Source organism: Homo sapiens, chromosome 1 (genome assembly GCF_000001405.40).
Source record: "Homo sapiens chromosome 1, GRCh38.p14 Primary Assembly".
NCBI classification, from domain to species: domain Eukaryota; kingdom Metazoa; phylum Chordata; class Mammalia; order Primates; family Hominidae; genus Homo; species Homo sapiens.
In genome coordinates, this window is record NC_000001.11 from 78,612,982 (window position 1) to 78,685,070 (window position 72,089).

Below are 72,089 nucleotides of genomic sequence, written 5' to 3' on the forward strand. Positions count from 1 at the left end.
CCGGTCATCAGAGAAATGCAAATCAAAACCACAGTGAGATACCATCTTACGCCAGTTAGAATGGCGGTCATTAAAAAGTCAGGAAACAACAGATGTTAGAGAGGATTTGGAGAAATAGGAACACCTTTACACTGTTGGTGGGAGTGTAAATTAGTTCAACCATTGTGAAAGACAGTGTGGTGATTCCTCAAGGATATAGAACTAGAAACACCATTTGACCCAGTGATCCCAGTACTGGATATACACCCAAAGGATTATAAATCATGCTACTATAAAGACACATGCACACGTATGTTTATTGTGGCACTATTCACAATAGCAAAGACACTTGGAACCAACCCAAATGTCCATCAATGATAGACTGGATTAAGAAAATATGGCACATATACACCATGGAATACTATGCAGCTATAAAAAAGAATGAGTTCATGTCCTTTGCAGGGACATGGATGAAGCTGGAAACCATCATTCTAAGCAAACTATCACAAGGACATAAAACCAAACATCACATGTTCTCACTCATAGGTGGGAGTTGAACAATAAGAACACATGGACACAGAGCGGGGACTATCACACAGCGGGGCCTGTCGGTGGGTAGGGGGCTGGGGGAGGGATAGCATTAGGATATATACCTAATGTAAATGACGAGTTGATGGGTGCAGCAAATCAACATGGCACATGTATACCTATGTAATCTGCACGTTGTGCACATGTACCCTAGAATTTAAAGTATAATAAAAAAAGAAAAAAATTATTAAAATATAACACATATACAGAAAGCAATACAAATCATAAACTTACAGCTCCATGAATTATCACAAATTGAAACACCACTGTAATCAGCACACAGGTAAAGAATAAGAATATTATTAGCGTTCAGGATGTTCACCTTGTTTCCATTTCTAGTCACTACCCCTGCAAAAATAGTCGCTATTCTAATTTTTAACACCATAAGTAGGTTTTGACTATGCTTGAACTTTGATAAATGGGGTCATATGGTGCGTATTTTTTCTCATCTGGTTTCTTTCACTTAACATTATGTTTGTGGGATTCATCTGTACAGATTGTGTGTATATATGGTTCATTTATTCTCACTGCTCTACAGTATTCCAGTTGTGAATACACGATAATATATTTATTTGTTCCATTGTGCATTTGAATAATTTTCACTATAAAATAAGGCTGCTATGAACACTTTTGTACATGTCCTGTGACAAATTTGCATATGATTATGCATAAATGGGAGTAGAATTACTGGAGCATGAGGTACACAGATGTGCAGCTTTTGTTAATATTGCTTTCCAGTTTGTAAAGTAATTGTACCAACTTGTATTTCTACAGCCAGAATTTCCGCTGTGCCACATTCTAGTTAAAACTTGGTTGACCTTTCTGATTTTAGTCAATATTGCAGGTGAGTAGTGGTATCTCGTTGTAGTTTTCATTGTCCTTTTCTTGATTACTGATGAAGTTGAATACTTTTATATATGTATATTGACTATTTCTGAAGTACCTAATTTTTCTATTGTTTGTCTATGTTGATTTGCAGTTGTCCTTTAAGTAGTCTGAAGTTCTCTGTTGAATATAGGAATGGGAAATATCTTCTTTAACTTTGCAGGATTTTATTTTAAGTTGTGTGTCTTTGATAAGAAGTTCTTAATTTTCAAATTTTAATTTTATTATTTTAAGGGGTTAGCACCTTTTTGCCTTTAAGAATGCTCTGTCTACGCCAAAGCCTGGAAATGTTCTAAAACTTTTAATTCTAAAAGTATGATTGTTTTACCTTTCACATACAAGTTTGCAATCCATTTGGAATTTATTTTTAAGTATGGTATGAGGTATGGGTCAAAATTAATTTGTCTTCTGTGCCTATCAACTGACCTAGAACCATTTATTGAGTGGTTTCTCCATTTTCTCCATTGTATTCCCATGTCTTGTTTGTCATTAATCAGGTGATAGTCTATGTGTGAGTCTGTCTCTGGGCTCTATTCTGTTCAATTGGTCAATTTGTCTCTCTTTGCGTTAATAACATAGCATCTAATTGTCTTAATCTCTCCTGGCTGCTATGACAGAATATGATAAACTAGGTAGCTTTTAAACAAAACAAACTTATTTCTCACAATTCTGCAGGCTGAGAAGTCCAAGTTCAAGGAGCCAATAGGTTCAATGTCTGATGAGGGCTGCTTTTTGGTTTATAGATAGTAATGTATTGCTGTGTCCTCACACAGAGTAAGAGGAAGGCAGCTCTCTGAGGCCTCTTCTATAAAAGCACTAAGTTCATTTATAAAAGCCTGCCCCCGTGACCAAATTACCACCTAGAGGGCCCACATCCTTAAACCATCACATTGGTGATTAGGTTGTAACATATGAATTTAGGGCAGTGTTGGTATATAGAAATGCAACTGATTTTTGTGCATTAAATTTATTTCCCGAGACTTTACTGAATCCATTTATCAGGTCTAGGAGTCTTTTGGAGGAATTTTTAGGGCTTTCTAGGTATAAGATCATGTTGTCAGCAAACAGAGATAATTTGACTCCCTCTTTTCCAATTTGGATGCCTTTTATTTCTTTCTCCTGCCTGATTGCTCTGGCTAGGTCTTCCAGTACTATGTTAATAGGAGTGGTGAGATTAGGCATCCTTGACTTGTTCCAGTTCTTAGGGGGAACGCTTCCAACCTTTGTCCATTCAGTATGGTGTTGACTGTGGGTTTGTCAGAGATGGCTCCGGTATGTCCCTTTGAGGTCTAGTTTGTTGAGGGTTTTTAAAAAAAATCATAATGAGATGTTGTATTTTATCAAGTGCTTTTTCTGTGTCCACACAAAAAATTGCCTAGGAATACATTTAACTGAGGAAGTGAAAGATCTCTACAATAGGAATTATGACACACTGAGGAAAGAAATTGTAGATGACACAAACAAATGGAAAAACATCTAATACTCATGAATAGGAAAAATAAATATCATTAAAATGACCATACTTCCCAAATCAGTTTACAGATTCAATTACTGTAGTCATTTTTCACAGAATTAGAAAAAACAATTCTAAAATTCATATGGAACCAAAAATGAACCCAAAAGTCAAAACAGTCTGAGCAAAAACGGACAAAGCCAGAGGCATTACATTACCTGACTTTATACTATGTGGCTGTAGTAACCAAAACAGCATGGTACTGGTACAAAAATAGATACATAGTTCAATGGGACAGAATAGAGAACTCAGAAATAAAGCCCCATACCTACAACAAACTGATATTTTACAAAACTGACAAAAATAAACAATGAGGAAGGGATACGCTATTCAGTAAATGGTACTGGGAAAACTGACTTGCCATGCAGAAGAATGAAACTGGACCCCATATATCACCATATACAAAAATTAACTAAAGGTGGATGAAAACATTAAGTGTAAAGCCTGAGAGTATAAAAATCATAGAAGAAAACGTAGGAAAAAATTCTTCTGGACATTGGCCTAATCAAATAATTTATGACTAAGACCTAAAAAGCAAATGCAACAAAAACAAAAATAGAGAAATGGGACTCAATTAAACTAAAGAGCTTTTGCACAGAAAAAGAAGCAACAGAGTTAACAGACAACCTACGAAATGAGAGAAAATATTTGCAAACTATGCATCTGACAAAGAACTAATGTCCAGAATCTATAAGGAATACAAACAAATCAACAGAAAAATAACCCCTTTAAAAAGTGGGCAAAGGACATGAACAGACATTACTCAAAAGAAGACAGAAAAGAGGCCAACAAACATATGAAAAATGTTCAACATCACTAATTGTCAGGGAAATGCAAATTAAAACCACAGTGAGATATCATCTCACACCAGACAGAATGGCTATTACTAAAAAGTAAAGAAATAACAGATGTTGGTGAGGATGTGCAGAAAAGAGAATGCCATACACTTCTGGTGGGAATGTAAATTAGTACAAGTCCTATGGAAAACAGTATGGAGATTTCTCAAAGAACTAAAAATAGAACTACTCTTTGACCCAGCAATCCCACTATTGGTATCTACTTAAGGGAAAGGAAATCACTTTACCAAAAAGACACCTACACTTTTATGTTTATCGCAGCATCATTTACAATCTCAAAGTCGTGGAATCAATCTAAGTGTTCATCAGTAGTTGACTGGATAAAGGAAATGTGGCACATATTTCATACGATGGAATACTATGCATAAATTCATGTTCTTTGCAGCAACATGGGTGGAGCTGGAGGCCGTTTTTCTACGTGAAATAACTCGGAATCAAAAAATCAAATATCAGATGTTCTCACTTACAGTGGGAGCTAAACAATGGGTACACATGGATATAAATATGGAAATAGTAGATGTTGAGGACTCCAAAAGAGAGGTGGAAGAGGGCAAAGCCTTGAAAAACTATCTATTGGATACTATGTTCGCTATTTGAGTAATGCTTTCACTAGAAGCCCAAACTTCAGCGTTACATAATATACCTATGCAACAAACCTGCACCAGTAACCCTGAATCTAATGTTTAAAAAAATGAATTTAGAGGGGCGATGCAAGCATCCAGACTATTGCACATGTTTATGAAGGTTTTATAATATTACGTCTTCTAGTTTCATTTTCTTTTGCTCCAGTTATCAATTTATTCCCTCAGCTCCAAACTCATGCATTGCCCAGTCTCTGAAAATGGAAACAGTCCCTTTAAATGTTTTTCCTTTGTCAGCCGGCATAAACTTAACTTTTGTCAGTAGAGGGCGCTGAAGAGACATTGCAAGAGAAAGTTTTGCTCTCTGGTTCTGCAGATTTTGAAGCACGTGTTACTTCCCAGGGCCAGCTTCTGCAGCAGGCACAGCTATTCCAGTGCCAAGCTCCTGCAGTGAGTCCATGGTGGCCAGCAGAGCCTAGCAGCTTTCAGCTTTCCTCAGTATGCCCCTAAGGTGGTTTTGTAGCAATGTGACTCGGGTGAGACATTTCCCTCCCACCAGCTTTCCCCAGTAGCATAGAGTGTGAATTTCCAGCAGTTGTTACCAGTGCAGCGCCATAAGCACTTTTCTGGCATTTCGCGAGCCACAGTCACATCCATGGTCTGGCTATCAGCCTGCCAGGACCTCTTCATTGTCTAATATTTAAAATAATTCACTAGCAAAGTCATGGGGGTTGGGGATTTTCGTTGTAAGAAAGTTGTCCTTTAATTTTTTTTGCAATAATTTCACACTTACAGAAAAGTTGAAATATAGTACAGAAAGTTTTCATATACCCTTGATTCAACTTTCCTTAAAATTAACATTTCTCATAACCAGAGTAAAATTATCAACACCAAGAAATTAACATTGGTATAATATTATTAACTAAATCACAGATCTCATTCAAATTTCATTAGTTTTTCTATTAGTGTCCTTTGTCTGTCCCAAGATCCATTTAAGATCTCACAATGTATTTAGTTGTTTCTTTAGTCTCCTCCAGTCTGTGACAGTTCCTTAGTCTTTCCTTGTCTTTCAGGATCTTGACACTTGAAGAATTCTGGGAAGTTATTTTATAATATGTCCTTCAGTTTGAGTCTGTCTGATGTTTTCTCATGATTAGATGAAAGTTATGCAAAAATACCACACAAGCGATGCACTCTTCTCTGTGAATGATAACTGGGGTACCTGGCATCAATATGCCCATCCTGGCAATGTTAACTTTGATCGTTTATTTGAGGTGGTATCTGTAGGATTTATCTACTTTAAAGTTACTGTTTTTTTCTTTTGAAATTAATAAATATACCAGGGGAGAGTCTTTGAGGCTATATAAATATTCTATTTCTCTCCAAATTTATACTCATTAATTTTAGCATACATTGCTGGATGATGCCTATAAACATTTATTACTATAGAGTTTACCTAATACTGATTTTCTACTTCACTAATTTTTCCTACATTTATTAATTGGAATTTAGAATTGTGAATTCTCACTCATTTATTTACTTACTCAGTTATTTATTTATATCAGTATAGATATTTACTTTATTCTATGGTGATAATCCAATACTCTTATTGTTTTTTTCTCTCAAATTGTTCGGCTTTTGGTCATTTCTCTGCCTTCTGATACGCCCCATTTGTTTTTGAGCATCTTCTTACTTTCTGGCATGAGAAGATATTCTACGTTCATTTTGTAGTTTTGTGATCCCAGACCTGTAGTCAAACATTTCTCCAAGTAGCCTTGTTTCCTTTTATTGGAGACTGATATGACACGATAGCTGGCTAACACCTTGAGTGACAGACCCTGAGCAGAGAATCCAGCTGAGTCATGCTAATCTCCTAATCCATGGAAACTGTGCAATAATATATTTGAATTGTTTTAAAGCCTGTGGATAGTGATAACTTGTTACAAAGTAAGATAAAACTGATACACCCTTTTTTTCTAAGACATTCAATTTTGATATGCCATTCCTCTGCTTTTAGAGCCTTAATAACTTCTCATTGTCTTAATGATAAAATCCAACTTAATTAAAAACTTGCAAGGCCCTCTTGCACCCTCGTCACCTCCCTAGCCCCACCGCTTATGAATCCAATGCTGTCACTCCATTCCAGACAGACCGAAATACTTGGATGGCCCTGATGACACCGTGTTCTCCTGACTTCCTTGCTTTCATTTCATGTCTCAGTTTAAACTTTGATTTGCTAGCAAGCCTTTTACAAGTGCCCCAAGACTGGATGAGGCTACTGTTCTCCTGGCTTTCAGAGAATCTTGTTTAGTCCTTAGCCCAGTAATTCAGTTGTCTGTGTCTGACTGTCTTCTTGAGTATACAGCACTCTCTTTGAGGGCATTTTTTTCATTTTAATTTTTATGTTTTAAATCTTACCCACCGTTATCCTTCCCCAGGGTCTATGCCAGTGTGGACTGAGTGAAGGAGTAAATGAGCAAATGAACAGTGTAATGCCTTATGAATTCAGCAAAAGCCGAATCATCATCTGTTTGTTCCAGTGCAGACAGGCTTGGCTTTGAACAGCATCCAGCTCCACGATTCTATCAGCTAAATTTTTTTTTTGTACTTTAAGAAATAGGGATAGTCATAGTGTTTACTGTACGCAGTTGTTCTGAGGAGAAATTAGGAAAAGGTATGCAGTTACACAATGCCACGTACAACTCTAAATTCCAATTAATAAATGTAGGACAAACGAGGGAAGTAGAAAAATGCACAAGAAATGTTAACTATTAGCTTTACTGCAGTTTCTTCTTGGTAGTTATCATTTCATGCCTGCCTACATACATACAAGGGGACCAGTGATAGTTTTTATGTGCTCAGCAAGATTTTTTTTTTCTTTCTTTCTCTTCCTAGTGAGGAAAAAGAAAGTTAGTGGCAGTTGGCATGCTGCCAGCTGAGTTTTTTTGCTGCTTTGAGTTTCAGGTTTCTTTCTTTCTCTTCCTAGTGAGGAAAAAGAAAGTTAGTGGCAGTTGGCATGCTGCCAGCTGAGTTTTTTTGCTGCTTTGAGTCTCAGTTTTCTTTCTTTCCTAGAGTCTCTGAAGCCACAGATCTCTTAAGAACTTTCTGTCTCCAAACCGTGGCTGCTCGATAAATCAGACAGAACAGTTAATCCTCAATTTAAGCCTGATCTAACCCCTAGAAACAGGTAAGCGACTTTTTAATTGAAACATAGTATTTGTACGTATTTATGGGGTTATGTGTGATATTTTGATACAAGCATACAATGTAATGACCAAATCAGGATCATTGGGAAATCCATCACCTCAACCATTTATCATTTCTTTGTATTTGGAACATTCCAAATTTTCTCTTCTAGCTATTTCAAAATAGACAATAAATTATTGTTAACTATAGTTAAACTGTTGTGCTATGAACACAAGAACTTATTCCTTCTATGTAGCTGTATTTTTGTAACCATTAACCAACCTCTTTTCATCATCTCCTTCCTCTGACTTTCCCAACCTCTGGTAACCACCATGCTACTCTCTGCCTCCATGAAATCAACTTTTATTTTAAGCTTCCACGTGTGAGTGAGAACATCACAGGTAAGTGACTTCTTGCCATCCAATTTTGCTAGCTGTGTGTGAAGAAAAAAGCTTGCTTTCTTTTTTTCTAAAAAGGAGTTTCAGAGTGGAATTGCTGCTAATACTTTGCTCTTTCATTTGTCTTTTATTTTAATGAAAATTTCACACACAGATAACTAGAGAGTATAAATGAACCATACTGTAATCTGATATAGTTTTATCCAATTTTAAAAATGATTTGCTTTTTAAATTAGAATAGTTTTCTTTTACTTAAATACAAAAGCATTACAAATAAAGTTGAAGAAATCTATGACTCTCTACTATATATTGTTTTCTTATGAGATGGAGTCTCACTCTATTGCCCAGGCTGGAGAGCAGTGTCTCGATGTCGGCTCACTGCAACCTCAGCCTCCTGGGTTCAAGGGATTCTTGTGCCTCAGCCTCCCAAGTACCTGGGATTACAGGCGTGCACCAGCATGCCTGGCTAATTTTTGTATTTTTAGTAGAGACGAGGTTTCACCATGTTGGCCAGGCTGGTCTTGAACTCCTGACCGCAAGTGATCTGCCAGCCTCAGCCTCCCAAAGTGCTGGGATTACAGGTGTGAGCCACCACACCTAGCCTCTCCTATATTCTTTACCTTTCTTTTTATTTCCAGAAGGCAACATTATCTAGACTTTGGTATAAATTATTGTCATAATTGTTTTTATGGTTTTCTGTATGTGTGTATATATTTATCTAAATATGATCTCTAGTATAATTTGTTAAAATTACTTCTGTTTTTATATACCAGCAAAAATGGTTTTACACAATAACTTAAAAAATTAATATACTTATATTAATTTTATTTTTATTGATACATAATACATTACATATTTATGGGGTACAGGTGATATTTGGTGATGCACTTAGAATGTGTAATGATCAAGTCAGGGTATTTGTGGTTTCCATCGCTTTGAGTATTTATTATTTCCATGTGCTGGGAACAACCCAAGTCTTCTAGCTACTTTGAAATAGACAATACATTGCTTTTGGCCATAGTCACTCTACTTTGTTGTTGACTAATAGAACTTCTACCTTCTATTTAACTGTATATTTGTACTCATTAACCTACATCTCTTCATCTCTCCCTCCTAGACACCCACCCACCCTTCCTAGCCTCCAGTATTTATCATTATACTATCCACATTTATAAGATCAACATTTTTAGCTGATCTAAAATGATGAGTGAGAACGTGTGATATTTCCTGTGCCTAGGTTATTTCACTTAATATTCTCCAGTTCCGTCCATGTTGCTGCAAATGACATGATTTTACTGTTTTTATAGCTAAATAGTATTCCATTGTGTAATATACCACATTTTCTTTATCCATCCACTTATGGACAGTTAGGTTGATTCCATATCTTTTCTATTGTTAATAGAAATTCACAATAGAAAGGTTGCTGTGATAAACCTGAGAGACACCAGAAGGAATTTTAACATATTGACCATACTAAACAATATTTAACATATTGATTGTATTCAGCTATCTTTTACAATGTGGTGTACAGACTCTAAAATAGCTCCTAATTGTCCCTGTCCTATTTTTTTTTTAATACTCATGTCCGTGTATAATCCCCCCTTGTCTGTGGATGGAAACTGTGACTTAACGGTAACAAATAGAATTTGGCAAATGTGATATGTTAAGATTATAATGTCTGCTATGCTAGGAGATTCTCTCCCTTGCTGGTTTCAATGAAGTAAGTGGTCATGTTGGGGAGGCCCATTTGGCAAAGAACTAAGGGTGACTTCAGGCCAATGACTAACTGAGAACTGAGGATAACCTCTGATCATTAGCTAGCAAGAAATGGAGTTCTCATATCTACAACCATAAGGAACTGAATTCTGCTAACAACCATAGGAGCTTGGAAGCATGTCCTTCTCCCGTTAAACATTCAGAAGAGTCTGCAGCTGTGGCTCGCACTTTGATAACTGCCTCATGAAAAATTCTGAAGCAGAGAACCAAACTGGATTTCTGACCCAGAGAAACTGTGAGACTATAAATGTGTGTTGTTTTAAGTCTCTAAACGTATGAGAAATTGCTATGCAGCAATAGATAAATAGCACACTAAATTAGTTAATACTATTACTTTATCGGTAGATGCTTTAAGGTTTTCCACATATAAGATAATATCATCTGTGAGCAGAGATGATTATACTTCCTTTATAATTCAGGTACCTTTTCCTTTTTCACTTTCTTTTTTATTTTGGCCTACTTGTTCTGGCTAGGACATTCAGTATTATGTTGAATAGAAGTGGTAAAAGTGGATAATCTTGTCTTGTACTTTATCTTAGAGGAAAAGCTGTCAGTTTTTCACTGCTGAATATGATGTTAACTATGAACTTTTTATACATGTATTTACTATGTTGAGGTAATTTCCTTCTACTCCTGGTTTAAGTGTTTTTTGTTTTTTTTTTTTTTTTTTTTTTTTTTTTTTAAATCATGGAAGGACTTGGGTTTTATCAAATGTCTTTTCTGTATCTATTGAGATGACCAATTTGTATTAGTCAGCGTTCTTCAGAGAAACTGAACCAACATAAAAAAAATAAAATTAAAAAAAAACTAAGGAAATTTGTTATGGGAGGTGGCTCATGTGGTGTTGGAGGGCGAGAAGTCTCACTATCTGCCACCTGCCAGATGTAAAGCCAGGAAAGCTGGTGGTGTAATTCAGTCTGAATCCAAATGCCTGAGAACTGGTGGAGCCAGTGGTGGAACTCCCAGTCTGAAATCAAAGTCCTGGGAACTGTGGGAACTGAGAGAGCTGGAGGTGTAAGTCCCAGAATCCGAATGTTTGAGAACCAGGAGCTCAGATATCTGAGAGCAGAAGAAGATGGATACTCCAGCTCAAGAATAGAGAATTTGCTCTTCCTCTGCCTTTTTGCTCTATTTGGGCCCTCAATGGATTGGATGATGTCAGCTCATGTTGGATCTTTTTTATGCAGTTTACTAATTCAAATGCTAATCTAAAATGTGTTTGTATATTCATTTGCCTCAACATTTCTTTTCTTTTCTTTTTTTCCTTTCTTTTCTTTTTTTGAGATGGAGTGTCTCTCTGTCACCCAGGCTGGAGTGCAGTGGTGCAATCTCTGCCTCCCAGGTTCAAGCGATTCTCCTACTTCAGCCTTCTGAGTAGCTGGGACTACAGGTGCACACCACCACACCCAATTTTTGTATTTTTGTATTTTTGTTAGAGACGGGGCTTTTCCGTATTGGCCAGGCTGGTCTCAGACTCATGACCTCAAGTGTTCCGCCGAACTCGGCCTCCCAAAGTACTGGGTTTACAGGTGTGAGTCACCACGCCTGGCCTCAAGATATTTTTAAAATTCCCTTTTGATTTCATTTTGATCCACTGCTTATTCCAGAGGGTGTAGTTTAATTCTCACATCCTTGTTAATTTTCTAGATTTTCTGATATTGATTTCTAGTTTCATTACATGGTTATGAGGAAAGACTTGATATGGTTTCAATCTTCTTAGATTTGTTAAGACTTGTTTTTTGACCTAACATGTAATCTATCCTGGAGAACGCTCCTATAATACACTTGAGAAGAATGTGTATTTTGTTGTTGCTGGGTGGAATGCCCTGTATATGCCTATTAGGTCCATTGGGACTATAGTGTTCAAGTTTTCTGTTTTCCTATTGATCTTCTGTTTGGATATTTTATAATGGATAAAGTATTGAAAGTGGGCTATCAAAATCTCCTTCTCTTATTGTGTTGCTGTTTCTCCCTTCAATTCTTTCAGTGTTTGCTTCATTTATTTAGGTGCTCTGATGTTGGATGAACATATATTTATAACGGTTATATTTTTCTGGAGAATTGACCCTTTTCTTATTATATGATGTCCTTCATAGCCTGTTATGACAGGTTTTGATTTAATGTCTATTTTGTGTGGGATAAGGACACACACCCCTTGCGGGTTATCTTGCGGTTCTTGCAGTTACCATTTGCAAAGGTACCCTTATTATCACTTGATTTTCATCCTATGTGTGTTCTTAAGTCTAAGTGAGTTCTTGGGGACAGCATGCTGTTGTATTTTGTCATGACATGCTTTGACTCAGTATTATCCTTCTTTCTTTCCTTCCTTTTTTTTTTTTGGTTTGCTAATATTTTGCTGAGGATCATTCCATCTATATTTATAAAAGAGATTGGCCTGTAATTTTTCTTGCTTATAACGCCATTAACAGGTTTTGGTATCTAAGTTATTCTCTGGAAGAACATGTGTAAGATTGTGTATTATTTATTCTTCAAAATTTGGTAGAATTCAGCAGCTAGACTCTGATCCTTGAGTTTTCTTGGGGAAGTCTTAAATTAATTATGAATTTAGTTTTTAAAAATAGCTATGAGATAGTCAAATTTTGTATTTACTTTTATGTCAGCTTTGGTAAGTTGTATTTTTCTAGAAATTTGTCCACTTATTCTCAAATTTAATTTTACAAAGTTGTTTATCTTCAGACCATTTTATCGTTTATCATTTATTGCATCTGGACTGATGTTTTCTCTTACGTTTTTGATTTTAGGACATTCTTTCCCTTTTTTCCCTTTATCAGTGTCAGCAGTGTTTTACAAATTTTGTTAATCCTTTTGAAAACTGGGTTTTGGTTTTGTTAATCTTCTCTATTGTATACTTGATTTGTCCATTAATATTTCTGTCCATTATTTCTTGCTTTTATTTTTATTGTTGATTTCTTTCTACTTACTTTGAGTTTAATTGGTATTTTTTCTGACTTTTTGAAGTGAAAGTCTATATAATTAATTTTCAGCCTTTCTCCATTTCTAATACATATGTTTAAACTTATATGATTTTTGTAACATTTTATCTTCATTGTATAAGTTTTAACAAGTATCTTTTGTCATTTAATTAAATTTCATTATGATTTCTTATGTGAATAATGGATTATTTCAAATTATATTTTTTATTTTCCAATGTATGAGGGGATCTACTAGTTATCTTCTTGTTAAAAAAATTCTGGCATATACTGTCTGTTCAATATTATAGTACTTTGAAAATTTTTGAGACTTGCTTGCTTTTTAAGGTTTGTAGAATATCTCTTCTATATTCTTTTTCTTTTATTCTTGTTTTCTGGTTCATATATCTTAACTAATTTTACTGTATCCTTTAATCCCTTTTGCCCTTTTCTCTTTTTATTCTTTTTTTGTCTCAATACTTCAGTTGGTAAATTTTCTTCTAATTCTTTATGCCTACCTTGCAGTTAAATGTATTCATTTAATTATTAATTTCAGATATATATTTTTACATAGCAAATCTCTTTTTGACTTCTTATTGTATTCATTTTACTGTAAATCATTCAATCTTACCTTTTAGCTGTTTGAACATATTAAACATAGTAATTTAAAAATCTCTATGGGTAACTCCAGTATAAGTATGTGTTTGTTTCTAGTGTGTGCTTTTTCCTCTTGGTTTTCTATCATGTTGTTTCATTTACCTCCAAACATGAATGTGTTTATGATGAATGAGAGTCACTGAATATTTAAAAAATCATAGAGATATTTTGAAGCTGGAAGAATGTTCTTTTCATCCAGACAAGATTTATTTTGTTTCTGCTATGCAGCTATGGACACTAGCAATTCTCATTTACCTTAATTCAATCAAGGACTGAGAATACTGAAGTATGAAATTAACTCTGTCTGCTTCCAGTTCATACTTCTTCCCTGTACCTCTTTTCTTAAATTTTTTTTAAAATTTTATTTCAACAGCATTTGGAGTATAAGTGGTTTTTTTTTACGTGGATGAATTATATAGTGGTGAATTCTGAGATTTTAGTGCATCCATCACTCAAGTAGTGTACATTGTATCTAATATGTAGTTTTTTTTAATCCCTAGCTCCTCTTCCATCCTCTCCTTTCTGAGTCTCTAAAGTCCATCATATCAGTCTGTATGCCTTTGTGTACTCATAGCTTAGCTCCCACTTATAAGTGAGAGCATATGGTTTTTGGTTTTCTCTGTAGCTCTTTAGAATCCCAAACTGTAGCCTAAGGGAAAGGTTTCCAAGGTGCTCTCCTTATTGCACTCCAAAGTATGATTTTTATCTCCCTAACTCTATGAATCTAGCAAACACTTTGCTTAACTTTTCAGCATCTCAAGTGCCTTTTCTGAATTTGACAGATACACGTCAGAAATGTGCTCCCAAATGCCTAGCTTATCTCTCTTTATTAACTTCTCCAAATCTTTGCCAATAGCTATATGTCTTAACTGCCTTGTTTGCTCTTTAGAGCTTTGTAACACATGCATTTTTATAGTTTATTCTGCTTTTCAAGTTTTTTTCATTGAAATAATTCTTGTAATGACCAATAGTCTAGTATGCTGCTGTAAGACTTCTATAGCTGTTAACTCCTTTCATATTTCAATTTCTTTATGTGCTGTTTTTTGCAAGAATTCCTAGGCTCCATTTTCTAATTCATACGTTGGCAAATGATGAATGTGATATGACAATGATGACCTCTGTTCCAGCCATATACTTTTTTAAAGAAAATTTTATTGGAACACAGTCATGCTCTCTTGTTTACATATTATCTATGACTTCTTTTGTATTACAGTGGCAAAGTTGAGTAATTGTGGAAGAGACCATATGGCCTACAAAGGCTAAAATATTTACTATCTTGTTCATTAAGAAAAAATTTGCTGACTCTTATTGAGATTTATTTTTCCTTTATTCAACTTTCTGAAGTTTGTCAATTGATTTAAAAATTTTAATGACTTTTCCTTTCTAAATTATATATTTTTATATCTAACATTATTGTGCCATTTCTATATTTTTGCTATATTTTTTGCCTTAACCAAACAATGTGTTTTAATTGAGTCAGTGAATAAAGAACTCACTGAAAGTAGAAGTGGAAACCTAAGCTATAAGCTACTATATTATATAAGCTTCTCAACCTATAATTGTTTTTCCATTAGATATAGAACAATGGAAGTGACAACAAGATTGACATGGAATGATGAAAATCATCTGCGCAAGCTGCTTGGAAATGTTTCTTTGAGTCTTCTCTATAAGTCTAGTGTTCATGGAGGTAGCATTGAAGATATGGTTGAAAGATGCAGCCGTCAGGGATGTACTATAACAATGGCTTACATTGATTACAATATGATTGTAGCCTTTATGCTTGGAAATTATATTAATTTACATGAAAGTTCTACAGAGCCAAATGATTCCCTATGGTTTTCACTTCAAAAGAAAAATGACACCACTGAAATAGAAACTTTACTCTTAAATACAGCACCAAAAATTATTGATGAGCAACTGGTGTGTCGTTTATCGAAAACGGATATTTTCATTATATGTCGAGATAATAAAATTTATCTAGATAAAATGATAACAAGAAACTTGAAACTAAGGTTTTATGGCCACCGTCAGTATTTGGAATGTGAAGTTTTTCGAGTTGAAGGTTTGTAAAATTAGATAATCCTACATCTCACATTATGATTCTAATCCTTGTGTTCGGTAGGTAATAATTGATCTACAAGAGCAAGGAAAGTGAAAGGAACAGTTAGATTCATGCCATACTCTTTGATAAATTCTGAAATGAAACGTGGGGAACATAAGGATTATGAGGTTTTTATCCAGAACGTATAGGCTGCTTTGAGCAAAGCAAGTTGAGAAATATATGTGCAGAGATAGAGATGACAAAGGAGATGGGGATGTGGAGAGAGAGAGATCTTATCATCAGAGCTGCTCTGTTTTGACATATGACCCAAAGATCAGACCCTTATATGACCCTTAGAACTTCTAGGTGTAATTATGTGAGAGCTTCCAGAGCAAGTTAATGTGCAGAGAGGATAATTTTTCCTCCTCTTCCTCTCATGTTGCCAACTCTGACTCCTAACTGAGCAGCTCAGCCCTGGGTTATGCAAGAAAACTCCATGTCTTATTTCAAAAGTAGACTTGGCCACATTTAACCAAACAAGTTTTAAAAATGTATTATGCTATGTTTATTTCCTATAGGAATTAAGGATAACCTAGACGACATAAAGAGGATAATTAAAGCCAGAGAGTAAGTTGGATTCTTGGGCTATCTATTAATCATTTTATTTAGACCAATTGTATAAAGAATGCTGACAAATATGTGGTAAAGATAAAAATCATGCCACTGGAATGATTAAAAAAGAGTTATAATGTTATTGACATAAAATAACAAAAGCACTACTAACTATGAAACTTTAAATATCCACCTGATGACATTGACCAATTTGACTTCATTTCCACTTTAGACCAAAATTTTCCAGGTAGGGTCTGGATAACCATTTTAGGTAATTTCTCTGAATCCTTTCCTTGAGAAACAGCTTTTGAGAATCCTCAGTAAATGTCAAAAACAAACTTTCTTTTTAAATTTATAGATAGCTACATTGCATATATTTTATTTTGATTTCTCCTTAATGTACTTTTAGTGAAAATAATAATTTATGTTCAATGTCACTGATATTTCTTATTACATTCATGTGATCTAAGACTAATAGTTGAAAAATGGTTTGGTTGCAGGTTAATATTTAACTTTAGTCAGATATAAAATAATGCATTTTCTTTAAGCACAAAATGTATAACTTTAGATATTTCAAATCATATTATAGAAGATCTCATTATCAAAATAATAATTAAGTATTGAAAAAATACCCTTCTCAGGGAAGAGAAAGAAGCTCTAGGTGACTTGAGATGTTCTTTATGGTATTCTTTATTGGCTGTTCTGATGCTGTATTTAACCACTATATTTTAACAGGCACAGAAATAGGCTTCTAGCAGACATCAGAGACTATAGGCCCTATGCAGACTTGGTTTCAGAAATTCGTATTCTTTTGGTGGGTCCAGTTGGGTCTGGAAAGTCCAGTTTTTTCAATTCAGTCAAGTCTATTTTTCATGGCCATGTGACTGGCCAAGCCGTAGTGGGGTCTGATATCACCAGCATAACCGAGCGGGTAAGTTATTTCCCTGAGGATTTTATTTTATAGATTACAATTATTATATTGCTTATGTCTTTGCCTTTTTCTCTTAGGGCAATCCTAATATACAATTAAATGCTAAATCAAATGGAAAATAGGAGTAAAATTTTGATCAGAACCACCTCCATTGTGCTATATTATACAGAGAAGCTTTCAAATTTTATGGATGGAAGAAGCAGTTATATAAAGAATACTTTTTAGTATTTGTATAAAAAACAACAAAAAATTAAAAACCCTATGAAAATCTTTGACCATTATATATGATGTTCATTTTACTCATGTACTACATGATTTTACCTGGTTTAAAATGTTTTTCTTTTTTTGTAATAAAATAATGAGAATTATGTAAGGTAATTTTTTTTAATTACGAGACCATTCTCTAAGACATGGTCATGAAAAGCAAAATAGCAATTCACTTTGGTGGGTCAACTTTGAAGGAGAACTTGAAGTGTAAATCTTACAAAAACTATCTTATTTACAAAAAGATATACATAAGGAAATAAATAGTAATATAGATTTCTTAATTGTTGCTCTAAAGAACTACAAATTATGATGCAGCACTTGTCTAGAAAATTCTTTCTTGTTTATGCTTTTCAATGTTATCATGCACATGCAATCAAACAAAAAATAATAAAGGGAAAGAATAGAAAATTTTAGAATCAGGCTTTTTTAATGATTACCACAAATTAATATTGTCACTTGTTAGGGAATATGCTGTGTATTATCAATGCAAAATTTAGCATAAGACAGCATAATAAGACAGTAATGGTTCATTTTAGCTTTTGTGTCACATTCAATAACTGGAAGAATTTTCTAGGACTTTCAAGAATCACATCTTATTTGTTGATGTTGGCCAGATACTGTGCTCTTGAGTGGCTTTATTTTAATATATTAGTGTAGTCTCAGAAGCCGTGGCAAGGTACGGCAGCACAAATTAAATTAATTAGGCATTGATTGAAATGTTTCTGTTTGCTAAATATTTATTCAGACATAGAGACCTAAATACAAATAATGCTTGGTCCCATTACCCAGATATCTCAGAGACCAATGCAGATAATAAATCTGTATCATTCATTGTGATATATGCTATAATAGAGATACTACTCAGGACAAAATTTCTCTTTCTTCCTTTTAAGTTTTAAATTCCAAAGGTCTTATTTTAAGAGAAGATGTAGATACTGAACTCCAATGAAATGCAAATGTTATTTAAATTGAAGAAATATAGGGCAGACTTTTATGAGGGAAATTGAATATTTTATTGCTTAAAAGACTCTTTCCTTTGAATAATTGAAGTTGTAAAGAAAGCAAATTAATGGGTAAGGAAACTAGGAAGATGCATATTGGTGTTCCTGAAATTTTACAATGTACTTTAACTCTAGTGCTTAGTATAATTTCTTTCATGTTGAGGCACTGGTAAGTCCTATTCTCCTAGATAAAAATCTTCAGTGGGATTACGCCTCTGCGTTTCATGGCCCAATGAGAGCTTTTGATTTTATTACAGATTACAATAAGTCATAGACTGTTCTCTCCCTTCTGGTTTGAGTGATACTACACCCTTGCCAGCACCACAGATGGAAAAATTGTAATTAAAGTGTCTCTGAGAAATCCTTTTCTTTGCAATCTTCCCAAATCGTCCATATTTTTTTGTGTATGTTGAATGTATATCTGACCATCAAATAAAATACTTTCAGAATTGTTCTAGAAAATATCCTTGCAATAAGATTGAATGTGTTTATCTAGGAAAGAAAGTTCTGTTGTGCTTCTCAAAGTGAAATTTGTGGACCCCTTGGGTTCCCGGAGACATTTTAAGGGTATCTCTGTGTTCAAAACTATTTTTAGAATTATTCTAAGTTTTTTTTGTCTTTTCTAGTGTATTGACACTTGAATTAATTACACAACATAGTTTTACCTGTTGGCACATTAGTATGAATCAAACGGTGGCACCAAACACTACTAGTAGTCACTGTATTTCTCCCAATTACTGCACTTACAGGAAAAAAAATGCCAGTTTTACTCCTTGATGAATAGTAACAGTTATTGGTTTTATTTAAACTCCACTTTGGAATACACATCATTTTGATATTCAGTGTGATAAAATGGGAAGTGCTCATAAAGTACTTCTAATGCATATTGAAAATTGGCAGTTGTCTTTAGAAAAAGCACTGGAGCAGCTGAGTTGTTAACTGAACTTTTTTTAAATGTGACATCATTTTTACTGGACAGCACAGACTTACTCATTCATACTTGGATATTTGGCAGGTATCTTAATGCAAATGCTCAAGTGACCCTACTAATAAAGAACAAAAACAAAAACTGACAGTGTTTGTTGCCAATAACAAAATTTGAGCTTTTGAGAAAAATCAAACTTTGAGAAACCTGTATTCACTATTCTGAGCCTGACAGCTTTTCAACACTTAAAGACTTATCCAATGAAATTAATGGTGGTATTAACAAATGTGATGTTTTAATATTGCATGATGAAATGTGTCAACATTAGGAAGATCTGGATAACCCAGTGGACGAATGTTTTAAGATGATCAATAAATTAGGTTAAAAAATCATGCATGAGTAAAGGATATATTCAAAGTATAAGACAAACCAATGGATTTAATGTGGCAGCATATAAAAATGTCGCAGATTCCACATTGCAACTAACCTTTAAGAAGTTATTACTTGTTGAGCTTTGCTATATTACATTGAGGAATATTCACAATTACCTGAAAGCTATACAGTGAAATATTACCTCCTTTTCATATTATACATACATGTGAGAGGCCATATTTTCTTCACATACTTCAATTGAAACAACATATCAAGAGATTGAATTGGAGCCACATATGAGATTACAGTTATATTCTTTAATCCAGACATTAAAGAGAATTTTACTAATAAACCAATGATTTCTGTTTTCTGTAAATTTTTAAAAAAATGCTTTTTAAGTAAAAAATGTTATTTGATGAACATGTGACAGGTTTATAATTGAATTTTTAATGATTAAAACAACACTTAAGAGCAGGAGGGGCAGAGCAAGATGGTCACATAGGTCTCTCCAGCAATCATTCCTCCACTGAAACATCAATTTGAATAATTATTAGCACACAAAATATCACCTCAGTAAACCAGGTGAAAGATTACTGTACCTAGTTCTAGCACAATAATAACAAAAGATACATTGAAGAGGGTAGGAAAGATAGTTTTACGTTATCTGCATCACCCCCCTCAACCCCAGGGAGCATAGTGTGGAGAGAACTGTCATCTGCTTTGGGGAAAAGAGGGAAGTGAGCACAGGACTTTGCCTGGACTCCAATATCAGGCCTACTGCAGTAAAATCCAGCACTGGATAGAACCTCATGGCCCCAGACTTTAGGCTGTTATTTGACGGCTGAGCCTCTAGCCCCATGCTGGTGCCAAGTGAGACCATGTGGCCCTAGGCTTCAAGCTTGCATGGTGGACTCAGTCCCTGGACCACACCATGGATGGGTTATTAGTGGCCCAACCTCTGAACAGCACTTAGTGACACGGATGCCGCAGTGGCCCTGAGCTTTACGCATGCCTCAGTGCTGCACCAGTCACAGTGGTCCCAGGCTTTGGGACTATGCAAGGCAGCCTGCCCAGAATTTTTGGATAGGCTGATTGTTGAAGGACTTTTCCAGACAAAGGCAATCTGCAAAGATTGGAATAAGTACCTACTTCCAGAGATGTTTATACATTGACACATTGTCACAAGAGTCAAAAGCAATCAGGGTAACATGACGTCAGTAAAGAGAGAAAATAACGTGCCAGTGGCCAATCCTAAAGAAATGGAGATGTATGAACCACCCGAAGAATTCAAAATAATTATTTTAAGGAAGCACAGCAAACTTCAAGAAAATACAGAGAAACAATTTAACAAAATGAGAAAAATGATGAGTGATCAGAATAAGAAATTTAATAGAAAGGTTGTAATAATTATAAAAAAGAAACAAATTTCAGAGATGAAAAATACAATGGGTGAAATGAGAAATGAAATAGAGAGCATCAACAGCAGAATTGATCAAGTAGAAGAGTCTGTGAACTTAAAGGTAGGTTATTTGAAAATATAGATAGAGAATAAAAAAACAGAATGAAGAGGAAGGAAGAAAGCTTATGGGATTTATGGGACATCATCAAAAGGACAAATATTCAAGTTACAAGGGGGAAAGGAGACAAGAAATTAAAAGTAATAGAAATCTTAAGTAAATAAATAGTAGCAAAAAACTTTTAAAACCTGGAGGATGATGTAAATATCCAGGTAAAACTGAGAGAAAAGTCCCCAGTCAGATTTAATCCAAAGAAGATTAACCCAAGATATATTAAAATCAAACTGTAAAATATCAAAGACAAAGAGAGGATTCTGAAAACTGGAAGATAAAAAAGCAAATAACATATTAGAAAGTTTTAATATGACTAGCAGCAGACTTAGCAGAAACTCTGCAGGCCAAGAGAGTAGGATGAAATATTCAAAGTGCTAAAAGAAAAAACAAAGAAACAAACAAACCCATCCAATTGAGAATATTATACCCAGTAAAGCTGTGCTTCAGAAATAAAGGAGGGATAAAGATTTTCCTGGATGAACAAAAGCTGAGGGAGTTCATTACAATTATACCTGTCTTACAAGAATGTTAAAGCGAGTTTTTCAAGCTGAAAGAAAAGGATGCTAATAAGTAATATAAAAATATCTGAAAGTATAAAACTCACTGGTAAAACTACAGTAAAATTCAGAATACTCATACTATAATGATGGTGATGTTTAAAAGACAAAACTGCTAAAATAATAATAGCTATAAGATTTTGTTAAAGGACATGCAATATGGAAAGATGTAAATTGTGGTATCAAAGGTGCAAACTGTGGGGAGGAGTGGAGTAAAAATGTGGAGTGTTTTTTTTTTCTCTGTAAGTGGAGCTGTTATTAACTTAAAATAACCAGTTACAAATATGTTTATTTTTTGTAAGCATCATGGTTAAGCACAAAACAAATACTGATAGTAGATACACAAAATATAAAAAGCATGGAGTCAAAACATACCATTATATATATATATATGTGTGTGTGTGTGTGTGTGTATGTGTATATATATATATATATACACACACGTTTTACATGATAAATTACATAGAAATTTCTTTTTTAATTAAAAAGGAATATTTACATTTTTTTCAGTTGTAATTTCCACTATTTTAAATATCCATAGATATAACCCACATAAACAACAGATCTTTGGGATTCTCAATAACTTTTAAGAGTCTAAAGGGGTCCTGAGACCAAACTGTTTGAGGACCATGGTGTTCAAATATTAACCAATCTCTTTTCTTCTTATTGTCATGTCTTGAATGCTGGGTGATGAATGAACCTTTACACTTAATGTATTTTTTTAACAGTATAGGATATATTCTGTTAAAGATGGAAAAAATGGAAAATCTCTGCCATTTATGTTGTGTGACACTATGGGGCTAGATGGGGCAGAAGGAGCAGGACTGTGCATGGATGACATTCCCCACATCTTAAAAGGTTGTATGCCAGACAGATATCAGGTAAGATTTCTTCAATATCCAAAACATTTCAAATCATTTTCTTCAGTATTTTTCATTGAATTTTTAACCACATAAGGCAATTTCAACTCCCATAATGTGGTTTCAACATCAATCAACACTATTCTACTTTGAATGAATAAGAATTCATATGAAAAAGTAGAGTGACTATTGTTCTTTTCTGTAACATTGAGAAATAAAGCCAAAAGGCAGGATTCTACTCATTTGCATTCTAGTAAAAGATCAAGGAGATAGTGTGTTTTTATCACTCTTTACAATAATGTAAACTAATGATAGTCACTTAATCCCTTGCACTTTTTGGGTTACATAGACAAAATATTGGAACAAGTAACTATTTTGTGTTGAAATGTCATTTTATACTGTAAATGCTTAGATTTCACCACTAAATACCTAGATTCAAAATTTGGCTTTGCTACTAACAGATGTTTACCCGTAAGTTGCACACTTCTCTCTCTCGGTCTTTTTTTTTTTTTTTTCAGGTGTGAAATATTGCTATTAATAGTGTCTATCTCATAGGGTGGCTAAGATGATTAAATGAGATGATATAGTTTAAGTTCTCAAAAAAGCCAACAATGATTGTTACCTTTCTTTTAGGTGTTGGGTATCAGCCTCAATTTCTAAAGAAGAATCTCTTTTGCCTCCCAATTGTGCTGAATTGGAAACCTTACCTATGTATTTATTTATTCATTCAAAAACCATCTATTATAAACCATATTTGTGCCAAACTCTAAGCCAGTTACTGAAAACACATAAGTCAATAACAGCACAATCCTTATCCTCCAGGAGTTCATAATCCAGTCAGGGAAAAGGAGACACACAGATAAAGAGAGGAGGGATAGAGCGAAGACATTGGAGAAATCAGGAGCATACCAACACCCTAATTTTTCACAGCAGGGAGCCAGTCAATTCAGTCCAACACTGAAATACATAGCTTAATAACTACATGTTTCCAAACCATTGTTTCATAATCTATTTCCTTAATCTTAGAAAGATTACTGTCTTGTGGTAAGAAGACATTAACTTCAAATTTGGTATTTCTTTTATTTCACTTTAGTTTATTTTTCTTCTATAAAATCAAAATAAATTACAGTCTTTTAATTTAAATAGCATTTTCAACATATTTTTCTTTCTTTTATTCTCTCTATCCAGTTCATTTAAGCATGCAAAATGCTTAGGGAGGAGTCTTAAATTGTATTTAACAAACGTTAATGGTGTTTATTTCTGGATACTAGGATTTGAAATTAGCTTTTCAAAAATATTATTTAAACTTTCCTGCAATACTTACAATGGATAATTATCATTTTTACCAAAGCAATAAAGTGTTTTTTTTCCTATAAGAGAGATATAATGGCATTATGCTCACAGTGGAAAGGAAGTAAAGAGGAGGTGCTACTGTTTGGGGAAAGAGTAGCTGAGGAGAAAGAGGGAGATCAGTAGTTACAGTATTAGAAGCATTAATTGTGTCTTTAAGGGTTAAACAGAGGCTCTCTGATTTCTGAATGTTACCTTATGTTTTTATAACAGTTTAATTCCCGTAAACCAATTACACCTGAGCATTCTACTTTTATCACCTCTCCATCTCTGAAGGACAGGATTCACTGTGTGGCTTATGTCTTAGACATCAACTCTATTGACAATCTCTACTCTAAAATGTTGGCAAAAGTGAAGCAAGTTCACAAAGAAGTATTAAACTGTGGTGAGTCTCACTGAACTTATAAAAAAATTTACTTTGAAATAATTATAGATTTGTAGGAAGTTGCAAAGAGAGTACAGAGATTTCCCATGTACCTTTCATCCTATTTCCCTGGAGTGGTGGCCATCGGAGGGAGAGATCATTCACAGGCATGACTGAAGAAAGACCCCAAATCCTAATGTTCAGTCTTTAAAGAATAGACTGGCCAACCATTTTTTTTTCGTGTGTGATTTTCCTGAGGCTTTAGATAGGGCTAAAACCTATGTGGGTAGACAGGGAAGATCGAAACCAGAAAATTGATTATTGTTAACAATGTGTGTTTATAGTTCTATGTCATTTTATCACATGTGTAAGTTTATGTACCCATCACTGCAACCAAATATTACATCACTTTGTAGATTTCCCTCATGGCACCCACTATTCCTCCACCATCCTTAACTCTTGGCAACCACTAATATTTTCTTCATTTCCATAATTTTGTCATTTCGTGAATGTTATACAAATGGAATCATACAGTATGTCACCTTTTGAGACTGGCTTTTTTGACTCAACCTAATATCCTTTGACATCCATCCAAGATGTATGTATGTATTTATTGTTCATTTAAAAAATTGTATAGTATTCCATGGTATAGATATACCACAGTTTAACCATGCTCTATCAAAAAATATTCCAGTTTTTAGCTATTGCAAACAAAACTCCTATCAAGTTTTGTGTGGATATAAGTTTTTATTCCTCTGGGGTACATCTCCAGAAATGTAATGCTGGATCATAAAGTAACTGTATGTTTAGCTTTGAAAGAGATCACCAAACTATACTCCAGAGGGACTGTACCATTTTACAATCCCACCAGCAATACATGAGAGATCTATTTTTTCTGCATTCTTGCTAGTATTTGGTATCGTTGCTATTAAAAATTCCTTAACTCTTCTAATAGATGTATGCTGATATTTCATCAGGGTCTTAATTTGCATTGCTTAATGACTAATGACATTGAACATCTTCTCATGTGCTTATTTGCCTTCTGTATAGCTTGTTTAGTGAAATGCCTCTTCACGTCTTTTGATTATTTTCTGATTGGATGATTTGTGTTTTTTAGAAGTTGAATGTTAAAAGATCTATAAATCCTAAATATGAGTCAATTGTCAGATACATTGTTTGCGGATAGTTTCTCCCAGTCTGTAGTTGTCTTACTATTATGATGATTTCCATCCCTGCCATCTCTCATCTCTCCTTTTGGAACTCTGGGACATGAATTCTAGATATTTTGTTATAGTCTCACAATTTATTTATTTATTTTTTATATCTATTTGCTCTTTATTTTTCAGAGTGGGTAATTTCTATTGTTATATCTTTGAATTCACTTGTTCATCACTTTGCCCTCTCCATTCTGCTTTTGAGCATAGCTATTGTTTTTCCTATCTTGGGTATTATGGTTTTTTAGCTCTAAAATTTCAAGTTGATTCTTTTTCAGGTCTTCTATTTCTTTGCTGAGACATCCCACTTCCTTCATTTGTTTCAAGAATGTTCCTACTTGGTTCTTAAGCATTTTTATGATGGTTGCTTTAGAATCCTTGCCAAATAATTCTAACATCTTTGTCATCTAATTAGGGTCATGATCTTCTGATTAGCTTTTCTCATTCAAGTTGAGAATTTCCTGGGTTTTGATGTGACAAATGATTTTTAATTGCATCTTCGATATTTTAGGTACTTTATTTTATGACTCTGGATCTTACATCTTGTGTTTTAGCAAACATATTCTGATACTGGTAAGATGGAAAGTACAGGTTTCCCATAAGGCCTTGTTTGACACCCTTGGAGAAAGGGCACTTTCTTACTGTGCCCCATATAGGATACCCTGACATCACAGGGGCTAGAAGCCTCCTTGCATCGAAGGTTAATGAAGGCTAAAGTTCCAGCTTCTCACTTGTTCTCCTCTGACACTTCCAGAGAGGGAAAAGAGCACCTCATTGCTGCTGATTCGGTGGAAGTCTAGGATCCCCAAGTAGCCTCCCTTGACACCATCAAGAGGGACCTTGTTAGTATAGTGCAGGTATAAATGTCCTGGCTCCCTACATTTTTTTCTTCTCTTATACTACCTTGGCTAAGGGTGAAAGTTGGGAAAGGGAAGGACATATCCATGGATAGGGCTAAGGTGAATTCTGTGGTGTTTGACTGGGGTAGTGTGGCTATTTTCTGAAAGTTTTCTGTCTTGCTACACTGTCCTTTTTCTCATGCTTTGACTAGATGAAACTAGTCAACAGCAAAAAAAATTTTCCTTTTTGCTGGCTCTAATTTGTATTTTCCAGTTGTGAGTGTCTCCAAAAGCCAATCTGGGACATATGAAGTAAAAAGAAAACCTAGAGAGCTCATCTCTGTATTGTTTCTTGGGTCTCAAGGTCTCTAGCCAAATTGCATTATCTGCACTTTTCAATCTTTATGTTTGATTTATGCATAATGTCCAGAGATTTTAGCTACATTTAGTGTAAAGAAGAGGGAAAAGTGTGTCTACTCCATTTGGTCCAGAACTGGAAGTACTCTCACTGAACTTCCAAAAGATTTTAATATAAAGAATTGTTGGGGCATTTATACTCCAAAGCCTCGTTGCTTACTTTATCAGTAGAAAGATCACATATTTAGGTTCCGAAAAGTGCTATGCCGTTTAATGTATAGAGCATGGTCTTGCTTAAGTGAACCTAGTTTTTAAATAGTAGTAAACTTTGACCTCGAGAAAGGTAATTTAATTGCTCTGAACTTTATCTCCTGTTCTTCTAAAATGGGGATAATAAGTTTTGCATCTGAACTTAATAAACTGTCTAACAAAAGTCTGAGTAGTGAACATTAGATATACACAATGTAAATATATAAGCTTATATAAGTACTTAACAGCTCTAAAATTATGGAGGGTTTGGGGTAAGACAGAAATGCTAAGTTTTAAAATGACTTTTCAAGGATGTATGGCAACACATTGTCCTTGGCGTGCTGGATGGCAATGCTTAATGCAACTTAGTGTGCTGACTTAGGACCTCTAAAAGGACATTGTATTAATTTTGAAACAGAAGAATTACATTGCAACAGAGGTTGAAAAAAATTATAGGTGTCAACTGAGAACTGCTCTCTACCAGAACCTAGGTATTAATTGGCCAACTTTGCTAGTTATTCCTCTGAAACCTGAATGAAGAGAAGGTAGTAAAGGAAATCATTTAGTAATGGAAAAAATAAACACAAGATTTTAGTAGGAAGAAGGTACTAAAAGCCCTGTTAAAAGAGTCCTGGGAGCTTCCTTGACTGGCATTTGAAATTAATCTTATATTTTCCTCATAAGCAGTTGTTAGCATAGCAGAATTTTGATTTGTTTAGAAGTCAAATGTGATTTACTAATTCAATCCCTGTGGTTTGAGGGAGAAAGGAGTAGGTCCCTATTAGAACTGTGAAATCAGTACAGTTTGCTCTCATAAATGCTCATACACAACCCTCCTCACTTCCTCTTTTTCTTGTGGTTCTTTTTAGTCCCCAAAGTCCAGCAACCCCTTTTTTCCCCTTGACCAATTTAAAACAAACCATTTGAATGGAATCGTAGATGATTGCAATTTAGTGTGGATTTAGTTGCATTGAAAAATGCTGTCACATGTTGGAAAAAAAAGATCAAAGATCATTTCTCCTCTAGAAAAGCTTCAGGCTCCATATTGAGATGTATTGGGGATATTTCATTCTTCAGCTCTCAAAATCACCCTATAGAGTTGCCTTCACACATATTTAATAACTTGTTGACACATTGCTATTTATGATATAAAATAACTGATTTATCTATTTGATATAGGTATAGCATATGTGGCCTTGCTTACTAAAGTGGATGATTGCAGTGAGGTTCTTCAAGACAACTTTTTAAACATGAGTAGATCTATGACTTCTCAAAGCCGGGTAAAAAATGCTGATCATAACCAGATATTATTGTAATAGTATCACAATCATACGTGTGTGTGTTTGTGTGTGTCTGTACGTGTATATGTGCTTACAGAGTGTATTTGCAGGGAAATGAAGAATGGGATCAATTGCTTGATTAATTCAAATTTATATCACACTTTAAAACTGCAATGATCTGAATTATTGTATGTTCCGAAGATAACTTATTAAGCCATTGCTTTTTTGGTTTCTTTCTTAAATTGTATTTAAAATTGGTCAAATTTCAAATATTAAATACAGGACTTACACTTTTTAAATATACTTTCCACAGGTCATGAATGTCCATAAAATGCTAGGCATTCCTATTTCCAATATTTTGATGGTTGGAAATTATGCTTCAGATTTGGAACTGGACCCCATGAAGGATATTCTCATCCTCTCTGCACTGAGGCAGATGCTGCGGGCTGCAGATGATTTTTTAGAAGATTTGCCTCTTGAGGAAACTGGTAATCTGGCCCTTTTCTCCCCCTGTCATAGATCACTGGTGCCTTTTGAAAAATCCTAAGTTATACATCAGTTATTAGATGACTGGGGCCCACCTGCATGCCCTAGTCCTGAAAGCTACATTAGGATATATGTTTCATTTCCACTCTTGTTTGTTTCATTTTCAGGTGCAATTGAGAGAGCGTTACAGCCCTGCATTTGAGATAAGTTGCCTTGATTCTGACATTTGGCCCAGCCTGTACTGGTGTGCCGCAATGAGAGTCAATCTCTATTGACAGCCTGCTTCAGATTTTGCTTTTGTTCGTTTTGCCTTCTGTCCTTGGAACAGTCATATCTCAAGTTCAAAGGCCAAAACCTGAGAAGCGGTGGGCTAAGATAGGTCCTACTGCAAACCACCCCTCCATATTTCCGTACCATTTACAATTCAGTTTCTGTGACATCTTTTTAAACCACTGGAGGAAAAATGAGATATTCTCTAATTTATTCTTCTATAACACTCTATATAGAGCTATGTGAGTACTAATCACATTGAATAATAGTTATAAAATTATTGTATAGACATCTGCTTCTTAAACAGATTGTGAGTTCTTTGAGAAACAGCGTGGATTTTACTTATCTGTGTATTCACAGAGCTTAGCACAGTGCCTGGTAATGAGCAAGCATACTTGCCATTACTTTTCCTTCCCACTCTCTCCAACATCACATTCACTTTAAATTTTTCTGTATATAGAAAGGAAAACTAGCCTGGGCAACATGATGAAACCCCATCTCCACTGCAAAAAAAAAAAAAAAAAATAAGAAAGAACAAAACAAACCCCACAAAAATTAGCTGGGTATGATGGCACGTGCCTGTAGTCCCAGTTACTCAGGATGATTGATTGAGCCTTGGAGGTGGAGGCTACAGTGAGCTGAGATTGTGCCACTGTACTCTAGCCAGGGAGAAAGAGTGAGATCCTGGCTCAAAAAAACCAAATAAAACAAAACAAACAAACGAAAAACAGAAAGGAAGACTGAAAGAGAATGAAAAGCTGGGGAGAGGAAATAAAAATAAAGAAGGAAGAGTGTTTCATTTATATCTGAATGAAAATATGAATGACTCTAAGTAATTGAATTAATTAAAATGAGCCAACTTTTTTTTAACAATTTACATTTTATTTCTATGGGAAAAAATAAATATTCCTCTTCTAACAAACCCATGCTTGATTTTCATTAATTGAATTCCAAATCATCCTAGCCATGTGTCCTTCCATTTAGGTTACTGGGGCAAATCAGTAAGAAAGTTCTTATATTTATGCTCCAAATAATTCTGAAGTCCTCTTACTAGCTGTGAAAGCTAGTACTATTAAGAAAGAAAACAAAATTCCCAAAAGATAGCTTTCACTTTTTTTTTTCCTTAAAGACTTCCTAATTCTCTTCTCCAAATTCTTAGTCTTCTTCAAAATAATATGCTTTGGTTCAATAGTTATCCACATTCTGACAGTCTAATTTAGTTTTAATCAGAATTATACTCATCTTTTGGGTAGTCATAGATATTAAGAAAGCAAGAGTTTCTTATGTCCAGTTATGGAATATTTCCTAAAGCAAGGCTGCAGGTGAAGTTGTGCTCAAGTGAATGTTCAGGAGACACAATTCAGTGGAAGAAATTAAGTCTTTAAAAAAGACCTAGGAATAGGAGAACCATGGAAATTGAGGAGGTAGGCCTACAAGTAGATATTGGGAACAAAATTAGAGAGGCAACCAGAAAAAGTTATTTTAGGCTCACCAGAGTTGTTCTTATTGCACAGTAACACACCAATATACCAAAACAGCAGGTATTGCAGTAGAGAAAGAGTTTAATAATTGAATGGCAGAAAAATGAGGAAGGTTGAGGAAACCTCAAATCTACCTCCCTGCTGAGTCTAAGTTTAGGATTTTTAAGAGAAAGGCAGGTAAGGTGCTGAAGGTCTGGAGCTGCTGATTTGTTGGGGTATAGGGAATGAAATGAAACATACAGAGATGAAAACTGGAAGTTTTTTTTTGTTTGTTTTGTTTTTTTTTTGTTGTTGTTTTTTTTTTTTTTTGTTTTTTTGCTGAGTCAATTCCTTGGAGGGGGTCTTCAGACTGACTGGTGTCAGCAGACCCATGGGATTCCAAGATCTGGAAAACTTTTTAGATAGAAACTTGATGTTTCTTAACGTTACATATATTATCTTATAGAAATAACTAAGGGAAGTTAGTGCCTTGTGACCACATCTATGTGACTTTTAGGCAGTAAGAAACTATAAGGAAAGGAGCTAACAGTCATGCTGTAAGTAGCTACAGGGAATTGGCTTAAAGGGCAAGTTGGTTAGTACTTAGCTGTGTTTTTATTCAAAGTCTACATTTTATGTAGTGGTTAATGTTTGCTGTTCATTAGGATGGTTTCACAGTTACCATACAAATGTAGAAGCAACAGGTCCAAAAAGTAGGGCATGATTTTCTCCATGTAATCCAGGGAGAAAACAAGCCATGACCATTGTTGGTTGGGAGACTGAAGGTGATTGAAGGTTCACCATCATCCTCACCAACTTTTGGGCCATAATTCACCCAACCCTTTGGTGGAGCCTGAAAAAAATCTGGGCAGAATGTAGGACTTCTTTATTTTGTTTAAAGGGGTAACACAGAGTGCCCTTATGAAGGAGTTGGAGATCCTGCAAGGAAGAGAAGGAGTGAAGGAGAGATCAAGAGAGAGAAACAATGAGGAACATTTCATTTGACCCAACATCCTTTAGGAGCATAAATGTTGACACTAAGTTATCCCTTTTGTGCTAAAATGGACAGTATTGGCAAAATGATACCACAACTTCTTATTCTCTGGCTCTATATTGCTTTGGAAACACTTAAACATCAAATGGAGTTAAATACATATTTGAAATTTAGGTTAGGAAATATTGGTGAGGAGGCCTCAAAAAGGGGGAAACATCTTTTGTCTGGGAGGATATTTTCCATTTTGTGGATTTCCCTGATCTTTTTCTACCACCCTGAGGGGTGGTGGGAATTATCATTTTGCTACATTTTAGAGGTCATCCAGGATTTTTGAAACTTTACATTCTTTACGGTTAAGCAAGATGTACAGCTCAGTCAAAGACACTAAATTCTTCTTAGAAAAATAGTGCTAAGGAGTATAGCAGATGACCTATATGTGTGTTGGCTGGGAGAATATCATCTTAAAGTGAGAGTGATGTTGTGGAGACAGTTGAAATGTCAATGCTAGAGCCTCTGTGGTGTGAATGGGCACGTTAGGTTGTTGCATTAGAAAGTGACTGTTTCTGACAGAAATTTGTAGCTTTGTGCAAACTCACCCACCATCTACCTCAATAAAATATAGAGAAAAGAAAAATAGAGCAGTTTGAGTTCTATGAGGTATGCAGGCCCAGAGAGACATAAGTATGTTCCTTTAGTCTTGCTTCCTGTGTGCCACACTGCCCCTCCACAACCATAGCTGGGGGCAATTGTTTAAAGTCATTTTGTTCCCGACTAGCTGCCTTGCACATTATCTTCATTTTCCTGGAATTTGATACAGAGAGCAATTTATAGCCAATTGATAGCTTATGCTGTTTCAATGTAAATTCGTGGTAAATAACTTAGGAACTGCCTCTTCTTTTTCTTTGAAAACCTACTTATAACTGTTGCTAATAAGAATGTGTATTGTTCAGGACAACTTGTCTCCATACAGTTGGGTTGTAACCCTCATGCTTGGCCCAAATAAACTCTCTACTTATATCAGTTTTTCCTACACTTCTTCCTTTTAGGTCAACAATACCAAGAGGGGTTACTGTGCTGGGTAATGTGTAAACTTGTGTCTTGTTTAGAAAGATAAATTTAAAGACTATCACATTGCTTTTTCATAAAACAAGACAGGTCTACAATTAATTTATTTTGACGCAAATTGATAGGGGGGCCAAGTAAGCCCCATATGCTTAATGATCAGCTGATGAATAATCATCTCCTAGCAACATAACTCAATCTAATGCTAAGGTACCCACAAGATGGCAAGGCTGATCAAAGTCGTCATGGAATCCTGCAACCAAAAGCCATGGGAATTTGGAAGCCCTCAAATCCCATTCCTAATCTGATGAGTCTATGGACCAATTTGTGGAGGACAGTAGATTAAATAGATCTGATTTTTGCCATCAATGTAAGGAGGATAAAAACTTGCATACCAATTGTACACCCTTGCAAAATCTTTCTCTGATGTTGGAGAAAATGGGCCAGTGAGATCATGGATATAGAAGTACAGTCAATGTTCAGCTGTACCCTCCCACAATCCCACTTCCTTCCTCAACACAATTCAAACAAATAGACTCAGACTGTTTCAGGCTCCAGGACAGGAAGTGCAGTGTAGGCAAAATTGCAAAAATTGAGGGCACAGGGGTGGAGGTGGGGGGGTTGAATAACAAGCTGTGCTAAATAATTACGTGTAAATATATTTTTTCATTTTTAAAAATTGATTTCTTTTGCACATTCCATGACAATATATGTCACATTTTTAAAATAAATGCAAAGAAGCATACATCCAAGCCACTGAGCTCATTTGTCTTCTGTTTTGATAAAGTGGTAAAGAAGGAACTAACATGGGAATGCATTGCTACAATTTAAATAAGCATACCAAGATAAATTCATTTATGGTGCTTTGAGTATATGAGACCCTCTTCTACCAGACAGATGATCAGTGTTAGATTTATAGAGAAGGGATTATCAAATTCCCATGGCCAAGAAGGTCAGAGAGAGAGAAAAAAAAAAGTGATTCATGTGCATGGTAGAATTATAGACATATCAAATGGACACTGTATTAGTCCGTTCTCATGCTGCTATAAAGAACTGCCCAAGACTGGGTAATTTATAAAGGAAAGAGTTTTAATTTGACTCACAGTTCCACAGAGCTGGGAGGCCTCAGGAAACTCACAATCATAGTGGAAAGGGAAGCAAACATTTTCTTCTTCACATGGTGGCAGGAGAGAAAAATGAGTGCCTAGCAAAGAGGGAAGCCCCTTATAAAAACCATCAGATCTCATGAGAATTAACTCACTATGACAAGAACAGGATGGGAGAAACTGTCTCTGTGATTCAATTATTTCCACCTGGTCCCTCCTACAACAAATGGGGATTAAGGGAACTAAAATTCAAGATGAAATTTAGGTAGGGACACAGCCAAACCATATCATTCCACCCCTGACCCTTTCCCAAATCTCATGTCCTCACATTTCAAAACACAATCAAGCCTTCCCAACAGTCCCCCCAAATATTAACTATTTTCAGCATTAACTCAAAAGTCCACAGTCCAAAGTCTCATTGGTGACAAGGCAAGTCCCTTCTGCCTATGAGCCTGTAAAATCAAAAGCAAGTTAGTTACTTCCTAGATACAGTGAGGGTACAGACATTGGGTAAATACATCCATTCCAAATGGGAGAAATCGGCCAAAACAAAGGAGCTGCAGGCCCCATGCAAGTCTGAAATCCAGTTGGACAGTCAGAGCTTAAAGCTCTGAAATGATCTCCTTTGAATCTATGTATTACATCCAGGTCACGCTGATGCAATAGGTGGGCTCTGAATGCTTTGGGAAGCTCTGTCCCTGTGGCTTTGCAGGATACAGCACCCCCCCACCCAAGCTGCTTTCACAGCTGGCATTGAGTTTCTGCAGCTTTTCTAGGCACACAGTGCAAGCTGTTAGTGTATCTACCATTCTGGGGAATGAAGGACAGTGGCTCTCTTCTCACAGTTCCACTAGGCAGTGCCCCAGAGGGGACTCTGTGTGGGGGCTTTGATCCCACATTTTCCTTCCACATTGCCCTAGCAGAGGTTCTCTATGAGGGCTCTGACCTTGCAGCAGACTTCTACCTGGACATCCAGGTGTTTCCATATATCCTCTGAAATCTAGGCAGAAGTTCCCAAACCTTATTCTTGCTCTCTGTGTACCCACAGGACCAAGACCTTATGGAAGCTGCCAAGGCTGGGGGTTTGCACCCTCTGAAGCAATTTCCTGAGCTGTACCTTGGCCCTGTTTAGCCACGGCTGGAGTGGCCGTGACACAGTCCCGAGGCTACATACAGTAGTGGGACCCTGGACCCAGCCCAGGAAACCATTTTTTCCCTCCTAGGCCTCTAGGCCTGTGATAGAAGGGCCCGCCATAAGATCTCTGACATGCCCTTGAGACATTTTCCCCATTGTCTTGGTGATTAACATTCAATTTCTTGTTATGTATGCAAACTTCTGCTGCTAGCTTGAATTTCTCCCCAGAAAATAGGGTTTTCTTTTCTATCCCATTGCCAGCCTGTGAATTTTTGAACTTTCATGCTCTGCTTTCTCTTGAATGCTTTGCTGCTTAGAAATTTCTTCTGCCAGATACATAAAATCATCTCTCTCAGGTTTAAAGTTCCACAAATCTCTAGGGCAGGGGCAAAATGCTGCCAGTCTCTGCTAAAGCACAGCAAGAGTCACTTTTGCTCCAGTTCCCAACAAGTTTCTCATCTCCATCTGAGACCTCCTCAGCCTAAACTTTATTGTCCATATTACTATCAGCATTTTGTTCAAAGCCACTCAACAAGTCTCTAGGAAGTTCCAAACTTTCCCACAATTTTGTCTTCTTCTGAGTCCTCTAAACTGTTCCAGCCTCTGTTGGTTACGTTCCAAAGTTGCTTCCACATTTTTGGGTATCCTTATAGCAGTGCCCCACTCCCTCTGTACCGATTTACTGTATTAGTCTGTTCTCACACTGCTATAAAGAACTGCCTGAGACTGGGTAATGTATAAAGGAAAGAGGTTTAATTGACTCACAGTTCCACAGGGCTGAGGAGGCCTCAGGAAGCTTACAATCATGTCAGAAAGGGAAGCAAACATGTCCTTCTTCACGTGGCAGCAGGAGAGGGAAATGAGTGCCCAGAGAAAGGGGAAGCCCTTTATAAAACCATCACATCTTATAAGAACTAACTCACTATGATGCGAACTGCCCCATGATTCAATTATCTCCACCTGGTCCCTCCATTCTACTGTTCACTGCTATCCTCCTCCAAACTTTACTCTGCACTAACCATACTGAACTCCTTACTTCAAAAAGCTGCCACAGGGGTGATTATCCTTGCCATTCTCTCTGCTTATAAAGCACTTTTCCTAGATATTTCCATGGTACTCCCTCTCACTCCATTCAGGACACTTCTCCAATGACATCTCATTAGATAGACCTTTCCTGATTATGCTGTCTAAAGTAGGAGATTTCTTCCCACATCACTCCTATTCCTCCTCTTTTTCTCACTTAATACTCCAAAACTCTGTTTATTTACTTGAAAAGTGGCAATAATATTGGTGTCCTCATCATAAAGTTATTAAAATAAACACACGAGATACATGTAAATTGTCTTGCAAATAATGTCTATAATAATATAATTTTTAAAGCCAAGTATATAATACCTCATAAGCTGCTTAAAATATTTTTATTTGATGATGCTATTGTTTTTAATAGGGCCAGCAAATTAAAAAAACCTTTTTAGGGCAGGCAGGTAATTTAAATTTTTTAGAACCAGTCAGGTATAAAGCAAGAGGGGACAAAGGAGGACTGGAGAGTGGATGCCCAATGATATAAAAGCATTCACGTTCAACAATTAAAAACTATAAAGACATTACATTGGCCCTACAGAACAAATGTGCGGATTGAATTCTGCCTATAGGACACGAATTTATGATCCTTAGCAATGTGAAGTTAGAGAAGGGGTTTTATTGTGAAATTGACACAGGTTGTTTTATATCTTATAAATGAAGTCTCCTCATTTTCCTGTGGTCAGAAGAGAGGGGGCAAGCAGAAAAGCAGAGGAACAAATTTGGAGGCTAAAATAACATTCTACATAAGGAACTATACTACAGTAGAATTAATTGATAGCAGGGATTAAGAGATGTAAATGAATTTGAGATACATATTCTAGAGGTAGAATGTGCAATACTTTTTGTATGTCCATATACAGAAATTGGTTGCATTTTCCTTAAATAAAAAGATTTTTTAAAAGTTAGTGAGCTGTTATGTTTTCTTCCCTCTGACTTCAATTCCTTGATTCTTTCAATTTTTTTAATATAAATTTACTGTCTAAAAGCTGGATCAGCTTATGCTCCTTTGTTGAGAGAAGTTGGCATGCTGTCAAGTGGGCTGGGCACACTGAGTTTCAGTTTCCTTTCTCTGAGTCTTTGAAGCTTCAAGGCTGCTGAATAATTTCCTTCTCCCATTTTGTGCCTGCCTAGCTATCCAGACAGAGCAGCTACCCTCAGCTCTAGCTGATACTACAGACAGTACAACAGGTAAATGTCTTTCTGCTTTTCATTTTTCCTAGCTAGCATTAGTCTCTCTCTGTCTCTCTCAGGTGACAGTGTCACTTGCCAATCTCAGTTTTTGTTTTAATTTAAAAAACAATAATTTATAGTAAAAAATTAGCTAATGATTTTTTTGCTTTCTGTTCATCCTTTGTTTTGTCATTTTTTGTATTATGTAGAGTATATAAGAGGCATAAATGCAAATTTTATAACTACATATTATCTGTTTTTTAATATTTAATGGAAAATATATATGATTTGCCACTAGATCAAGAAGTATGGCAGTGACAACTCGTTTGACATGGTTGCACGAAAAGATCCTGCAAAATCATTTTGGAGGGAAGCGGCTTAGCCTTCTCTATAAGGGTAGTGTCCATGGATTCCGTAATGGAGTTTTGCTTGACAGATGTTGTAATCAAGGGCCTACTCTAACAGTGATTTATAGTGAAGATCATATTATTGGAGCATATGCAGAAGAGAGTTACCAGGAAGGAAAGTATGCTTCCATCATCCTTTTTGCACTTCAAGATACTAAAATTTCAGAATGGAAACTAGGACTATGTACACCAGAAACACTGTTTTGTTGTGATGTTACAAAATATAACTCCCCAACTAATTTCCAGATAGATGGAAGAAATAGAAAAGTGATTATGGACTTAAAGACAATGGAAAATCTTGGACTTGCTCAAAATTGTACTATCTCTATTCAGGATTATGAAGTTTTTCGATGCGAAGGTAGGTTTAATTAGATAATCCTGTAGAGAGTTCTCCCTTGCATGTTTGGTAGGTTTGAACCAATTCATCTCTTTAAGGAAAAATGAACTTTTCACTTGTCAATAATTTGGATGATTCAGACTGAAACCTGGATACAGATTGTTTGCTAAGAGACAACCATGGTCAATAAAATGTATATTTATGATAAGAACCCTTAACGTAAGATTTATCCTCTTAGCACATTTTAAGTACAGTAAATCTTCTGTTAATGTGGACTATAGGTTCTTGGAAAATGTGACTTAAGTGAAAAAACTTACAACGAAACCAGTTTATTTCCCTCATCATTATAGAAGAAAGACATTATTCAGGGACATGCTGTATGTTGTTTTGCTTAAAATTACAGTTTCCAAGAATCCATGGTGATGTTAAGTGACGACTTACCATGTACCAGCAGTGGTCACCAACCTTTTTGGCACCAGGGACCAGTTTCGTGGAAGACAATTTTTCCACAGACTGGTGGTGGGGGGATGATTTCAAGCGCATTACATTTATTGTGCACTTTATTTATATTGCTACTATGTTGTAATATACAATGAAATAATTACACAACTCATTGTAATGTAGAATCAGCGGGAACCCGGAGCTTGTTTTCCTGCAACTAAACGGTCCCATCTTGGGGTGATGGGAGACAGTGAATCATCAAGCATTAGATTATCATAAGGAGCATGCAGCCTAGATCCCTCATGCACAATTCATAATATGGTTTGCGCTCCTATGAGAATCTAATTCCGCCACCGATCTGACAGGAAGCAGAGTTCAGGCTGTAATATGAGCAATGGGGAGCAGCTGTAAATACAGATGAAGCTTCACTCGCCTGCCTCTCACGTCCTGCTCTGTGGCCTGGATCCGAACTGGCCACAAAGAGCCACGGCTCCGTGGTCCCGGGAGTTGGGGACCCCTGCCATATGGTATTGTTGCTGTAGGTACTATGCTGTACAGTAGATCTCTGGGACTTAATTATCTTGCATAAGTAAAACTTTATGCCCTTTGACAAATGTATCCTCCTTTCCTCCTTCCAACAGTCCCTGGCAAACCACCATTCTAACTCTGCTTTTATGAATTCGACTATTTTAGATTCCTCATATAAGCGGGATTATGTAGTATTTGTCCTTTTGTGTCTGGCTTATTTCACTTAGCATAATATCTAATATTGCTGTATTAGTAATTTCAAAGATAGAGGCAAGCAGAAACCTAAGAAAAGGCAGAAAGAGTACTTAGATATTCTGTGTGGCTCCCTAAATCTTTCCTTTCCATATTGGACATATGCTTTAAGGGCCAGAAAAATAGGCAGGGGTTTTAAGTGAAGTTTATGGGCCACTTTACATATTGAAAAATTACACACCAGTTTCCACGACATTTTCAAGGCAGGCAAGCATGCCCCCTTAATCCATGGAATCTGGATTTTTTTTTTTGAGACAGAGTCTCTGTCACCCAGGCTGGAGCGCAGTGGCATGATCTCAGCTCACTGCAACTTCCGCCCCGCGGGATCAAGTAATTCTCCTGCCTCAGCCTCCCGAGTAACTGGGATTACAGGCGGACACCACCATCCCCGGCTAATTTTTTGTATTTTTAATAGAGACAGGGTTTCACCTTGCTGGCCAGGCTGGTCTCGAACTCCTGACCTCGTAATCCGCTTGCCTTGGCCTCCCTAAGTGCTGGGATAACAGGCGTGAGCCACCGTGCCCGGCTGGAATCTAGATTTATTTACTAAGTAATGCTTAGCCACAGGTATCCTGTTAAGGACGTTCAAGAGATGTGTAGTATTCCGTGTGGGAAATATCATTAGTCTATTTACCAGGACATAAAATTACCAGCGTATTTATTAGAAAATTAGACTCAGTCAGTTGTCTTCCTTTTTTCCCTGAGAGTGTTCCCTGGTAAAGTGAGTGAATGTATCTGTCTAGCTGCTTTAGCTCCTACCTTCCTAGTGATTCACCCTTATTTTTGTACGTAGCAATAGTTTGTTCCTTTTCATTCATATAGTATTCCATTGTGGTGCATCCTGCACAGTATTTTATCCAATCATCACTGGTGGACATTTGTTTTCCAGTTTGGGGCTATTACAAATAATACTGCTATAAATATTATTATTGTACTTATCTTTTGGTTGGTACATATAATTGTTTTTTGAAGAAAATACAATGAAATTGCTGGATCATAGGGTATGTATATGTTCATTTTCAGTTGACACTGATGAAATTTCCCAACATAGTTTTATATAAATTTCTAGAACTATAAGTAGTGTACAAAGGTCTCTGTCACTCCAAATCTTTTTCAGCATTTTGTTTTATTTTTAGATTATGTAACTATTTTGGTATATGAGTGGTGATATGACATTTAGCAAATTTGTCTTTCTTTGATAAAACAAGATAATTATTTATTTTACATTTTAAAATAATCAATTACTATATTAATTTATCCTTTCTTCACGTTTTAAAATTTGGTTTTATATTTTATAATTTCTCTTTATATTTGTGTGGTTTGTTTCTTTATTCTTTTTTATTCTATTTTCAATTTTCAATGTTTTCCTTCTTGCCATTAATGAAATGGGATTTTATCAAAACATTGACATAAAGGTTCATATTGCTATTTCCTATATATTTATAATTGTGGTTTTTATTTCCTTTTGGGTATTAAAGTTATTTAAGACAGTTCTTTTTAAACTCCCAGGAGGCTGCTTTTCCAATTGTTTGTACTTGCACTTTGCTAGTCTTATTACATTATAGATATTGAGTGAAGTTTTCATAATTTCTACTATTGGTAATTTATTGTTTACTTTGTTGCCATACATATAGCCATGTTTATAAATGTTCCACATGATATTCTTCTTTTGTAGTTGAGAGAATTGGTAGCATCGCTTATCCTTATCCTTTCTGTTTTAAATTCACCATAAAAATGTCTCTTTCCAAAAAAAAAATTCTGAGCCCGTGCCTTATTGATCTGAATGAAATCCACTGCTTACCCCTGAACAATTTACTGTGCTCTGGTTGGGTAGGCATGAGTCTCATCTTCTCTTCTGGGAGCAGGAATAAAATTAAGTGAGCTGGAAGTTCCTGGAGTTCCAATTGTTAATAGCAGGTTGTAGAGAAAATCTAGTGCCTGTGTTTTCTGTTTTTGTGTCTCTGCACATTATTCCTCTCAGACTTATTGGATTATGGAGGGGAAAATGTCTTATTAGACATTCCCACATTTCCACATTAGATATTCCCACATCTCTAGGCCTTGCTTCTTTTATTTAGAAAACACCCACAGCCTCAATTCCCATGTCGGAGTAAGTTACACACTACTGTTGAGTAATTGAATGAGAAGAGATCTGCTGATAGTACAGAGGGTCTACTTACCTCTAGCCCTAGCCTCTTCAAATGAGATGATGTTAAAGAGATTTATCAGAATTTGCTCTACAAAATTGCTCCCTTTTCACCATACGGGACCATTCTCATGGAAAGGCTATTTTTGTATTTGTCCCTAGTGAATTCACTGATATTCATTCATTCATTCAGCCAATTATTCGACAACTTCTAATCTACATTATTCTTTGATTATTTCCCCAGATTCACTGGATGAAAGAAAGATAAAAGGGGTCATTGAGTAAGTCAATGTTTTTAAGATTCTATTACTCTCTTCATTATCTTTGACTTATTCTATGATAGGTCTCATCAATATAATTGGCAACACATATTATCACACATAACTTGTGGATCATCAAGAACAAACTGTATTTATAATCATAAAATATTTGATAATATTAATGTTAAAAAAAAGGACACTGAGTAGAGGAAAGGAATTTTAATGTCATATACTTGAAGAAAAATAATTACTTGTTTGTATGTCTGTGTTTTGCTTAGAATTCTTGCAGTTAATATTTCAACTACTCTAGAGAGTTGCTGTAGAAGAAGTGGTTGGTGGGTGGAGAAAACCTACCATGAACTTCAAGAACATGTTAGAAATTGTCTACTTTCATGAACTTCAGAAGTCATATATATTGTGACTTATATATATGTGACACAATATATATGACTTCTGAAGTTTAGTCTTAAATAATTGATCTTTATGTTTAAAACAGCTATTACTTATCTTTAGATTTATATGGTCTAGTAATTTAAATCTGAAAGATTTTATGTCTGGCTTTAGTTGTGTATTATTTTTGCCTTTTGTTCTTTTTGCAATAGGATTTCAGGTAGGTTCGTCTCATGTCTTTCATGTAAGAAGTCAAGTTGCTAATCAAAAATAATATCTATGAAAAAATGAATTCTCAGAAAATTTATAATAAGGTTTTGCGACCTAACCTCAGTCAATTGTTAAAAACGGTCATGTCTAAACAGGCTCAGGAAGAGCTTACTGTCTGCCTTGAGAACTTATGAACCATATGGATCCCTGGTTCAACAAATACGAATTCTGCTGCTGGGTCCAATTGGAGCTGGGAAGTCCAGCTTTTTCAACTCAGTGAGGTCTGTTTTCCAAGGGCATGTAACGCATCAGGCTTTGGTGGGCACTAATACAACTGGGATATCTGAGAAGGTAAGCACATTTGAGGCCACCTAGCCTTTGCTTCTCTGTTCAAATCAATTATATTTCAAAAGCCTTTTGCAGATCAACTTTATTACATATAGACTTCATCTCAATTTATAATAAAAAATGAATCTTTAAAATTGCTTTTCTCCCCTCTACAGTATAGGACATACTCTATTAGAGACGGGAAAGATGGCAAATACCTGCCGTTTATTCTGTGTGACTCACTGGGGCTGAGTGAGAAAGAAGGCGGCCTGTGCAGGGATGACATATTCTATATCTTGAACGGTAACATTCGTGATAGATACCAGGTAATATTTGACTAATGAGAAATTATAACTGATTTTTAAAATGCTTATTTTTGTACAAATGTATCAGCGTTTATCTTCTTAAATTATACTTGCTCAAGATCCTTTGTCTCTTTTAGATTTTTTTTTTCAAAAAGAATAAAAACATCTCGAGGGCTCTTCCATCATGGCTATCTTAACAGCTACTCCACTTTCTATTGCTTTCAGCTATGTGAAACAGAAATCCAACTACATCAACTTACCCACACAGATAATTTTTCTTATGTAAGAGGAAGTCTGAAGGCAGGCAGCTTGGGACCAGTGTGGCAGCTATCTGAAGTTACTAACTTCAGAGATCCTTCTGACTTTTTGAGGCCCTCAGCATGGGCTGTTAAGATATGCCTCCCCCAAATTTATATGTTGAAGTCCCTAGTCCTCAATGTGATGGTATTTGGAGGTAGCGACTTTGGGAGGTAATTAGGTCATGAAGATAGAGACCTCATGAATGGGATTAGTGCTCTTATATACATAAGAAAGATGATCTCTTTCTGTCATGTGAAGATAAAGCCTGAAGGTGACTCTCTATAAACCAGGAAGAGGACCGTGACTAGAAACTGAATCTTCTGGCCCCTTGATCTTGAAATTCCCAGCCTCCAGAACTGTGAGAAATAAATGTTTGTTGTTTAAGCACCCGATCTGTATAATGTGTCATAGCAGCCCCACCTGACTGAGACGTATGGCTGTCATTTTTATGTGAAAAAACACTGAGCACTGTCAGTGATCCAGGCAAGAGGAAGGGGAGATCAAAAAACCATCTAAGTATATATTTTTTAAACTTGTAGTCTTTTAATGAACATTCAGATCTCGAATTAATCAGTAAGTTTACTTTGTTCCAAATGGCAGTTAATGATGCCAGCATCACTGAATGCCTTTTGTATCTTTCCATTATGAAATATTTGGGTCAGTTTTTGTATTGTCTAGTTTTTTCTATTGATGTAGTGATCTATTATTTCATGACAGCATTTTAATTATTTTAATTACTATATTATCTAATTGCTTTAATTACCGTAGTAATCAATTATGGCTTGATAAGTTACCAGACAAGTCACATTCATTTTTTATTACTCCTATTTGTTTTTCTTGGCAATTTTCATACATAGGCCTTTTCAAGTGAGGTTTTTTGTGCTTTGTTTGATCATTTGTGTTTGATTTCTTGTTGTTTAGATTGAAATTATATTTACACTTTATACTGAAAATTGATTGACATCTTTACATATCTCGTGTGCCTATTAAAAAACACAGCAAGTTTTGTTTTTCTATTCATGCAAGATTTTTTCATTCTTTAGTATAGAGTTATCTTGTAAATGCTGTTTATTTTTAAATATTCTTTTTTAAATACAAACTTTTTATCATAGAGAATTTTAAAATATACAAAGTAGTTTAATGGATTCCCATGTACTCAGCATCAAAAATTTTTGACTCACAGCCAATCTCGTTTTATCTATATCTACCCACTTTCTCTTCTCTCTTATTATTTTGAAGCAAACCCAAGAAATCATAACATTTCATTCAATATTGAATATACATATAACTATATAAATAGGAGCATATATATATTTCTCCTTAAACATAGCCATAATACTCTTATCCCACCTAAAATTTACAATCATTCCATAAATTATCAAATACAACTCAATGTTCAAATTTCTAATTGCTTTATAAATATACATCTTTAAGTTTGTTTGAAAAACATTCAAATAGGTCTATTCAGTCTCTTTGATTGTATGTTCTGACTTTATATCCCTTGCTTTTTCCTTATCATTTGTTTCTTAAGAAATCTAGTTGTTTTGTAGACTTCTACGTAATCTGAACTCCATTATTTGCATCCCTCGGGGTAGTTTTACATGGTCCTCTGTTTTCTGTGTGTCCTGATTATTGAGAGTTGAAGCTAAAGTGTGTTTCAATTTAGGTTCTACTTCATAGATTGTGTTGTATTATATGAAACCATGCACAATATGGGGATTTATCCCTTTTCTAATACTGGTGTTAATCAATGTTTAATTCCTAGATCCATTTATTTGTTAAAGTGTGAAAATAGTGACATTCTATATTATTCTTTCACCATTTCACATATGAAAGGAAGCTTACCCTCATCCATTCTTTGATTACCCAGTGGCACAGTTTAAAAAGAACAACAGGATATATGCTTGAAATTTTTGCCTTTTTGCAAGACTTTGAAATTATAACATCTCCTTCGCCTTTGCCAATAGGGTCAAGATATTATTTTATTGTTATTAAGAACTCAATATGAATTGAACATACATTGTGTGTTTCAATCCATTGTAGGTTTTCTCCATACTGATGTAAAATGTACCATCTTGTACCAGTGAAAGCCTCTACAATTTGGATCCTGAGTCCTTTTGACATGAACCTAAAAGTCTTTTTTATATTCTTTTATTCTTGCCACAGCTTTTGAAACAGCTATTTCTTCAAGTAGTCCTGGTGTGGGGCATTAGAAATGCTCATAGCTACTTGGTTGGTCATTGTTTCTTGACTTTCTCAGTGAGTAGAGTTAAGTAATATACATTTTAATGAAAAAAAATAAATTATAAACTTATACTAAAACTTCTTATTCAAATTCAGTACTAGAAAGTTTTTACTTACTCTCTTTTCTATCACTCGTATATCTGCTTTCACCCAAACTGAGAATTCTCATTCTCAAAAACACTGGAGGTAACAGAATATCATGTCACAGCTCATTTCCTTTATCTTATATAACATCTATAGTAACCTCAGTATAAAAGCTCTATCAGTACCATGAACAATCTCATCATAATCACACTTAATATCGTTTCATATAATCACAATCAAAACTGGAAACAATTAAAACATTTTAGCATATTTTTATAGTGTGTTTAGGTTGTATCATGTATCCTTGGAGGGGTGTACAAATTATTGTATTTTAAAGTCAATCAGAATAGTTTATTCTTGTATTATAACCATAACAGTTCACTAATTAAATTAAATTTAGGAATTGAATTGTTAAGTTAATTTGGTTTTATATTTATGTTTAGCATTTATGTGGTTCAAAGATCAAATCTACAAAATAATGTATAGTCAAAGAATCTATCTTCCTTCTCTGCCCCTTCAAATAAATTTCTCCCCTCTTCCCATTAGTAACCATATAAAATTTATATTTTACTTGCCTTTTAAAATATGTAACAAAGTACATATAAATTTGCTGCTACTCCCTTCTTAGAGAAGTGGTAGAAAACTATGTTATATTGACTTATCAGACATTGTTTAACTGACATGGCATTTTTCTGCTACAAATGTTCCAGCAGTTAATAATCTTTGCATATATCATTTTGCATTTTTGTCAGTATATCAGTGGGACAGATTCCCAACAGAGAAGTGCTAGATGAAGAGTAAAGTCATCTCACCTTGGACCCCTTCCCTCCTTGCGCTCTGCTTGATGGTACCAGCTTTTTTTTCTGAATGCTCTTACTTCCATCTGTGGGCAGATTGCCTCTCTTATCTAGAACACTTTCAGCCATATCCTTATTCTCTTTAGCAGACTCACTCCTGCTATTTTAGCTCTCAGATTACATGTCCTTTCCTCACAGAGGCCTTACTTGACTAGGTGAAAGGACTGCTGGCTTACTTGCATAATGCCTGTCTTCTCTACCAAGATTGTTAGCCTCATACTATTAGAGACTTTTCTGTTTTGTTTACCATTTGATTCACTTGCACAGTGCCTGGTACATAGTTTGTGCTCATAAATATTTGTTGAATTAATATCTTGCTTTATGTCTACCTTACAGTTTAATCCCATGGAATCAATCAAATTAAATCATCATGACTACATTGATTCCCCATCGCTGAAGGACAGAATTCATTGTGTGGCATTTGTATTTGATGCCAGCTCTATTCAATACTTCTCCTCTCAGATGATAGTAAAGATCAAAAGAATTCGAAGGGAGTTGGTAAACGCTGGTGAGTCTCATTCCACTTTGCTAAGGGTAATACCACTAAGGGTAATTGACTAGACTGTATTTTAGAATGCTTTTTGGACAGGATAAAGAACTTAAGTCATTGCATATTTCAATCTTCCCTAGCCTACCAGGATGCTTCAATGAAATTGAGCATTCATTGGCTATATGACTTTGTGCAAGTAACTTAAACTCTCTGTGCCTCAATTCTCTAATCAATAAAATTAGTATAATAATAGTACCTCTTAGAGACTTTTTTGTTAAGAATTAAAACAAATTAATGCATATGTGAAGGGTAGTACAATCTGAACTACATGCTACCCCTATATCTTCGCATGCTTTATTGACCAATATTGGGCCTTGAGCTTTAAGAATTAGAAAATGAAGAAGAAACATTTCCGAAAGGAAAAGAAACAGGAAGGTAAGATGTTTGTAGGGAGAGGTAAAGAGTTTGGAGAAGGTAACCAGGATCAGGGATTTAGGGTGAGCCATTCTGGCTTTTCTTGTCATATCCACTTTGAGTGAGAAAGAGCCAGTTTATCACTGTTCTTAGTTTTGAAGCAGAGAGTGATCAACTTACCTGCTTGCTGAAATTTAAAACTTTGCAAAGAGGAGATGTGCAGAGAGATGATTGCTAGTGTTGTGAAATAAGGGAAGTTTACTTGTGATGCTTTGACACATTCTGTCTCTTTCTTGAGGATTCTTCTCCCCCATCTTGTTTATTAGAGCCCTTTGGTCTTTAGTCTCTGTCAAAACACAACTTCTGGACAGAATATGAAATCAATCAGTAATATTGCAGCATAAATTTTAGTTACCTCTTCCAAGAGGTGGTTTCATTTGAGGCCTCATTTGTTACCATTGAAATCAATGAAGGTGACTCCCCATGTCAGAGAAATTCCAGATACTAATAAGTAGTCCAGGGGAGTTTTTTGGGGAGATGAGGGTGACCGGGGTGTGGGGGATCTTTCCAAATCTGAAATTGTTCCATAGGTTGCCTATTACATAATTGATAGTTAAATAACTTGAAAATACTGATGCTCTCTAAAATGATTTAAAAAATTCTGTTTGGCATAGGTGTGGTACATGTGGCTTTGCTCACTCATGTGGATAGCATGGATTTGATTACAAAAGGTGACCTTATAGAAATAGAGAGATGTGAGCCTGTGAGGTCCAAGGTAATGAATGATGCCCTTCGTAAACACATTTTCTGGGGTATGTTACTACAATCACATACTAGTGTGTATAAAAATAAAAACAAGCAGCTACTGGGTTTAAGAAGAATTACAAAATTACTTAAATAGGGCCCGTTTCCCAAGATTTAAAAATTAAATACAGTTGTTCCTTGGTATTTGCAGGGGATTAGTTCCAGGACTTTGCATTGTTACCAAAATCTGTGGATGCTTAATGGCATAGTATTTGTATTTGCATATAACCTATGCACATCCTTTGGTATACTTTAAATAATATCTAGATTACTTATAATACCTAACCCAAATTAAATGCTTTGTAAATAGTTGTTCTACTCTATTTTTCATTATTAATGACAAGAAAATAACCTGTACATGTTCAGTACAGATGAAATATTTTTTCAAAATTTATTTTTTTGAGATGAAGTTTCTGTTGCCCAGGCTGGAGTGCAGTGGCATGATTTCGGCTCACTGCAACCTCCGCCTCCTGGGTTCAAGTGATTCTCCTGCCTCTGTCTCTCAGCAGCTGGGATTACAGGCACATGCCACCATGCCTGGCTAATCTTTTCTGTATTTTTGTAGAGATTAGGTTTCACCATGTTGGCCAGGCTGGTCTCAAACTCCTGACCTCAGGTGATCTGCTCATCTCGGTCCCCCAAAGTTCTGGGATTAAGGCATGAGTCCCTATACCCAGCCATTTTTTTTCAATTTTTTTTGAGCCTTAGTTGAACTCACAGATGCAGAACCCATGGATACAGAAGGCTAACTGTCTATCTTTACACTGACATGGGTAAGTTCATTTATTACAATTTAATTCAACTAGATTCAATTCAATAAATGTTTATTGATATTATCTTTAAGGTTGAGCCAGTGTGTTACTCTCTTATCAGCTACACAGATCATGAAAAAAATTCCCCCGCACTAAAAATTTTACAATTTTATAAATAGTGGTGAGGGGATGGGAGTGTGGGATAAGAAAAAGTTGACAAGAGATTATGTACGATTGAGTGTGATAAATATAATGAAACAATGAAAAATAAAGTGCTTTAAAAGTTTAGAGAAGGAAAGTATAGTGTTAAAGGGGTTCGGGGAGATTTCATCAATGGAACGGCACAGGGAAACGGCTTTCAAGGAGAAGAAATATTTCACAAAATGAAGAGACAAAAAGGGCCAACAAATTCAGCATAAGACAATATATTAATGGAGGAAAAGTCAGCATGTTTGGGAAATGTGGAGTTCAGGTTAGTGAAGGGCTGGATCTTTGTAGGCAGAGATAAAATGGGCAAGGAACATTTGCATGAAGTAATTTTATTTAATTAGGAGCATTATGAGGAATCACAGCAATTTTTTGAAAGAGTAATGATATGATCAAAGTTAATTAAAGTTATGATCTTCAGAAAAATTAATCTGGCACTGTGTACAGAATAGATTGGAATCAAAAGGAACCTGGAGGTGGGAACACCAGTTGGGAGAATGCAATGATAGCAAGTATTTGTTGAGCACTAAGTATGTGATAGATTTTCTTAATCAGTCCTTATAACAAGCCTATGAAATGGGTACTATCATTACTGCATTTTACAAGTGAGGAAACAAAGAAAACAGAGTAAACATCTGCCAACGTTTATTGACAGTGCTGAGCAGTGACAGATAAATATTTCGAACCTAGGCAGTTTGATTCTAGAGGTAAAATAGTCTAAACAAGAATTAAACGTTAAACTGGTCTAATAAAATCTACTTATCCAGAGAATGTTTTTTAAAAGAAACAGGAAATATATGGACTGTAGGATAGGTGTCATAAAAATTTTGTTTCTAAATCATTTAGAATCCACTGCATGTATTCCAAATTACAATTATCAGTGACATTAGAACTTGATATGTGAAGTTCTTCAAGAGTACTTTGTGAGACCAGATCTCCATTTTTTTCCAATGGGAAATTATTGCAAGTTCCTACATCTTGATATTGCTTTCATAATTTATACTAACATAAAATAATATTTTTCACTGTTTTGCAATGTCTTTTTAATTTCTGTATTGCAGCTAGAGGAAGTCCAAAGAAAACTTGGATTTGCTCTTTCTGACATCTCGGTGGTTAGCAATTATTCCTCTGAGTGGGAGCTGGACCCTGTAAAGGATGTTCTAATTCTTTCTGCTCTGAGACGAATGCTATGGGCTGCAGATGACTTCTTAGAGGATTTGCCTTTTGAGCAAATAGGTAGATGGTTTGGTGGTGTGGAAGCTTGGAAGCGGTCAGGTAGTTGGCTACTTTCTGCTTGGATCTATTAAATACCTGGCAGCTCTCTGTCTTTTTGTGGGTTGTTGCCCTGTGATTAGTTCTGCTTTTTAACCCACTCCCTGGATGCATTTTTCCCTCCTTGCATTTCCCTCTTTTCCTGGAGTTCATACTAGAGAATCTGCACTATGTTTTTCCCTTTTTGTCTTGAGATGAAAGTTTTAAAATAATCCACCTCTGTCATTTCCACTCTCTGAACATCCCAAGCTGTATCCCTGGCCTCTTTTCTCAGACTATGTTTCTTTACTTGGGACCTAGAACTGGATTGGATTGGCATTGCTCCTGATCAGATGAGACCTTTGATTATTTGCCCCTTCCTTAGGACCTTACACTCCTGTCTTTCTTTGACTTGCCTTTTTGTTTCTTTCCTTCATCTTAGTCCCTCTTCATGCAGTATGGTCATTGCTAGGTAGAGGTATGTCCTTTTATGTAATGGCCACCGCATTTAGTATTACATAAACTTTCTTTTAACAATCTGTGCATAGTACATGCTGCTCTGTTCCATTTAGAGATTTGACAGAGGTTTCAGTTTAGTATACTCAAATCTTATTTTAGTGCTTGGGAAATCAATTCAGAATATCACATCCTCTCCAATTCTCTCTTACTCAAATTGCTGGGAAACTCTCATGTTACTAACTTTGTTGCTCTAACTCTGCCATCTTGGTTTCCCCATCCCTTCTCTTCCTCATGGTACGTGTGCTCCTAATATTAGCGTTGGTTGAGATTTTCAGTGGTCCAATATTCCTCTTCCCTCTGGTTGCCTTTCCTGAGATAATCCACTAAGAATATTTTGTGTTTCTTTTCTCAGGGAATCTAAGGGAGGAAATTATCAACTGTGCACAAGGAAAAAAATAGATATGTGAAAGGTTCACGTAAATTTCCTCACATCACAGAAGATTAAAATTCAGAAAGGAGAAAACACAGACCAAAGAGAAGTATCTAAGACCAAAGGGATGTGTTTTATTAATGTCTAGGATGAAGAAATGCATAGAACATTGTAGTACTTGTAAATAACTAGAAATAACATGATTTAGTCATAATTGTGAAAAATAATAATAATTTTTCTTGGATTTATGTTCTGTATCTGTGAAAAAATAAATTTCTTATAAAACTCGGGTCTAACTTGAGAGTGTGTGTGATTTTGGAAAAATTATGATTTGTCAGCATCTTCTGATATTCACTGCTTTCATCTTAATTTTGCCTTCTGATTTTATTTCTAAAGTATGTGATTTTGGCCTGTATGAATCCCTTCTTAATGTTGTATTCTTTCACCTAAAGCCATTTTTGCTTAATGTTTGATACTTACCGAATGTGGTAATTAATATTCATAAGAATTCTGTAAGACTAAAACTGAAAGAGGCTATAGCTTGATTACTTTATAGTTATAACTATTTTAGTTACAAGTGACAACACTCACCCTGAACTATATGAATAAAAAAGAGGATTATAGTATTGGATCAAGTAATCAAACCAAAGAAAGGGCATAGAACTGGCTTCAGAAATGATTGAATCTGGGGATTTAAAAGCTGTTGACTATTTCTCTCTCTCTAGCTGTCTCTCTATTTCGGTCTCTGTCTCTCTCGCTCTCTCTCTCACACACACATTCACCCCTTCATTATTCCTTTATGTGTTGCTATCATTCTCTCAGGTTAGCATCCTTGATAATCTTAAGCCAACTTAATTCAAGTCTTATTAATACATATAAAATTATTAGCAATTACTTTTAAAAAGCTTTTTTTTAAAATATAGTATAAACATAAAAAGTGCATGATTCATGTATATGGCCCAATGCATTTTTATAAACTTAACAAATCCAAGAAACTAGCACTCAGATAAGAAACAGAACTTCACCAGCAGGCATGTCAGAAGTCCCACTTATGCCCCAGCCTAGTTATTAGCCAGGGTATCCACTATTCTGAGTGTTACCCTGCTGATGGTAAACCTTAGCTGAAGGCAAAGTTAGGTCCACAAAATGGGCAAAATTGAAGGCAGTATATCTGACAGTATAGGACAATTTTGACTCATCTGAGGTAATGCTTGCTATTCTGATTCATGCTGTGGTTAATGCCCTTGCATTTAGCGCATATGAGATCCACATGATCAGTCAATTAAGAATACACTTTGAGGAGCATTAAATTATGAAAATCTGTAGCAATTTTGTGGAAGAATTAAAATGGATCATGTCAGTGGCCACCAAATAAAGCCTAGTTACTGGCTAAAGAGGCATTAGAATACAAAGGCTGATATACTGGTCCATTCCTTGGATGTCTTCATTTGGGTACATGAAATAAACGGAGATATTGTCATTCAAGCTATAAACATTGGGTGGAATCACGACATACTCCTTTATGGAAACTGCTAATGTAGTAACACAGCATTCAGAATGCTAATAGAGAATTTCTAAAACACGGCTTTTGGTAAGATTCTTTGAAAGCAAAGAACCACAGGTAGACTATGTAGAAACCTTACTAGTAGCCCCAGGTGTCTTCAACTGGGTTCTGACTAGAATAAATGAATGTCGGGCTTTGACTTTGCTTATACTTTGGGTGTAGCAATGTCTTAGGACAGTGGTCCCCAACATTTTTGGCACCAGGGACTGGTTTTATGGAAGACAATTTTTCCACAGACCAGTGGTGGGTCAGGTGGTTTTGGGATGATTCAAGCACATTACATTTATTGTGCACTTTATTGCCATTATTATTACATTATAATATAAAAAGAAATCATTATACAACTCACCATAGTGTATAATCTGCGGGAGTCCTGAGCTTGTTTTGCTGCAATTAGACAGTTCCATCTTGGGGTGATGCATGACAGTGACAAATCATTAGACATTGGATTCTCATAAGGAGCGCACAATCTAGATCCCTTACACGCGCAGTTCACAATAGGGTTCACATTCCTATGAAAATCTAATTCCACCGCTGATCTGACAGGAGGCAGAGCTTAGGCAGTAATGTGAGCAATGGGGAGCAGCTGTAAATACAGATGGAGCTTCCCTCAGTCACCCGCTGCTCATGTCCTGCTGTGTGGCCTGGTCCCTAACAGGTCACAACTCATACTGGTCTGTGGCTTGGGGGATGGGCATCCCTGGCCTAGGACACTATTAAAGATGTGGAACAACAGAATGTGAATAAGCTCAGTTTCCTAGGTTGCATTTCCTTAAATCAGAGTATACACATCATGTTGCCTATGTACAAAACCGAGCTAAGAGACTCAGCATCATATGGACTTATGAAGTTCTGCATCATCAATATAGCAACAGTTTGATCAAGAACTGAAATGGGTCATTCTGCCCTTTTTCAGCGTTCAACATGTCTAAGCAAGGATGTGGTGGGTTCTCCAGTGTGAAATACTGGAATTCCTTGGGTTTTCTGATAGGAGCCAAGATCAATTGTGTTGACAACACAGGAGCCAAAAATCTCTATATCATGTCTGTGAAGGGAATCAAAGGGCAGCTGAACAGACTTTCCACTGCTGGAGTGGGTGACATGGTGATGGTCAGTCAATAAAGGCAAACAACCAGAGCTCAGAAAGGAAGTATATCCAGCAGTGGTAGTTCAACAAAAAAAAAGTCATACCAAAGAAAGAATGGCATGTTTCTTTATTTTGCAGATAATATAGGGGTCATAGAAAACAATGAAGGCAAGATGGAAAGGTCCTGCCATCATAAGACCAGTTGGAAAGGAGTGTGCAGACTTGTGGCCCAGGATTGTGTTAGATGCTGACAGCATTGCGTGATTCTCCAGTATATTTGTGTTAAAAAAAAAAAGGCAAGTAACTAATTAAAAATATTTGCTCTTCCCACTCCCCAAAAAACTAACTGGAATGGGCAATTAAAATATCTGTTGATAAAAACTGGTGATGATGAGGTCATGAAGGACTACCTGGCCGGATTGGGTGAATTTAAAGCAGAAAAACCCATTGGGAAGAATTTTGGTAAATGGTTGTAGGGATAAAGAGAAGATTGATGATGCATTTGCACAACTTTATCTTTCCAACAAAAATTTTCTTTTATCTTGCCAGATCAAGTTGTATCAGCTACAATAGCATATCCCAGCATAGGGAGGCATCACCACTCAGGATACTATTTCAATCCCTGTGAATTTGACTTGCATCCTGGTAAGGAAACAATGGACTTGATAGTGACTCCATCTCATGCATAAAGTAGGACTGGCTGTAAGTGTTGCTCCATTGCCTACAAGTGGGGTGGTCCCATCACTACTTATATTTATAGTTCTTCTTCCTGGGGAAGGCCTGGCAGGGTTATTCCAGCTATTTGCCTTATGTAGGTAAGCAGTAGAGACACACCCAAGGAGTAAAATCTGGTAATAAGTAGGTAACAAATGGAAAGCAAAGGGGGAATTGTGGCAGATGAGAAAGGTGTGCATAAAATGTGTAATGATGCTGAGAATGAACACATCACTTTTATCCTAAGAGAATATCTCAGAACAAGACGAAAACACTCTTAACAGTTTCTGTATTCTGTAGTACCAAGTAATTGCCAGCTCAGAAAGAAGATCCTAAAATTTTCTCCCACTGGAAAGGAGAATGGCATTGAAGCCAAGCTACAAGATTAGGCCAAGAACTCTGCTTAGGTTATTTACTGAAAAGACATCAATTACCCTCGATGACCTACCTTTATATTAACTGGTTGAAATTTTCATTTGAATCTCATTTTGTTGGTTACATTTATCGTAGTAGTTCTGTTGTAGGCTGGAGAGAAATCTTACCCTTGAGCTGAGCTGGTTGTATTGTGACTCTCAGCTGGGTATGGCTATGAAGAAAAATGTGCCATCACTGCATTTCTAATAGGCTGGAATCCCCTTTGCTCTTTTCAATAAATCACATGTGAATGTGGAAGAAATATTAAACAAATAGGACATTGGAATGGAGTCCAAGAGAGTAAACTATTGCTTGATATGATGATCAAATATCACTGATGGATTTGCCTTTGAAACTTTGAAAAGAATGATTATGGGCAGTCTTATGCATATTAAATTGAACTGCACCTAGGAGTCATCATGTTCAACTGACAATCTTCTGGAAGATCAGTATTTTGGGTGCCAATTATATACTTCAACAGCACTCACAGCATAAAGAGTTAGTAGCAACTATACTTACGGCATTAACTAAAACCAGCTCCAACATGCTAAGAGGGATTTGGGATCCCTGGGAATTAAATTTGATGTGGTAATGAAGTGCAGATGGTTTTCTGGAGGCTCATTTTTGTGAGAAGGAATTTTAACTCATGGTCACTAGAAGGAATTATTTCTCAGGAATCTTGCCTGTGCTGGGTAGGCCAGTTAGACAATAAAACTATTTGAAATTTAAAAAGAAAGAAAAGAAGGAAGGAAGAAATAGGGGAAGAAAAGAAGAAAGGAAGTAAAAGAGGAGGGAAGGAATTAAAGAAGGTAGGAAGGAAAGGAGGGATGGAAGGAGAGAGAGAAACAGTGGGGCTGGGTAAACTAGAGACTTTGGCTGTGGAAACACTAGTGTCAACCTACTATGGCAAGCTATTACTGGGAATGCAGTCTTTACTGCTAATTTCTTATAACCAGAGTACCCAACTTTAAAAGAAAGCCATATTCCTTATGGTGAAATTGGTTGAGATTGGACAGATTAAGTATCAACACCATTTCCTTTCTATGGGAAACAGATGCTACTTAAAAGCCTTTATCAGTAAAACCTTATTCTGTAAAGGCTGGCATATGTTTTTCTCTCAGACCAGATGGTACTTGGAATTTACAGAGCAGTGGCCTCTGGTAACTACCCCAGTTACAGGAAAATATATAGCATGCAGAAAATGGAATATTTACTGGGATGGGTAGTAAAATGACACAGTAGTATTATTGATGTGTAGTGTGTTAAGCATTATTTAAATTTCCTACCATAACTCTTTGGTGCAATAATGGATATATAGACTCATTTTCACATTACTATGAAAATAAAACTTTCATAGATAGTGAACTTTCACAATGCAATGATCTCCCATTTGACTAATTACCTATGGAAGCTAACTGTCCAGAGGAAGAAGTAAATTTAATTTTGGAAAAGTATACATGCAGTTGAATGCCTCTATCAACATCTACAAAATATGCAAGTAATTGTGAATAAAAACATAAAGTAGTCCATCTATTAAAAAATCATCTACAAAATATGCAAGTAATTGTGAATAAAAACATAAAGTAGTCCATCTATTAAAAAATATCAAAACACTTGTATGTTGTATGTTCTTGGTAAACGTATTTTGCTGAAGGAATTCCAACTCTATATTTAATGATGCAGATCTTGGTGGCCTTCCATTTTAATGTTTTAGTACTTCTGTTTTTGTCTATTAAGCATTGTTGAAGTTGCTTTAATAATAAGCAACTTCATATAATCTAATAAGAATTATTAGAAAATGTCTTAGGAATAGGCAGCAATGATATATTGACAAGTTTTCGGAAAGGAAGGTTTAACAGCTAGTTTTAGGATTACCTGGGGAATTGACTATTGGTCAATTTTCTTTGTAATGAACACAGAGTTCAAGATAAAGGAGAATCTGTTAAAAATTCTGGAGCATACCAAGTGCATGTTATTGAATAACGAGGAAACAGCATTGATGAAATGTAGCTTCCTCAGAGAGTAGGAAGGGGAGGAAGGGTCTGCATGAGTAGCTGTGTGTAAAAGGTAAAGGCCTTTCAGGGATGATGGCTTCCTTAAGCCGAGGTTATCCTCAGATATGTAGCTTCCTCTCTCATGTGAAATGACAGAAACAAACCAACCAAACAAAAAGCCAGCATTCAATAAACTAATTATCTTGAACTAGATTTGGCCCCCTAAAATATAATCCTCTTCCAAGCCTAAGTACAACCAACTCAGAATCCTCTTATGAGCTCATCAAAGCTCAGTTAATCACTGCTATAAAACACCAGAAATAACCGGAGCATGGCCAAAAATCTTATAGTCTGGCGTTATATCATTATTATAATGTTGCTGAGTAGGTTTAATACTTTCTGTATGGATCAACTTAATTGTTGACACTAGAGTAGGTCTAACACTTTAGACCTACTCACTAACATTGACCCATTATTCTAATGTCAGTGAGTAGGTCTAATACTGTATGGGTCAACAGCTACTTATTGTTGACATTACTAATACTGTATAATCTAATACTATTGGGTCAACGTTACCGATTATTAACATTATTGTGAGACCTACTCACAATAATGAGTAGGTCTATAATGTGAGACCTACTCATTATTGTGAGACCTACTCACAGTAATGTTAGTGAGTAAGTCTAATACTGTATGGGTCAACTTAATTGTTGACTTTAGACTTTATGTGAGTAGAATCACACAGAATGTACTCTTTTTTGTTTTTTTGCTCTGTAGTTTTTTTTTTTTTTTTTAGTGTTCTTTCCTGGCATTAGTATCAGGGTGATATTGGCTTCATAGAATGAGTTAGAGAGGATTTTATCTTTCTCAATCTTATGAAATCGTTTCAGTAGGATTTGTGGCAACTCTTTTTTGAAGATCTGGTAGAGTTTGGCTGTTAATCCATGTGGCTTTGGGCTCAGTGTTTGTTGGCAATTTTTTAAATGACTGATTCAACCTGACTGCTTGTTATTGGTCTGTTCAGGATTTCTATTTTTTCCTTGTTCAAGCTAGAAGAGTTGTATGTTTCCAAGAATTTATCTATTTCCTCTAGATTTTCTCATTTGAGTGTATAGAGGTGCTCATAGTAGTCTCAAATGATCTTTTGTATTTCTGTGGCATTGTTTGTAACGTCTCCATTTTCTTTTCTAATTAAGCTTATTTGAATTTTCTCTCTTCTTTTTTGGTTAATCTAGCTAATATTCTATCAATTTTATCTTTTCATAAAGCCAAGTTTTTGTTTCATTGGTCTTTTGTAATTTTTTTGTTTCAATTTCATTTAGCTCTGCTCTGATCTTCATTATTTCTTTTATACTGCTAGCTTTGGGTTTGATTTGTTCTTGTTTCTCTAGTTCGTTGAGGTGTGACATTAAGTTGCCAATTCGTGATCTTTCAGACTTTTTGATGTAGGCTTTTCGCACTCTGAACTTTCCTCTTAGCACTGCTTTTGCAGTATCCCAGAGGTTTTGATAACTTCTGTCACAATTTTTATGCATTTCAAATCATTTTTAAATTTCCATCTTGATTTTATTTTTAATCCCAACATCATTCAGGAGCAGATTGCCTAATTACCATGTATTTGTATAGTTTTGAGTTTCCTCTTGGAGTTGATTTCTACTTGTATTCCACAGTGGTCTGAGAAGAACTTGATATAATTTTGATTTTTAAAAATTTATTAAGACTTGTTTTGTGGCCTACTGTATGGCCCATATTGGATAATGTTTCTTGTGCTGACAAGAAGAATGCATATTCTGCGTTGCTTGAGTAGAATATTCTGTAAATATCTCTTAGGTTCATTTATTCTACAGTGCAGTTTAAGTCCAGTGTTTCTTCATTGACTTTTTCCTTGATGATCTTTCTAGTACTGACAATGGAGTATTGAAGTCTTTCTCTATTATTGTGTTGCTGTCTTTTTCCTTAGGTCTAGCAGTAACTGTTTTATAAATCTAGGAGCTCCAGTGTTAGGTGGATATATATTTAAGGTTATAATATCTTCTTTTCAGATCGATCCTTTTCATCATGTAATGATATTCTTTGTCTTTTTTTTTAACTTTTGTTGCTTTGAAGTTGTTTTAGCTGATCTAAGAAGAGCTATTCCTGCTCACTTTTGGTTTTCATTTGTGTAAAATATCTACCTCCACCCCTTTACCTTGAGTCTGTAAGAATCCTTACATGTTAGGTGAGTCTCTTGAAGACAGCAGATATTTGGCTTGTAATTGTTAAAATCCATTCTTTCAATCTATCCTTTAAGTGGAGCATATAGAACATTCACATTCAACATTACTATTGAGATATGAGGTACTGTTCCAGTCCTCATATTGATTGTTAACTAGATACTCTCCCCCACCCCTTGAGGATGTGACTATAATGATTGTATTTTATTGTAACCTAATATGGTTCTGAGTGCTTTCAATGGTGATGACTCTGTATGAGTTCCTTAGTTTTAGACAGTCTTTCTATGATGGCATACTTAAAGGATAGTTGTGGTAGCAATGTGCTCTGTGTGTGAGTAGATTCACTGTCTCCTGTGGGGTTGAAATGGCAGAGGTTTCTTGATGTTTATCCTGTTTCCCTGTGGTGTGCTCTTATTTATTTATTTTCCTCAGTATTTTATATACTGGATTGACCAGTTCAGGCTTCAGGTCAGTAGGGGAGGTATCCACGAGTGAAAACCAGCTTTTGATAAACCAAGTGGGTAAATGCAATACCCAATGGTGGACAGGGGTCCCATCGTTGAGAGAGCTGTCTGGGGGAGCTCTCAGTGAAACACACTGAGGTCTTTTCACAGGGGAAGCGAGGGAGCTACCTCAGATCCCCTGCCAAGCCAGCAGGAAAATGACCTGCCTCCTATTTGTACTCCTGACCCAGTGTTCCAGCTATTCAGATCAGACAGGCATCTCTTTTCATCTGCAGGAATGCTGATGTTTCACATAGAGAGAGATTGACTCTGCCTCTTGTGCAAGCCTGAACCTGGAGGGCACTCCACCTGTGGGGGTGCAGTCATCCTGAAGTGTTCCAGAAAGGCTGTCTACAGGTGTGCCCATGCCAAGCTCCTGTGGGAGAAGCTCCAGCTGTGCCTTTGGGGGTGGGTGAGAGGGAGAAGCCCCCTTCTCCAAGGCCCTTCATGAGCACAGGGCTGCCTGACTGTTGGGGTAGAGCTGACCCCATCACTGCACCTGTGCCTCTGCTGAAAGAAACTTCCCGCAAGTGGAAAGTTCTGGGACTCAAGCCCTGCTGTCTGGATTCTTTTGTCTCACAGGGTGTTCTCTTAATGTGGTATGTTCTCCCTTTCCCTAGGAGCAGGAGTCCCTGCCAGTCAGAGTACTGTGAATGCTGCTACTCCTCGGGGTCTAGCTACCCTGTGAGGCTGCTGCACACCAGGCTGGTGTTGGGGAATGTCTGCAAGGGATGTAGTGATGTGACCTATCCTCAAGTCTCCCAGCAGCAGCTGCTAGCACCAGCTCTGATGGAGGTGGCAAGGGAGTGCCATAGACTTGGTGAGATTCCTTGTTAATAGCCTTAGTGGGTCAGCTTTCTCAAGTGACAGCTGTAGTAGTAATGAACTGGTAAAATAGACAGACTCAGGACCTTCTGATTAGCCAAGGCGATGCAGGCACTTGTGATAGCTGGGTTCACTCACAAGTTTTCTCTTTCCTGGGCACTGTGCTATTCTACCTGCAAATGTTGTCAGGGACTGTCATTTGGCTTCCAGCCAGGAGGTGGCACTTGCAAAAGAGCTGCGCTGGTAGCAGTGGTATTCATGCTTGCCTTATGTTACCCAAGGGATATACTCTGGAGTCTCAGGCAATAGGTGGGGCCTTAGAGCTCCCAAAAGTTTCTGTCTTTTGTGCGAAGCTACCAGAGCGGGTGGAGGGGCAAGCCAGGTTGGGGCTGGGTCAGGAAAGTCTTATGCTCTGGCTTTTCGCCAGCAAGCAGTGGCCCCAGTAGGGATCATTAGGCAGTTTTCTGGTTGGTGGGGTAATGTTCTAGGGAGGAACCCAGCCGCCTCTGCTGCACAGAAGAATCCACATGGGGATTTGGGAGTAGCAGGCAACAGTAAGCCCCATGTAGAAAGGCAAGTCTTATACCTGCAGTGTTTCACTAGCAGTAGCTAGGTTCCAGGCAGTCTGCACTCAGAACTCAAAGCTGCCTCAGGCCATAAGCTTTCCCCAGGTATTAGCGGTGGAAGGTACCCAAGTCACAGCACCAAAATATGTTACAGGCAGAAATTATTCGAGTTACCAGTGGCGAATCTCCATAGATCTGCAGCAACCTCAATTCTTGCCTCCTTAGAAGAAAGAGTTTAACTGAGGGGCATAAGGCGGAAAGAGACCGAGACAAGTTTCAGAGCAGGAGTGGAAGTTTATTAAAAAGCTTTAGAGCAGGAAAGAAAGGAAAGTACACTTGGAAGAGACCCAAGCAGGCATCTTGGAGGTCAAGTGCCCTGTTTAAACTTGAACCTAGGATTTTATATGTGGGCCTATTTTCGGTGTCTTGTGCTCCTTCCCCTTCATTCTTCCCTTAGGGTGAGATGCCCACATAGCGCTACCCTGCTTGTGCTTGGGAGGTGAGCATGTGTAGTTTACTGGAGTTTGTACGCATGTTCACGAGTCTTTCTTCCCTTTTTTGGTGGGATGCCCCTGGAAAGTCATTCTCCGCCATTTTGCCTCTTAATGAGCATGCACGAGCCCACTTGCCCAGTTCCTGAGATCTTATAGGAAGCTGCTGATTATCAATTTTAGGTGTTTTTATCTACTGGAAAACTGCCTCTCCATGGCACTGGCTGCAGCCAATGATCATTTAGGAGAGGCAGTGTGACAACTGCTGGACCATCACTTGATGGTCTCCTGGCATTCCTGGTAAGTCGAGGGAGCCCTCTCTTTTCCTGCTCATGTCTGACTACCCACCTACTGTAGCAAAGGGAGAAATAAAATATGGTTTTCAGGCCATGCCTTTTCAGTCAGCCTGTGAAGCAGGGACAACCAGCTCCTGTGCCTATAACTACAGCACACTTCCCGCTAGCCCCTTGGTTCTAGTCGAGGAGATTCATCCCCACTCCAGATTATATTGCAAATCTCAGTTGGGCGTTTTTTTCTACCTGACTGCCACCTGAGTTAGCTGGCCAACTTCCACAAGGCCCCCTGTGAGGTACAATCAGGAATAGCTTCTCTCTGTCCCCTCTGGAGACTGGGTGTGCATGCAAAGCATGTCTTGCTGCTGCTCTTTCTCATATACTTCCCACCGCTCACTAAATCAGCTCCAGAGCTGGGTGGGGTTAAGGCCTTCCCTCATCGCCCTGATTGACAGGTTTCCCGGTGGGACTTTACCTCCCAGAGGTAGTCTCTCCCCTTCTCACACTCTGTGACTTCTCACACTCTGAAAACTCCACCTGGCTCAGGTGTAGGCTGCAGCCTGCCACTTCTTTCAAAGGGTCTGTGATTTGTTTCAGTTTTCCTGTTAATTATCTGTGTTGCTTTTTGGAAAAATTTCACAGTATGAATCTCTACACACTATTTTGTTTTTCCAAGTGGAAGAGGCATGCTAACAATGCCTCACATCTGCCATGTTGGAAAGAAAAAAGACAAAAAGACAAAAAACAAAACCTGACTTCTTTTACGCAGCCTGAATATTTGAAATTCATCTATGTTGTTGCATCGATCAATAGTTCCTTTCTTTTTATTGCTATTATTCCACTGTATGTATTTACTATAATTTCTTTATTAATTTATCTGTTAACTGACATTTGCATTGTTTCCAGTAAAGTTGATGATATGCAGACCTGATGAGCTAGCTCTTTGACTCTTAGTCATACACCTTAGGGAAACTTTTTGCATATCATCTATCTATCTATCTATCTATCTATCTATCTATCTATCTATCTTGGTGTGTGTGTGTGTGTGTGTGTGTGTATATATATATATATATATATATATATATATATATATATATATATATATAATCTTTGCAGTAACCTTGTTCATAATAGTCCCAAACTGGAAACAACTCACATGCCATCAATAGTAGAATATATTATCATGGTATATTACATAGAGCATTTTATTTCATGTAGCAACAAAAACTAAAGAACTATATACTGCAATGTACATGAATCTTACAAATAAAACATCAACCCGAAGGAGAAAGGCATGAATGATTCAATACATTATGAATAGATTTATAGAAATCTCACAAAGGTTTTAAATAAAAGAAAGTGAAGAATGATTATAAAGATGAAGATGGTGTTTACCTTTCAAGGGGAAGGAGTTGTGAACAGTGAGGGACTTACCGGGTGCTTCTTTAGGGGCTAAAAATGTTGTTTGTTTTGAACAGGGTAGTGGTGAAATGGGCATTTGTTTTACAATTATTTTTAAGAAGAGTGTGTGTGTGTGTGTATGTGTATATGTATATATATATTACTTTTCTGCATGTATTGTATATTTTATAATTAAAACAGAAAAAAGTGAGAAGTTATATCTACACAAAATTTGAAATTAGGCAAAACTCTGTCTGAATTCCTACTCTGCCTGATAATTTGTGAGCTTCTAAAAGTCTCTAGTTTCTCCATCTATAGATGAGGATGACAACAGTACTGAATTCAAAGCTATGTTGTAAGAATGAAATTAGGTAATACGTATAAACTAGATTGCTGGTGCCTTCACTTAGAAAAACAAACTCAAGTGCCAATGGACATTGCCAATCCTGTATAACAACAAACTGATAACTTACTATGTCTTTCTTGAGTAAATTTAATTTTATCGTAATTGAAAATAAAGATAAGACGTGGTAGCTCATAAGAAAATGAAAGACTGAAAGTTGAATTATAAATTGGTATCAGGGTTTTCCTTTTCTTATTTAAGTATGCAGTTTTCTTTTGACTTCAAGAGGATATATCTCAAATAAATTCAAAATTTAAAGAAGGAAAGAAACTTATTAAATGGCTTGGTTACGTCTGCCCCCTAGTGGTCAATGCTCTACAACCTACAGAGATGCTGAAGATAGAATTCTGGTTTGAATAAAAACGACTAAGGCTAATTCTTAACAAATAACTGTCACAACTAAAACTGTTTAAATTTGTAATGTGATTAAAACAGGCAATATTTAAATGCAAAATATTTTCATCCTGGCGTTGAATATGCAATAGTATTCGGAGATACTGTGTTCTGTACTACATTTTGATATTTCTGGCATTATATCAAACTGATTATTCACGCACATTTGCACTTTAGGCTGACATCAATGCATCTTATTTTAGCATATTTGTCAACCTGTAGGATAGACATTTAAATGTACAATACTCAGAGATTATAGTGATCAATAAATACGTAAAATAAGTACTTTGGCCGTTTACTTTTTCTAACTATGATTCCTTATTACATAACTTTTGGATAACAAAGTTTTGAAGTGACTTATACATGCATGTGATTTGTACAGACATTTTCAGTCAGAACAAACATACTTCAAGTGCCGCTTTCCCTCAGTTTTAATTTACAGTGGATTTAGGATTTTTCTATAAGAACCAAGAGTTTGCAAGTTGGTCACTACAGCAGATTGCTATGGAAACATGACAATATGCCAATGCTTTATTCACAGAGATGTACAATGGACTCCTTTCAGTTACATGGTAGTAACTCCAGACTTCTTAGGATAGTATATCAGTCAGGGTTCTCCAGAGACAAAGAACGAATAGGATATCTATGTCCCTGAGAGGGAATGTTTTAGGGGAACTGGCTCACGTGATTATGGAGGCTGAGAAGCCACATGACAGGCCATCTGCAACCTGGAGACTATAGGATGATGGTAGCATAGCTCAGTTCAAGTCTGAAGACCTCAGAACCAGGGAAGCTGATGGTGTTACTTTCAGTCTAAGGCCAAAGACCTGAAAACCTGTGCCAGGGTAAGAAGTGGGAGCACTTGGCGCTTGTGCAAATCCCGGAGTCCAAAGGGTCAAGAGCCTGGAGTTCTGATGTTCAAGGACAGGAGAAGGAAGGTGAGTCAGCTCCAAGAGAGAAAGATAATTTGCCTTTTCTCTGCCTTTTTGTTCTATCTGGGCTCCCAGTTAATGGAAGGGTGCCCATCCACATTAAGGGTGGATCTTCCTCACTCAGTCAACCAATTCACGTGCCAATCTCCTGCTGAAACACTTTCATAGACACACCTATAAATAATGCTATACCTGCTATGTAGGTATCTCATAATCCAGTCAAGGTGAAATCTAAAATTAACCATCACAGATGGCTTCTTAAACTGAAATTGATTTCTCTGTCATCTGTCCTCTGCTGATTCTTTGTCGATACTGGTTTTAGGTTCAAGCATTATCATACTATATGTTAATTACTTAGCTTTGTGGAGTTATGCATTATGACACTATATGTTAGTTATTTCACAATATGTCTCTGTACTTGGCTACACTGCTTTTTGTGGTCATGGGTTCAATTAGCATAATTTCTGCCCGTAATAGATGTTCAATAGCGTTTTGGAAGAGTAAATGAAGTGATTAGAAAGCATAAGGGCTTGTAGGATGTGAACCTGATTTGTTAAAAGCCAATTGAGAACAACAACAAAACAACTATTTTTAAATGTAAAGGACTAAACTAGGAAAAGGCAAAGAGAGATGGAGCTGAAGCCATTATCCATTTTGTTAGCCAATATTAATGAACATCTGTGTTTATCAGACTTAAGGCAGAAAATGAAAGCAACTCCGGGTCTTGTAACAAAGGTCATTTAAGGAAGAAAGTTGGCTACAAAAGTGCTGAGGAAGATGAGAAGGTAAATCAAGGTAGAGAATCAAGGCAAGGTTAGCTAAAAACTGGAAGCCATTACCACCCTGAGGGCAGGAGGCACAGTGTGAAGAGGTGCTGTTACCAGAACCAAGAAGCTGAAGCTCTTTGGAGGAAACCATAGTGAGAGCTTCCTGGTGAGAAATGAAACTGCTGGGGGTGATGGGGGAGGGCTGCCAGATGGAAACTGTAGCCATGGAGGCATAGTTGTTTCTAGAAGTCAAGGCCAAGAGAGTGAGAGAGGAGTAGACATACCCTAGGGTGTCTGCACTCTAGCCCTGAAATATCTAGCCAGTATTTCCCATTGTCCAGACCAAGGCATAAACCAGTGAAATGGGGAGTCTGGAAAATGCAGTCTGCAGGGATGGGCATTCCTGTGAAATAGACCAGAATTGGATGCAAGTCTGAGGAACAGATCTGGAGGCAAAAATGTTACTCACCATTCCATAATCCCTCGTTTTCTCCACTCCTTACATTCCAACCTCTCTGGTCTTTGTTCCATTCCTAAACACAGGATTAATGTTCATGCTGTTGGGTGCAGTGGCTCTCGCCTGTAATCCCAACACTTTGGGAGGCCAAGATGGGTGAATCACCTGAGCTTAGGAGTTTGAGACCAGCCTGGGTAACATAGTGAGACACTAGTGTCCAAATAATAAATAAATAAATACATAAATTTATTTAAAAAATATGTCCATGCCTCTGAACCTTTCCCTATACTAATCTTGTATTCTAGAATGCAATCTCTATGTTCTTCCCTATTAGAATTCAACAAATTGTTCAGAACCCAATTTGAATGCCACCTCACGATATAACTTTTCTCATACTACTAACATATTCCATTGGCACTCCCTGTACTTACTACTTTGATGATACTTCTCTTGTAGCAATAATTTCTGCTTTACAGTATGGTGATTTATGTATATGTCTTTCTCTGCTAATATTAGAGGACATATTTAGCTACTGCTTTGACTAAAAATCCCCAAAGATTCAACACTTTGATTAGTGTTAAAATATATGGAGTTCTTGTATTGTTATAACAAAAAGTGGGATTCTGACAAAAAAAAAAGCAGATCACCAAAACCACAGGAGTTGGAGAATGGTTTTCCTCAATGATTCTCGAATTAATGTGTTTTTTTTTGGTTTTTAATATAAAGTCATCCCATCAAATTATGATATTTTGAAAATATTTGAGGTATACAGTATAATTTTCTTCCTTTCAGTAGTTTATTACTTATAATAAACTTAAGTCTCTTAAGTTTCTTTCCAAGAGTTTTAAATCACTCAGGCTGAATTTTTAGAAATCTTGCCTTTTTATTTTCAATTTGAAAATAAAATGTGAGATATCTATTAAGATTCTGTTAAAAACAATGGGAGCTCAAAAATTGTGGGAGGAAGTATGTCTAACTGCATAAGGAAAAATAAAAGCAATTTTTTCCCACCTGAGAAATTTTACTCATAGAAAAGACACACTACCCATGTGGAAATTAAGTATTCAATCATCTATAATTAACAGGCTGGATAATTAGATTGCTGGATATTTTAAATTAATCTAGGTAGTATATATATTTCCCCAGGCCCTGCTAGCTTGAGTGGCTAAAGAAGCAAAGAATATAGGTTGAAATAATAATGCTAACACACACACACACACATGAACACACATATGCATGCTCATCTTTGTCTGAACTTATGTACAACAGAGTTAACTTTTCCTTTAAAAATATGAGTTCCAGATAAATTCTCTGGGTGCCTCAGAATTTGAATTGAGGGTGGCAGTTGCCAGATTCAGTCCCAAAGTGCCATACCTCAAACAGTCCCATTCTCAGGAAAGTCCCTCTTTAGTTATCATCCCTGATGATACTCTGCTCCCCTGACAGCACTACACCCTCAAGAGTTACCACAGAGATCAGGTGTGCCCCTCTGTGTAAGGCTATGAGCCACTCCCATAAGACATTACCTGATGTGCTCTGCCCCCACTCACAGTCCAGGGACTATGGCATATATCTTCTTGGGCACCATGGAGGACTTCTTTCAGATGGTAGGAAAAAGACTTTCTCCCTTAGGCATGGAGAGGTTGAAGCTGCAATAGATGTCAAGATTTTGCCTTCACTCTTCTTAGAGAATCCATCATTACTAGTGCAAGTCAAAGTTGTTTACAAAAATAAGTGCATTGAATTTTGTTTGAGACTTGTTTTCTTCTAAATACAGAGATGATTTTGTCTCATCTTCAAGACCAGGCTACAGAGGATCAGAAAGGTGTAGCCAGTGCAGTTTTCTTTAATAAGAATGGAGGCTGTATATGTGCCACATTTTCTTAATCCAGTTTATCATTGATGAATATTTGGGTTGGTTCCAAGTCTTCGCTATTGTGAATAGTTCCACAATAAACATATGTGGGCATGTGTCTTTATAGTAGGATGATTTATAATCCTTTGGAATACTATGCAGCCATAAAAAAGGATGAGTTCGTGTCCTTTGTAGGGACATAGATGAAGCTGAAAACCATTGTTCTGAGCAAACTATCGCAAGGACAGAAAACCAACCACTGTATGTTCTCACTCATAGGTGGGAATTGAACAATGAGAACACTTGGGCACAGGGCGGGGAACATCACACACTGGGGCCTGTCATGCAGCGTGGGCAGCGGGGAGGGATAGCATTAGGAGAAATACCTAATGTAAATGAGGAGTTAATGGGTGCAGTGAACCAACATGGCACATGTACACATATGTAACAAACCTGCACGTTGTGCACATGTACCCTAGAACTTAAAGTATAACTAAAAAAGAAGAGAATGGAGGCTGATTCATTAGCACAAATATTAGGGTTGGTTGGTATCCGCAGATGTAGCTTCACAGTACATATTTCCCAGTAAGTCAAATAAAAATTTTCTTAGTACTCATGGAAGAGATAATCCACGTGTTCCACAACATTCTTTATTGAAAATCCATGTTCTGTGGCCTGTGTAAATGCCTTAGGAAGGTCAGTTCTGTAGAAAGCTTGATCAATATCACTGGGATGGTGAGGCTGTACCTTTAGAGATGTGTATTGGAGCTTTGAGTGCCCAGCTTGGATTAAAATGATAAAATCTGATTGCATCATAGCAATACCAAGGACGTGTACTTCAGCATTCATATCTCTGTCAGTCATTCCAATATCATAATATCTAGAAACTTGCAATTACTCTGTAGTCTCCACAAACTTGAGATATTCTTTCAGAGTCTCAGCCTCTGGGTTTTGGAGGCTCACTCATTTACTGTTCTTATTTTGCTGCTTTTCCAGGTATATTTTGTTTTTAAAACATTTAGCTCTCATGTAAGATACATTTTCTGTGCACTCCATATACAATGAAAATATGCTTATCCTGAAAATCATGTAAGTGGCAAGTCACAAGGATGAACAACTATTCATATTCAAGAAAATGTATTCCTTTCATTCTTCATGATTATTATTCATGAGCTTCTCCACTGTGCAGGGCATTGTTCCAGATTCTAGAGTCTGAAGAGGGTAGCATTAAAATGTGACTTTGGAAGCCTAGATTCAACATTTTTCTCTATCGTTAAGTAGATCTGTGACTCAAGGTTAATTTCTTAACTTCTATAAGATTTGGGCTTTTTATTTGTAAAATAAAGGGGTTGAACTTCACAAGTTCAACCCTTTCCAGGTCCTTTCCAGGTCTGAAATTCTATGATATTACAACTATAAAAATCCTCATGTAAATATTTGCAAGTATAGGATAAGCAGTTAAAACTCTGTAAAGTATAAAGTTCTAACACATGAGGTTCTAAGTGATATAACTTGATTTGGAAAGTATCTTTGATGAGCTGGAGACGAAAAAAAGTACTGAAAAAAAGACTGGCAACCTATATGTTGCAAGTCATATTTCTGTGACTTATCTCACCTTCCTCTGGTTTCGTATTCAGAACAAGTTTTATCACAATTTGCACCTAAGTAGAATCAAAGTAGGATATAAAATCAATCATGTTTATTCTGTTTTCATACATCATTTAAAATTACCTAATGTACCAAGTGTCTGTAATTGGTCCCAGTTTATCATTTGTGGACTCAAATGACAAGACTGTATGTCCAGAGACGACGTGAGAATACCATTTCATTACTTCAACTCGGTTAGGTCTGTGTGACCAAGAAGAGGCAAGCTTGTAATTGGCAATGAGACCTGGACAGTCGGGAGGAAAGGAGAATGATAGCCCAAGCAGACAGTAAAAAAGATGGACGACCTGTAGGTGAGAGGAGGGCTCAATGGGCTGGGAACATGACTGTACTGAGAAAGAATCATCGTAGTGCAACATCTTAGTGCAGGCCTGGGAAGGCACATTAGCAACTGTTGATCTGGATGATGGCTGGGTGGCTCTGTTCAGCTGCTAATTTTATCTTTTCTCTTTTTTATTATTAGTCACAAAATGAATCACTTGCATTAAGAGCCAGTATAAGTCATAAAACAACAATACATTAACTATGTTATTTTCCCTGCACAACATTTATTGTTGTTGTTTTCCCTCAATGCCAGTTATTATGAATACATTGCAGAAATTTAGAATAATATACAGGATTATGAGACAAAGACTCACAAAGGCTAATTGTATCCCATGTTCTCTTTTTAATTGTTACTTATTAATTTATATGATGCTTCAGGGTAATCAAATCCCCTCACCAAAATCAAAGACAAGGAAAGCCATCAACGCATACTGAAATGAAATTTAAAATATCTAAAGAATTACATTGTTTACTTCATTCTTCCCAAGTGCCTGCCAAAAAGTACCTGGATATGCAAACAGGTGTACAATTAAGTAGAATCTTAGATGTACAAGTCACCAGTGAAAACAGCCTTGATCACTGGAACCTTTCCTAAAAATGACTCATTAAGAGGAATTTTATCAAGTATTAAAGGGGCGACCTGCTGTCTTGATGTGCTACTTCCTGGCTGGAGCTGTGAAGGTGCATCAGAAAGAGCCCAATCAAAGCAAAACCATAAAGTCAGGTTTTTATTTGAAATGTTTTCGTTTCATATTTCCTCATCTCTCTCTTCCTCCTGCCTAGTTATGATCACTCCATCTTTTAGCACCTAGCACTTATGCCATACCATTTCCTTTTAGATCTCTGAAAATAATAATAATAGTAGCACTTTTTATGTGATAAATGCTTTAACAAATATTATCTTAATTTTCACTCCCAAGAGCTCTTGAGATAGGAACTATTATTGTTCCTACTTTTCAAATGAAGTCTTAAAATCAGGAAGAGTTTTGTTCAAGGTCAGCTAGCTGGTACCCAGGAAAGCCAGAACTTGAATAGATTTGTATGATATTGTTGTTGGAGCTTTATTCTCATGCTGTGTTCCAGCCTTATTTGTGTGTCTTTCCCTCTGGATGAAGGATATGAGGGTTTTTTTTTTTTCACCAAGTGCTTGTTTTGAATAGAGTATTTTTACGAAGGAAATGCCCTTAAGAACCAGATAAATCTACCTCCAAAAATAGTTTAGGTTGGAAGAAATAGTTTTGGCTGAAATTTTCCAAGAACTCTTCAAATCATATCCCCAATTCCAGTGCTTTTCAAGCTAGCCCATCTTCAAGTGTGAGACGGAGGTAAGCCAAGAAACTAGAAAAAGCATCACTGCTAGATAACAAGACCAGTTCCCTCAGTCAGCATTCCCATATGACAGAGCAAGGCCATAAGCTACCTTTACCTTCTGGATCCTTGAGCACAGTAGCTTTGCCTCCTGTAATTCACGTGCTGCACACCACTCTGAGTTCTGCTGAGCTGGGCCCAGGACATGAGCAGTGCTACACGTGGCCAAAGCCCTGGCACTTTATTCCTGCTGACCTCATTTAGCCTAATTACTTTGTCCCCTGCCTTTGGAATAAAGTGTTTTAGAGACCCACATATGGCATATGTCAGAATTCCACCAGACAGCTGGGATGACAGGTCTGGGACCTGATCAATGCATTCTTCCTCTCCCCTGGAAAGAAATGAATCTAGATAAATGGAAAATCAAGGCTGAAAAAATTTGACATCTCTAGAAAAAAGGAAAGCATGAGACTCATCCTTGTCTGAAAAATGCTCAGCCTGATACTGTGCTAGGAAATGGAGACATCAAGGTAAATAAGACCTGGTCCTTGATGGCATTCACAGAAGGCAAAAATTAAAGTTGTCGAAAAAGCATGATCTATAGATATTTACATTTTCAGAACAGATGAGTTTGTTTTTTTCCTGCAGAACAATGATAATCATTTGTATGCCATTTTCCTATTATTTGCTATTGATGCTAAAAAAGAAAACTTAAAAATACACTATCCCAGGTGTAAAACAATGATTAAATATAGTGCACTTACAGACTTCTTCACAAACGATAATTGTACAGAGCAGTGATTTTTTTCAAAGTCAAACAAACTCATATAATTATCACCCCTGAGATGCCTCTGTTTTGTCTCCTCTCAGTCATGACCCCGTCCCCCACAGTATTATGATTTCTATACCCTAGATTAATTAAAGTTTTTACGCTTTATATGAATAGAGTCATGTTTGCACGCTTCTGTGTCTGGCTTTTTTTCACTCAACAGTATTTTAATTTGTATTAATATAAACCCATACAACATTACACAATTAATATTCATTTAAATTTAGCCTAATTACTCTGTCCACTGCCTCTTTATTTCTACTGATGCTCTTCAAAATAGAGACCTCATT

At 36.4% G+C, this 72,089-nt stretch overlaps 2 protein-coding genes and 1 pseudogene across 17 annotated transcripts, besides 4 other annotated features; all 3 read left to right on the forward strand.

Annotated features, from left to right (window-relative positions):
• Positions 7,181-7,520: an enhancer, noted in NCBI's record as "active region_1234". NCBI's record gives its function as "activates an Ori minimal core promoter by ATAC-STARR-seq in GM12878 lymphoblastoid cells {active_cell/tissue: GM12878}" and the evidence as "EXISTENCE:reporter gene assay evidence [ECO:0000049][PMID:35858748]".
• IFI44L (interferon induced protein 44 like) lies at positions 7,467-33,164 on the forward strand. Of its 7 annotated transcripts, NM_001375646.1 has the most exons (10): positions 7,467-7,590; positions 7,963-7,990; positions 14,925-15,412; positions 15,970-16,018; positions 16,739-16,934; positions 22,356-22,508; positions 24,051-24,222; positions 28,040-28,140; positions 28,454-28,628; positions 28,794-33,164. In NM_001375646.1, exons 3-10 carry the CDS (start codon positions 14,935-14,937, stop codon positions 28,826-28,828), a joined length of 1,359 nt encoding a protein of 452 aa, NP_001362575.1. In that variant the 5' UTR covers positions 7,467-7,590; positions 7,963-7,990; positions 14,925-14,934; the 3' UTR covers positions 28,829-33,164. The 7 variants fall into 7 exon arrangements, with proteins under 7 accessions (NP_001362575.1, NP_001362579.1, NP_006811.2 ...); NM_001375650.1 differs by lacking the exon at positions 14,925-15,412; NM_006820.4 differs by lacking the exon at positions 7,963-7,990.
• Positions 8,330-8,489: an enhancer, noted in NCBI's record as "active region_1235". NCBI's record gives its function as "activates an Ori minimal core promoter by ATAC-STARR-seq in GM12878 lymphoblastoid cells {active_cell/tissue: GM12878}" and the evidence as "EXISTENCE:reporter gene assay evidence [ECO:0000049][PMID:35858748]".
• Positions 10,685-10,904: an enhancer, noted in NCBI's record as "active region_1236". NCBI's record gives its function as "activates an Ori minimal core promoter by ATAC-STARR-seq in GM12878 lymphoblastoid cells {active_cell/tissue: GM12878}" and the evidence as "EXISTENCE:reporter gene assay evidence [ECO:0000049][PMID:35858748]".
• Positions 36,685-36,954: an enhancer, noted in NCBI's record as "active region_1237". NCBI's record gives its function as "activates an Ori minimal core promoter by ATAC-STARR-seq in GM12878 lymphoblastoid cells {active_cell/tissue: GM12878}" and the evidence as "EXISTENCE:reporter gene assay evidence [ECO:0000049][PMID:35858748]".
• On the forward strand, positions 36,808-51,097 carry IFI44 (interferon induced protein 44). Of its 10 annotated transcripts, NM_006417.5 has the most exons (9): positions 36,850-36,924; positions 37,205-37,671; positions 41,262-41,298; positions 42,033-42,228; positions 42,381-42,530; positions 46,331-46,502; positions 47,573-47,673; positions 49,723-49,897; positions 50,784-51,092. In NM_006417.5, exons 2-9 carry the CDS (start codon positions 37,215-37,217, stop codon positions 50,828-50,830), a joined length of 1,335 nt encoding a protein of 444 aa, NP_006408.3. In that variant the 5' UTR covers positions 36,850-36,924; positions 37,205-37,214; the 3' UTR covers positions 50,831-51,092. The 10 variants fall into 10 exon arrangements, 8 of the variants coding, with proteins under 8 accessions (NP_006408.3, XP_011538818.1, XP_047289594.1 ...); NR_135641.1 differs by lacking the exon at positions 47,573-47,673 and having other exon boundaries at positions 36,808-36,924; positions 50,784-51,097; XM_011540516.4 differs by lacking the exon at positions 36,850-36,924 and having other exon boundaries at positions 49,723-49,936; positions 50,784-51,097.
• RPL23P3 (ribosomal protein L23 pseudogene 3) lies at positions 53,290-53,716 on the forward strand (annotated as a pseudogene).

Coding starts and splice junctions, on each gene's coding strand:
- IFI44L (NM_001375646.1), top strand. CDS start 14,935: ATGGAAGTGACAACAAGATTGACATGGAATGATGAAAATCATCTGCGC. Junction 15,413..15,969: donor TGAAGTTTTTCGAGTTGAAG/GTTTGTAAAATT, acceptor TATTTCCTATAG/GAATTAAGGATAACCTAGAC. Junction 28,141..28,453: donor CTATGACTTCTCAAAGCCGG/GTAAAAAATGCT, acceptor TACTTTCCACAG/GTCATGAATGTCCATAAAAT.
- IFI44 (XM_011540516.4), top strand. CDS start 37,215: ATGGCAGTGACAACTCGTTTGACATGGTTGCACGAAAAGATCCTGCAA. Junction 37,672..41,261: donor TGAAGTTTTTCGATGCGAAG/GTAGGTTTAATT, acceptor TTATTTCCCCAG/ATTCACTGGATGAAAGAAAG. Junction 47,674..49,722: donor GTGAGCCTGTGAGGTCCAAG/GTAATGAATGAT, acceptor TCTGTATTGCAG/CTAGAGGAAGTCCAAAGAAA.